Source organism: Humulus lupulus, chromosome 7 (genome assembly GCF_963169125.1).
Source record: "Humulus lupulus chromosome 7, drHumLupu1.1, whole genome shotgun sequence".
In the NCBI taxonomy this organism is placed as follows: domain Eukaryota; kingdom Viridiplantae; phylum Streptophyta; class Magnoliopsida; order Rosales; family Cannabaceae; genus Humulus; species Humulus lupulus.
In genome coordinates, this window is record NC_084799.1 from 5,088,002 (window position 1) to 5,160,090 (window position 72,089).

General features: G+C 33.6%; 1 protein-coding gene, 1 long non-coding RNA gene and 1 pseudogene across 3 annotated transcripts; all 3 read left to right on the top strand.

Moving 5' to 3' along the window:
* Positions 1-21,668: 21,668 nt before the first annotated feature.
* On the top strand, positions 21,669-28,788 carry LOC133790424 (uncharacterized). 2 transcript variants are annotated; one of them, XR_009874011.1, is made up of 5 exons: positions 21,669-22,366; positions 23,709-23,813; positions 23,920-23,981; positions 24,522-24,674; positions 24,782-28,788. It is a non-coding gene; the product is annotated as an uncharacterized LOC133790424 (long non-coding RNA). The 2 variants fall into 2 exon arrangements; XR_009874012.1 differs by having other exon boundaries at positions 21,670-22,366; positions 23,753-23,813.
* On the top strand, positions 23,462-23,542 carry LOC133792926 (small nucleolar RNA snoR128; annotated as a pseudogene).
* A 542-nt stretch (positions 28,789-29,330) lies between the features above and the next one.
* Positions 29,331-40,194, top strand: LOC133791266 (uncharacterized). The gene is made up of 3 exons (XM_062229197.1): positions 29,331-29,338; positions 29,887-30,332; positions 39,912-40,194. Exons 1-3 carry the CDS (start codon positions 29,331-29,333, stop codon positions 39,917-39,919), a joined length of 462 nt encoding a protein of 153 aa, XP_062085181.1. The 3' UTR covers positions 39,920-40,194.
* Positions 40,195-72,089: the final 31,895 nt, after the last annotated feature.

Sequence of the window (72,089 nt, forward strand, 5' to 3'; positions counted from 1 at the left end):
TAAGTACCTAAAGCATAGGAATTCTGCAAATTTGTTAAGAAGTTCAAAGAATTCATTGCCATGGCTTTAAAACCAAATTAGGTAAAACGTTAAAGATCTTGCGATCTGATAGGGGTGGAGGATATTTGGATAATCAGAACCAAGATCATTTAATTGAACTTGAGGATTTGTCTAAAACAACTGCCCCAAGGACTCCGCAACAGAACAGTGTTGATGAGCGGTGTGAATCACACGTTTATAAAATTGTGTGTTCTATGATAAACTATTAAACTCTACCAACTTCTTACCCATATCTTTTCTGGAGACATACTACCTAGACCGCATGTGATATTTTTTTTAAATGTTGTGCCGTCTCAAAAGTTGTCTCCAAGACACCACTAGAATTATGATATGGTCGTGAACCTGGTTTACGTCATTATGGAATTTGGTGGTGTCATGTTTTTGTCATGAGGAAAAACGTAGAAGGCTAGAACAATGAGCTGAGGGTTTTCTTGTTTGATGGCTATTCTAAAGGTACTTAGGGTGGTCTGTTTCATAGTCCAATAGACAAGAAAGTGTTTGGCTCTACAAATGCTACTTTTCTGGATAACAACTACATAATGAATTTCAAGTCTCATAGAAAAATAGTATTAGATGGAAAAACGATAAACTATTGTTCCATCCTTACTGACGCAAGTCAATGAAAACAAGGTACATTTAGAAACCACTAATCCAAGTCAGAAAGTTACGATACCTCATCATAGTGGGAGGATTTCTTGGAACCCGGTACCTATGATATGGATAGTGAAACCCACAAGTTGGTTGGGAACACAAGTAACAATGATTCGTTGGCCTTTAAATAGGAAATGGGTAGGTCTGAAAGGGATTTTTGACTCAAAGCCAAGTACCAGGTAATAAAGTCTAAGTACTCTTAATGTGCCATTAGACTTTAGGCCCATGGGGTGCAAGAGGATCTATAAGAAGAAGAGAGGAGCTGATAGAAAGGTCGAGACATTAAAGGCTCGACTCGTGGCAGAGAGAGAAATTTGACTTAGAGAAAACTTTTTCTCCAGTAGCCATGTTAAAATTCATTAAGTATACTCTTATCCATAGCCACAACTCTTGATTAAGAGATAAGGAAAATGGACATCAAAGAAGCATTTTTAATGGCTATCTTGATGAGACAATTAACATGTATCAATCAGAAGGATTTAAAGTAATTGGACAAGAAATTCGGCAAGCTGAATAAGTCAATCTATGGACTTAAACAAGCTTCGCACTCCTAGAACTTAAGGTTAAATGGAGACATTAAGACCTGAGTTTTTGAACAAAATATAGTTGATCCTTGTGTTTGACAACTTAGGGAAAAAGACATTGTGGTGTTTTGAATCCTTTATGTAGATGATATCTTTTCATTGGAAACAATGTCAAGAAATTATCAAACATAAAGAACTGCTAGAAACGAAATTCCATATTTCATTGTAGCAAGTCGTGTTCTTGGTATCCAGAACATCAGGGAAATAAATAACTGAACTTTAGCTCTAACTCAAGCGACCTACTTTAGTGAGGTGCTTGGTCATTACTCTGTAACAAATTCCGAGAAAGGATGTTTAGTGTCTTGACATGGAATTTATTTTTCTAAGCAGCAGTCTCCACAGACTCCTCAAGAGAAAGAGAAGATGTAATGAATTCCTTATGCATTTGAAATTAGAAATCTAATGCATGCTATGTTGTGTGTTGTGATCGAAGATCTTCTATGCAGTGGGAGTGGTGAGCAAGTGTCAGTAAAACCTTTGAAATAAACAATAGATGGAAGTTGGTATCTTTGATGGAATAGAGACTATATGTTAGTCTTTCCAGGTGGATCTTTGTACCTGTTAGGCTAAACATATTCAGATTTTAGATTGATGTTGATGACAAGACGTCTACTTCTGAAAAATATGTTTACTCTTGGGGTGGAGCTATGATTTGGAGAAGCGTTAAGCTATCTGCCATTTTAGAATCCACTTTGGAGGCTGAGTACATAGATGCGTCTATGGCAATTAAGGAAATAGTCTGGCTAAGGAAGTTCTATACAGATCTCGGTGTTATTCCGGAAATGGATAAACCACTCATTTTTTCTAGTGACAGTAATGAGGCAATAGCGAATTCGAAAGAACCTCGAAGCTACAAAAGAGCAAAGCATATAGAGAGAAAGTACCACATTATCGAGGATGTGTGGCGAAGGTGTGAAGTGAAGGTGATGAAGATAGCATTGTAAGGGAATTTTTCATATCCTTTTACAAAGATATAAGCAGAATACATAATTGTGAAGCCTGTAGAATGCATGGTTTTGAGAAACTTGTCCCATTTGTTTTAAAAGGGAAAGTGAGAGTTTGTTGGGTTTTATGCCCTTATAAAATCATGTCGGACATGTAGCACGATTTCATATATATATATATATATAGTTTGAGTTTTATTATTTGTTTTGATGGAATGCTCTTGATCGAGGAGTGCCATAAAAAATTGTATACTTTATAGTTAATTAATACACATTATAAAATAATATGATCAATACTCTGCTATGCATGCACCAAGAGTTGTGCTGTATATAATGGACATATATGCATTTTCCTATATTATATCTCAACTATTAAATAGTTTGGGCCATTTGGTATAACCACACAGGCCTACAATATATGGTTGTGATGGGACAACTTTTTTTCTTTCTTTCTTTTTTCTAATGAATATAAAAACAAGAAAAAAAATCAATATAAGGAGTTAGGCGGGTTCATATTTATTTAGTATAAAATTCCCTTGCTTTTAAGATTATAATGTAAGATAAATAGAAGCTGAGAAATCTTTTAGAAGAATTAACATACTGGGGAAGGGAGAATTGTAAATTCACATTCAAATATTTATATATATATATATATATGTATATATAGAACAAGTGAAAAGGGACAATTCAGTTAATGCTGCATATTTAATGTTTTACCAATCAAATAGCTAGCTAAAATCTAGTAAAGAGTAGGAGAGAAACCCATTAACGAAAAGGAAGGAATAAATGTTTGGATAGAAAAAAACTCCAACGCATCACCATCGCCATCGCCATCATATCATATATCTTATTACGCATATATAATGGTGAATCATAGCACAGAGAAGAAAAAACACAGTCCTATTTCTTCGTGGGAAGCAAAGTAAGAACAGTGACTTTTATCATATTGGTTCGAAGATATTATATTCTAAGTCTGTAAGGACTACAAGCAAGAAAGATAAAATTAATAACTCATCACTGACACCACAAGGGACCACAAAGAAGTTTTAAGCTCAAGCATATTAACTATATTGCGTACCTCACATTGGCACTTTTCATGCAAAAGAAGTTGTCAAAATTTGACATTCAATATTGCTTTTCTGTGTTTGAGACCTATCTTGTTAGATGTCACCCTCAATTCATGTAATGACCTAACTACTTATAAGATTTTTGACCATTAAAATTACTAAACATAATTATTACTAATGAAGAAAACACACTGAAAAAATAATCATAACTTTCTTAAAACTTAAAAGTAAATATTGTATCAAATACAAAATAACATAAAAGTATAAAATAAAATAAGATAAGGTATGGGATCCCATGATTTACAAAACATAAAACATAATTTTAAATACTAATTACGGAATTATATTTAAGAAAACATAATTTAAAAGACTAAAAAATAAATAACGTCTTTCTCGATCGACACACAGTCCATTGAATCTATTCTTTCTCAACACACAAACCAAGATACCAAGAATCCTTCCGCCATCCATAATTATTTTCATGCATCACACTAAAAAAAATAAAGGAGTGAGTCTAATGCCCAGTAAATAAAATCTACTAACAATCATATAACATAAATCCTAAACATATACTATAAAACATATACCACATAAAACTACAATATTAATGCCCAATATAAATTATTGGGGCTTGTTAGCTAAGTAAGTCATATGCCCACAAATTTGTGGGGCTTGCTAGCTAAACAAGTCATATGCCCAATAAAACTTCTTGGGGCTTCCTTATTTAAGCAAGTCATATGCCCAATCATCCATTCTTGGGGCTTGTTATCTTAACAAGTTATATGCTCAATCATAAATTCTCGGAGCTTGCTTATCGAAGCAAGTCGTGTACCCAATCGACTAAAAACATATTCTTGGGGCTTGTTATTTAAACAAGTCATATGCCCAAGGACTATAAGACATACTATACATATACATATCATAATATAAACATATACATATCATAACATATAAGTACATAAAATCTATCTTATTTTCGTTACCAAAAGCTGGGATATTTGGGAACAAGAAACGAGATTAGAACACTCCTATAAACCAACAGTAGAAATGGTGAGAATCTCTATAAATAAAGATGAATATGAGAACTAAATCATCAAGAAGAAACTTACCTAGAAGGACCTTAAGTTTCAAGAACTTAAATACCTAATCAAGAATCATAAACAAGAGTTATGATCTAAATAAAAGAAAACTAAAGAATCATATAGAACTAAACTTAGGAATAGGAATACATTGAATGACCTTATGGATTGGTCTAAACCTCAATATTGAAATTACACTATTTCTCACTTCCCAAGTGTTTATAAAAACTTAGAATGATAAAGCTTCAACCAAAAATCTAAGTGTATCTCTCTATAGTAACACTAGCACCTTGGAGGCTCTGATCAAATGCTTGAAGATTTAAGAAATGGCTGAGCACTAGGTCTTATTTATAGAGTTCAAGGAGTGAAACTAACCTCTTTTAATTTGAATAAATAAATGAATATAAAATAAAAAAGATTTGAATTTTTGTTCAACTGAGGCCTAGAACTTGGTCAAAATCATTCAAAGGCAGGTCTAAGTGGTTAAAGCTATTTTTAAAATTGTTACATAATTTTTAATATTATTTCATAATTTTTTAGCATGAAAGTCCTTTAAGTGTTGGATTAATTGGATCATTACAAAATACTTTTGCTTAACTGTAGCTGTTTCTTTCGTCAGTGACCAGAGGGGCTCTCCTCAATGACTACAACCTCTTTCTTGAACTGGTGTTTGCTCCTGCTGGAGGGGTGGTCCTAACTCCTAATTTAATTGTTAGAGAAATGCTATATATCACGGTGGAATTTTATCCCGAAACACGTGGTTGTACTTTTTTTTCTATTTTTAATTGCACATGGTTATACTATTGAGTATAATTTTAATAATAGGAACAAAAAAAGAACAAAAGGAGTGCTACTATTGGCCTCTCGGTGTTTCTCGACCCGTGAACAGTTTTTGGCGTGATTTTTTTTATGACCGTGTATATTGTAGTTATTTAGAGCATTATGCAAATTTTCATAAAATTCCGAATAGTTTACAGGACTGAAAACTAGGTTCAAACATGCTGCTTTCCACGCGCATAAAAAAAATTAGTCACGCGTGCAACAACATGTTTGAACTTAGTTTTCTGTACCGTAAACTATTCAAAATTTTCTGAAAATTTGCAGGATGCTCTAAATAGCTACAATATACACGGTCATAAAAAAAAATCGCGCCGAAAATTGTTCACGGATCGAGAACAGTGAAAGCATCCTGCAAATTTTCAGAAAATTTTGAATAGTTTACAGTACGGAAAACTAAGTTCAAACATGTTGCTTTCCACGCGCATAATAAAAATTAGTCAAACGTGCAACAACATGTTTGAACCTAGATTTCAGTACTGTAAACTATTCATAATTTTCTAAAAATTTGCAGAATGCTCTAAATAGCTACAATATACACGGTCATAAAAAAAAATCGTGCCGAAAACCGTTCACGGATCAAGAAACACTGAGAGCCCTACCAATATGGCTTAAAGTATAAAAGAATTGTCGTGTATATATATATTGTGTATAAGCATAGGAGTAAGAGATAAACGAACCGAGAAAAAAGAAAAAAAATGGCACTCCTTTTGTTCTTTTTTTTGTTCCTATTATTAAAATTATACTCAATAGTATAACTATGTGCAATTAAAAATAAAAAAAAAATACAGCCACGTGTTTCGGGATAAAATTCCACCGCGATATATAGCATTTCTCTAATTGTTATGTGTTCAATTTATGTTTTATGTTTTAAACACTACTGTCTTGTCTTTATGTACTTTCCACGTTGCTGGTACTTTTGTTCTTTGTGTTTTATGTTATTTTATTTCGCTCAATGTTTGTATGTTTGTTTCCTTGGTGCACTTTTGTGCTTTATGTTTAACTTAATGCATGCAGTTCTCAGTGCTCTCTAGTTTGAGGCACTCATCAATTATAAAAAAAAAATTGTTATTCTTTTGGGTTTTATTAATTTTGTATGATTTTGGTGCTATAGATATAGTTTGAGTTTTATTTATTTTGATGGAATGCCCTTGATTTGAGGAGTGCCACAAAAAAATTGTATCTTATTAAACTCTTTTTCATCAACTAAAACAATGGCATCATCAACTAAAAATTTGTATATATACATATATATAGAAGAAGTGAAAAGGGGTAATTGAGTTAATTAATGCTTCATATTTAATATTTTACCAAGCTGAGATAAATCCACTAGCTACCTAAAATCTAGTAATAAAGAGTAGGAGAGTCAAGGTCTTCTTACAAACCCATTAAGGAATAAATGTTTGGATAGAAAGAAACTTCAAATCCATCACCATCACCATCATATCTTGTAAAATGCCCTTAATTTTCTTAATATTAATTGCCTCCATCTTTTTCCCCTCTTCCAAGATCATTTTCTTTATTCTAATGTAAGAATTGTAATAATATATAAATTATGTATATTATATTTATTGTTGTATAAAATTAATGTGAATTATATCACTAAAATTTCGTAAGTTATTAAAGGTAATTTCAGCATGAAATGTAGTATATATTACTAGAGTCAATTATTTAGTGATTTTTTTTTTTTAATAATGCTTCATTAATAAAACTTTCACCAACTATTACAAACATTTAATCTAAATTAGTTAATAATATGTAATATATAGTGCCAGCCATTTTCCAAACAAGTCACTCTTCACAAATATTGATGGTTTCTTCTCAAGGATTAACTCATTGACAAAGAAAGGGATGATGGAAGATTTCATCATAGAAGAAGAAGAGCATCGAAACTCTAAATCCATAGACAAGAAAAAGATGATGGAGGATTGAAAGAGAAAGTGATGACGAAGCATTACATCGAAGAATAACAAGAAGAAGAAGAAGAAGAGCATCAAAGAGAGAGAGAGAGAGAGAGGGAGAGAACAAACGTGATAATATATTTAATTATGGTGTAATTTTCTAAGGCTATCTCATTCCTCTGCCTCCTTAATTTATCTTCTAATTAATAAATCAAATCTAATCACCCATTCACTATCATACATTTTGAGCTGTTAAATTTAATTAGTTCATATAATGCTATTTAGTATCACTACAAAAAATCTTAGTTTTAGTCTCAATAAAATTAACTAATGTAGGTTGAATGTTTGTAATAACTAGTGAAAGTTTTATTAATGTTGCATTATTTAAAAAAAATTATCACGAAATAATTGTGTTGACTGCCTTTTTCGCTATCAACATAATCTGAGAGTTTAAAAAAAATAATGAAAAAGAACATAAGGATTTTACGTGGTTCAGGCTATAAAAAATCCCTAATCCACAAGTCTCTAATATTTACCGAGCTTGGGAAATATGGTTTCTTAGATAGTAAATCTCAAGATTTTTATTGTTATCGTAGATTATAGTTGTGTCTGAACCTACCTCTAAAATAGTAGTCAAGATGACTATAGCGATTTTTATCACGTACTACGAAAATAAGTTAATGGTCATCAATATTGTAGTCCATTTTATGTTGTTATCACATACTATGCATGCACCAAGAGTTGTGCTGTATATAATGGACATATATGCATTTTCCTATATTATATCTCAACCATTAAATAGTTTGGGCCATTTGGTATAACCACGTAGACCTACAATATATGGTTGTGATGGTACAAAAATATAAAAACAAGAAAAAAAATTAATATAAGGAGTTAGGCAGGTTCATATTTATTTAGTATAAAATTTCCTTGCTTTTAAGATTATAATGTAAGATAAATAGAAGCTGAGAAATCTTTTAGAAGAATTAACATACTGGGGGAGGGGAATTGTAAATTCACATTCTAATATTTATATATATATATATATACATATAGAACAAGTGAAAACGGACAATTCAGTTAATGCTGCATATTTAATGTTTTACCAATCCAATAGCTAGCTAAAATTTAGTAAGGAATAAATGTTTGGATAGAAAGAAACTCCAACACATCACCATCACAAATTAATAGTAAGGAGTTGGCAGGTTCATATTTAATTAGTGTAAAAATCTGTTAGAATAATTAACATACTGATTATATATATATATATATATATATTTATAGAACAAGTGAAAAGGGACAATTGGGTCAACACTGCATATTTAATGTTTTGCTAAGCTGAGATAAATCCAATAGCCAGCTAAAATCTAGTAAAGAGTAGGAGAGAAACCCATTATGGAAAAGGAAAGAATAAATGTTTGGATCAAAAGAAACTCCAACGCATCACCATCACCATCGCCATCGCCATCATATCATATCTTACAATATAATATACTGGTGGAACATAGCACAGAACAGTGATTTTCATCGCATTTGTTCAGTAATATTATATTCTAAGTCTATTAAGGACTAAAAACAAGAAAGGTTAAACTAATAATTCATCACTGACACCATAAGGGACCACAAAGAAGTTTTAAGCTCAAAATTTTCATATTGTTTTTCTGTGTTTGAGACCTCTAGCTCTTGTTAGATGTCACACGTATAAACCAATAAAGGGTTCAATTCATTATTTAGTGAGAGCTATAGGTGTTTTTACAAAAGAGGAAAAAGGTTGTGATAAAACCCTTTTGAAAAGGACTAAAAACAAAGCAAAAAGCAAACTAGTATATTAGCAGATACCAACCTTTTCGTTTCAAATCTGAGAATTTCATTGGAGTGTGAAAACGTGTTAAGAAAATTGATTAAAATTTGGTCACACTAAAGTTTAAATTTTTTCAATATTTTTTAAAATTTAAACTCATACAAGTAAAATTGTTTACAAAAATATATTAAAACGATCAAAACAAGAAAAAGAAAAATAAATTTTAATTATTTACTTCAAAATCTCAATACACCATATGCAATAAATAAATTACAAAATATATAAGAAGTACAAAAATTTGAATTATTATAACTATTAAACTTTAAACTAATAAATAAATCAAACAATTTATCTCTTAAGTTACACTCAAATTAATGTTTTGTTTAACATATTATTTATATTCATTCTATTTTTTTTTATTTGTATTGCATTTTAAAATATATATATAAAAATATATTAAGAACCACAGCTTAATATTATATTGTAACGCCCTATAAATTTCTGAACTTACATTTTGAACATTTACAGGAAAAATATAAACTAAAAATGGCAAATACTACATTATTAAATCATGAAATCATAGCGGATACCTGAGTTTGAAAACAAAACTGAGTTGATAAATTCTAAAATGTAACATAATGTCATTTGATAAATTCAGGAAACTTAAAGAATATAAAATCGACTTTTTCTTGATCTTCCATCAATCACATGGTCCTCACAGGGTACATACGTTCTTCTGGTCCGGTTTCAAGGCACTGCTTTAAAATATATACTTAGTTCTTACATGCATCATTAAGTAACTTATTAAGAAATGAGCACTACTAATGCTCAGTAAGAAAGTACATACAAGAGAGTACTACACATAACTCCTTAAGCAATTATTATATAACATTCACTATAAGAAAAAAGTCTTTTGTGCGAAACTATTTGCGGTGACCTTTTTTCGCCGCAACTAATGACATTATTTGCGGCAAAAGATAATTATTTGCGGTGAGTAGATCGCCACAAAAAGGGTTTAGATTTGGTAGGAAAAACTCTTGTCAATCTGATTCATCTGTGGGGGTATTTGCATTAGGGAAATTTGACTTTTTATGCTTAATAGTATGGTGTAATACAAAATAATACTAGGTATTTTAAACATTACAAAATAATGCCAAAAATTTTGCTAGTACCCAAAATACCCCTAAAAACAACTATCTCCTCTCTTCCCTCCCCCTCTCTTCCTTCCTCCTCTCTTCCTTCTTGTTTCTTCCTCACTCTCACTCACCTCACCTCACCTCACACCACCACTAAGAGCACCACGGTAGAACCCCATCGAGCTTGGGACCGCCACTAAGAAAGCCATTTGTAGAGGGGGATCAAGACCAAAGTAAGGGTTGAGAAATCTTGGAGAAAAATTTAATGGGTAAGCAATTTTTTCTTAAATACTTGGATTAGTGATGTTTCCTTTAAATTTTTTGAGCATTTCGAATAGATCTGAGCAATATTTGTACAATTTTTTGGGTTTTTTCTGGTTTTTTGTCGATCTGCGTTTTCTGGGAATTTTCTGGGTTTGTGTTGTGCTCGATGCTTGCTCGATGCAGGCTCGATAACACAACAATTTTAGCGTTGCATGTTCTGCTCGATGGGTACTCGATATCTACTCGATGGATACTCGATGGTAATGTGCATTCTCACTATTTCATGCATGCTCGATGCCTGCTCAATGCAAGCTCGATGGCACATCATTTTTTATGTTGCATGTTGTACTCGATGGGTACTCGATACCTACTCGATGGGTACTCGATGGTAATGTGCATTATCACTATTTCATTCATGCTTGATGGATGTTCGATGCCTGCTCGATGCAAGCTCGATGGCACATCATTTTTTACATTGCATGTTGTACTCGATGGGTACTCGATACCTACTCGATGGGTACTCGATGGTAATGTGCATTATCACTATTTCATTCATGCTCGATGGATGTTTGATGCCTGCTCGATGCAAGCTCGATGGCACATCATTTTTTACGTTGCATGTTGTGCTCGATGGTTACTCGATAGCTACTCGATTCAAGCTCAATGGTAATGTGCATTCTCACTATTTCGTGCATGCTCGATGGAGGCTCGATGGTCATTTTTTTCAGCATCATTAAAATACCATTTCCTACCATCTGTTTTTCAGCTAACTGTATTTGTGTTTTTTTATTTCAGGTTCTACTGTTTACGTATTTGTTTCTTACAACGGTGTTTGGGAAATGCATGGTAGGAAATGGTCTTTTAAGGATGCTGAAGGTGAAGTGATACCAGTAGAGAATGATGTCACTTACTTGCAACTACTTGATATATTGCACGAGACATTTCAGGTGGATAGAGAGGCGTATGAATTGAAACTCGAGGTGCCATACGTATGCGGCGAGCAACCATTTGCATCGGTTCAATTGAAGAATGATCGTCAAGTTCGTGTATTCTTAGGAATAAGCTTGAATGAACGGGTAGTCTTATGTGTGTCTCCAGTTAAGAAGAATGTCATATCAGATCCTTCTCCTAGTGTGAACAAAAAAGACACGACCACCATCACAGTCAAGCTTGAGAATCGTCTACTCCATCACAGTCACAAACCCTTCACCACCATGGACGGACCACCTCGAAATACGGAAGGAGAAAGGCAGCGACGGACGGAGACGGTGACCCACCTCTAGCATAGCCTCCTAGCAATCATGGGTAATAGCAGATAGATAGAACAGAGTAAGATTGAACTGAGTAAAAGGAAGACGTCGATGTGAAAAAAGAAAAAAAAAATTGATTTCTTGATCTGATGACTGTGAATGAGTTAGATGCATGAAAAAAAAAATATAAAACAAAATAGTTCTAGCTGTCAAAAGATGGCTCACTTTAAATTTCAAAATATAGAAAACTGGTATGACACACGTGCTTTTTCTTGGAAAGAGTTATGAGAAATAATGTAGAATACATGCATCCACACCTTCTTAATTAACTATTTCATACTTTCAACCAATCACAATCCAAGAAAAAGAGCCGCACAGGTGCAGGCGTTTCGTACGCCCGCACCACAAATTTTCTCTATATATATACATATAGAACAAGTGAAAAGGGACAATTCAGTTAATGCTGCATATTTAATGTTTTACCAATCCAATAGCTAGCTAAAATCTAGTAAAGAGTAGGAGAGAAACCCATTAAGGAAAAGGAAGGAATAAATGTAGGCAAGACACTACAAGAAACGGCACTTTTGCCGGCGCAATTCCGAATTGTGCCGGCAAAAATGACTTTCACTGGCGCATTTGGTGAATTGCGCCGACAAAAGTCATTGTTTTTGCCGGCGCAATTCGGAGTTGCGCTAGGAAAAGTTTAATAATTAATTATGAAGGGACTTTTGCCGGCGCAATTCACCTAACGCGCCGGCAAAAGTGAACGTGGATTTAATGATGTGCACGTTTTCAAGGAGGTAGATGGCCAGACTTTTGCCGGCGGCAAAAATCATAACATTATATCACAGCCGCCCTAGTCTTCTTCTCCATTTTTTTTTTCAGTTTCTCTCATTTCTTCCATCTCTTCTCTCATTTTTTTTTTCAGACCCTCTCTTCTTCAACGGCTCCATCTCTCTCAAGGGTAAGTTATTTTATTTTTTTGTTTGTTAGTTTGTTTTGCCCATAAATTTTCTTCTCATTTCATTTTTTTTTTCTCAGTTTTAGCACGCCGCCGACGGGACCACTCCGCCACCACCAAACCACCTTGCCGACCGGACCACCGCGCCACCACCGGACCACCATGCTGCACAAGTATATACTGATATATATATTTATATATGTTATATATTATATATATAAACTGATATAAATATTATATTATATATTATATATAAACTGATATATATTATATTATATATAATCTGATATATATATTATATATTTAAACTAATATATATATATTTAAACCAGTATTTATATTTATATTTATATATATTTTATGTTTTAAAATGTATATGTTTATATTTATATTTATGTTTTTTTTTCTGTTTTGTATTTTCTTATTTTGTATTTATTTATTTTTATTTTATTTATTTATTTCTGTTTATATATGATTTAATTTTTGTTTTTATTTTTATTTTCTGTTTTAAATTTTAGAAAAAGAGGTACAAGAAAAAATCAAATTTTATGTTGTGCATGATAGTATAGTAAAAATCATTACATTAGATGATCTAATATAATCTCATAATTAGAAATTAATTTAATTAGTATTCGATTAATCTTAAGATTATGATATTAGATTTGGTATTATAATAAGATTAAATTTTAGCAATTAAAAATCAAATTTTAAAATATTTTAGAAATTTTAAGTAATAATATGCGTTTATGTTGTGCATGCTCTGGGAATATTCTGTATATTGATCTAGTAATATTATATATATTTTTGTGTGTAGTTTGCAGGTTTTATAAAATTTTGGGATAGTTTAAAATATAGCTGTTATGCTGCCCAAATTTTGTTAGTCTTAGGAAAATTAACATTAATTACAAAAAATATAGCCGTTAACATTAATTTTTATTTTAATGCTTTATATGTATTTGTTTCTCTTAATAACAAATATATTTAAGTTACTTTTATAATATATGTTTTTTGTATTTATTAATTTTTTTTTGTAAAATTTAAAAAATTGATTTGAATATGTATTTTTTTTTATTTTAATGTGTTATATGTATTTGTTTAATTTTGCTTGTTAATATTTATTATATTGTATTTTGCGATATATGTATTTTAGTTAAAGTATGAACTTAAAAAAACCAGATTAATAATGTATGTTTATATTTTTAAATTGTTTTATATTAAATGTGATATTTTTGTAAATATGTATTTAATAATTTTTTTTTGTATTAATAAAAAAATCAGTTTTGGTATATGTTTTTTTGTGGTTAAATATTTGTATATATGTAAATTGATGTATTTGTTGATGTATATATATATTTTGTATGATCTGGGAATATTCTGGGTATATATGTGTTTAATTTGTAGGTTTTTCAATTTTTGGGATAGTTTGAAATACTGTCGTTATGCCGCCCAAATTTTGTTAGAGTTAGTAAAATTAATAAAAATTTAATAATTAATTAAATAAAAATTCATCAAAAAAATAATTTTTAACTATAATTTAAATAAAATAAAATTACCAATCATAATAATTAATTTTAACATTAATATTAGATGTTTTGTAATTGAAAAAAGTTAAAAATATAAATGATTTAATAAAATATAATTAAGTAAAATATAAATATAATAAAATTGTTATTGATTAAGTAAATAATCTAATACAAATTGAAGAATTTAATAAAAAATTACAAAATGAAATTAATGTATAATTAAATTAATTTTAAAATAAAAGTAATAAATAAGTAAATGTTAAAGTTGACTAGTCAAATGACACGTGGCACTACATGATTTGTCCACATTGTTATTATTCTTAAAATAATTTTCAATTTATTTTTCAATTTAACAAAAAATAAAATTTACATTTTTTTAATAAAAAAATCAAACTTTTTTTCAATTTAAGATTAAGTATGAAAAATACATTTTTTTTAAAATATAATTTTTTATTGTTAATATCCTCAAATTTTTTAATTTATTATTCTTATTATTAAAAATTTTCTATTTATCATTTTGTCTACTTTTTTTCAATTAAAGATTAAGTAATTTTGTTTAAAATCCAAGCAATAATTTAAGATTAAATATTTTTTTTACTTAATCTTAAATAATTGATTAAAAGCAACAAATTTGATTTTTTTTTTTGAAAAAAATGAGAAAAAATTATTTTTTGTTACTTTTAAATTGAAAAACAATAAATTGGTTTTTTTTTTTTTAAATGAAAAATATAAAATGGATTTTTTTTATGAAAAATTATTTAAAATAATAATAATAATAATGTGTACCAATCATGTGGTGCCACGTGTCATTTAAGTGTTAGTAAGTTGTAAGTTTGAGTAATTTAGCCGCAAATATCCCTATAAATAATTATTTTTGCCAGAGATAGGATATTATTATCAGTTAGTGATAATTAGGGAGACAAACAGTCATGAAATACTTTGACTATCATTTCCCTCATTTTAAGACAATTATTAATATTTTCTTAATTATTTCGCTTAAAGATGGTGAGCGACAAAAGCTGGATGAGTGCGAGGAATAGTTGGTCTCTGGAGTATAGAAATGGTGTTAAGGAGTTCTTCGAGATCGCTAAAAATCAGGTGAACGATCGGGGTTTGGTTCGTTGTCCGTGCAAGAAATGTGGGAATGTTAAGTTCCAGCTTATAAATGCAATTTCGATGCATTTATCAAAAATGGCATCATACTGTCCTACAAAGTGTGGCATTACCATGGAGAGGCGCTGCCACTGCCACCAGATGTGGTACGAGATCAGGATAAAGATGAGATAGCGAATATCCTGGAGGATGTTTACGCTGAAGATGACGTTCTCGCTGGAAACTATAATGAACCTCCCCAAGATGATGTTCAACATCGCAACAAGTATGACAACTTATTTAAGGAGATGTCAAGTGAACTGTACCCGGGTTTCCGAAAGTATTCCGCGTTGAACTTCTTGGTGAAGCTGATGCATCTGAAAGTTATTAACAAGTGCAACAATCATTACTTTGATGGTTTGCTGGAATTGTTAGTCGATGTTATGCCTGGCGGAACAATTTTACCTAAGTCTAACTATGAGGCAAAGGCAAAGTTGCGGAGTATTGGATTGGGATATGAGTCCATCGATGCTTGCAAGCATGACTGTGCACTGTTTTGGAAGGAGAATGCGAATTCGGAATTTTGTCCGGTTTGTGGTGAGTGTCGCTGGCAAGATAATCGTGGGAACGGGAAGAAAGTGGCTCATAAAGTGGCTCATAAGGTCATGCGGTACTTTCCGTTGATGCCAAGATTGAAAAGGTTGTACAGTTCGAGATATACTGCAAAGGATATGAGATGACACTATTCTAAAAGGACAAAGGAAGATGGTGTGATGAGGCACCCCGCTGATAGTAAGTCGTGAAAGCACCTTGATGAGTTGTACCCATCTTTCGCAGTCGAACCTCGAAATGTTAGGCTTGGGTTGGCTACAGATGGTTTCAATCCTTTTGGGAACATGAGCAACTCTTACAGAATGTGGCCTGTGATACTTGTCCCATACAACTTGCCGCTGTGGATGTAATTAATGACCCAACTACTCTAGACTTTGGACCATCAATGACTACTCTACATAGACACTAATTTTTAATAAAACTTACAAATAAAATAATCATAACTTCATTAAAAACTTCTAAAACAAATGTTAAACTACATAAGATTTAAAGTAGGATATGGGATCCCATGGTTTTTAAAATAAAAACATAACATAATTTTAAATAAATGGATTACAAAATAAAGTGTGGAAAATACATATAAAGCATAATTTTTAAAAGACTAAGAAGCGACTTCATCCTCGAACCGAACGCTCAATCCATCCATTTCCATTCTGCCTCAATACACAACCCCCAAGCTGCCAAGAACCCTTCTGCCACCACAGCTAGTTTCCTGCACATATAAACATAAAGGAATGAGCCTAATGCCTAGCAAGGAAAATCTAACACATAAATCATATACATAAAATTAATATCAACATATACTAAAACATATCATAAACATATGTCACACATACTATAATGGCCATTATTACTTGGGGCTCGTAAACTAAACAAGTCATATGCCCATTAGATTTGTGGGCCTTGCTAGCTAAGCAAGTCATATGCCCATAAATTTATTGGGGCTTGTTAGTTATTCAAGTCATATGCCCAAGTCTATAACATACATAACATAACACATAAATCATAAGATAACATATAGCATAACATATAATATCTGATCCTATTTTCCTTATTTATTTCCATTATTTATAAATTCATCTAATTTTTTTTCTTAATGTAGTATTATTATAATATAGACGCTTATCCACAACGTGAGTCTGTTCTGGCAACTGTCTATAAGGAAATGGGCAAAAGATATCGCGAGAGAAAAAACAATAGACATAAACACTTCAAAAATCATTATGTTGGACCAGAAGATTGGGAGAATGTCCTCTCTAAGCCACCTGACCATTGCACTAAGGAGACATGGAAGAATATTTGTGAATTGTTTTTGAGCGAAAGATTTTTGGCTCGTTCCGCTAAAAATCAAGCAAATAGAAAAAAAATGAAGTATGTAACAACACAAGGCACAAAGTCGTTGGCAGCTAAGCGTCACGAATATGTAATTGGAGATGTTAATTTAATTTTATAAAATAACACATTCTAAAACATTTGATTACATTTGTATAGGAGAACCCAGATGCGCATGTTGTTGATACTTGGAGGGATGCTCATATGAAAAAATCGACAAAATCTTTTGTCAATGAGGCAGCTCAACAAGATTATGTAAGTGAATAATATTGTTTTCTTGTTTCTAATGTTTCTAATTTTTGTTTATAATGTTATCTTTATACAGGAAAAAAATGGCGGCAGAGGTTCAGAGGTCACAGCTTGAGAGGCAGAGTCAACAACTAAGTGAGGGATCTCTTAATGTATCTGGCGTTGATTCGTCCCCGGTCGATCAATACGAGATACTAAGTAAAGTACTCGGGGAGAGATCTGACTACCAAAGAGGAGTGGGTTATAGGGCGAAAGGGAAGGCAAGAAAGACAACCTCCAGCTCTACAGATCAAAGTCAGTCCCAAGCAAATACTACTCTTATGCCTAATGAAGATATGACTACTATGGCTCTGATGAAGAACGCAATGCGTGGGACAATTCAGAAGGTGGTACTTGAACAACCCAGTAATCTGTATGACCCACGGTTTGACAGTTTTTTGCAGAGGTATTTGCCACCACAATCTGAAGGTGGTACGTCTTCTCAGAGTAACACCGCCCATCCTGATCTTCATATAGCAGCAGTACCAGCCTCCTTCACATCAGTAGTACCAGCCTCCTCCACCGTATCCACCACATGTGCCGTCGCAACAACCTCCTCAGTATCAAAACCAATACATTTTTGGACGCTCTTCCCAGTCTCCTCTACTATATTTTAGCTTTACCGATTTTCAAGGAGGATCGATGCAGCATCCGCTACCTAATGTTAGGTATGGGGAGGTTGTAGGTTCGTCGCATCAGCCATATGTGAGATATGGTGAGTTTGGGGACGGGTCGCAGCCACAGCCTCGAGATCAGTTTGGGGACCTCACGCTTGGACGATCTTCACAGCAGCCTTATATTCCTTCACCGCCACAGCCACAGTCGTCGCCCTCACCGCCATAGCCAGAACCACAGCCGTCGTCGTCACCCTCACAACCACACCAAAATATTGAAGATGAGGATAATTTCAATATTAACCTTAATGATTTTATTTAGTTATTAGTTTATGTATTTTGATTAAATTAATATCGTATTTATTTTTAATGACAATAGCGATATTGACTAGTTTGATTAATATTAAAACTATTCACATTAATTTTAATGTTAGTTATGTTTAAATTAACTAATTGGTTATTTTGTTAAATTTATTATGAATTATTTTTAAAAATAATTAAATTTAATAAATATTAATTTATCTCAAATTATTTTTGAATTAAATATTAAAAATATTATTAGTGGCAGACCCCGCGACTAATACTATTGCATTTGACACAGGTATTAGCAGCGGGATCCACCGCTAATAATATACTATCAGCGGTGGGTGTGTCAGTCTGCCGCTAATAATCATTAATAGCGACAAATAATTTGAGGGGGGGCATTAGCGGCGGATTGCCGCTGCTAATAAGTATTAGCGATGGATATAACACTTATTAGCGGGCGGAGGACCCCGCCGCTAATGACCCCAATTCTTGTAGTGTGTATTAATGTTAAGGCTAGCTATCTTACTTATGTACTTGTGTTTTATATGTTTATGTATGCCATTTATAATCAATGAAAGTTAGCATATTTTCATTAAAAAAAAATTCATAACCAATTCCAATTGTAAAATTATATAATTATAAATTCATATAATTAGACCATTTAAAAAAAAAATAGGGCAAAATATATATATAAATAGAATTGGGCTTTTTAAAAATAATCAGAAATAATTATTAAAAGGGGGGGGGGGGGGGAGCTTTCTAGTTCGGTTATTATGTAAAAACCGAAGTAGAAAGTGGGGATTCTACTTCGGTTTTTACATAGTAACCGAAGTAGAAAGTGGGGTACGCTTATTTGCTGGTTCGTCGACGTCCTCCTCAAAAAGCCATCATCGACATTCACACGTTCAGTTTAGAGAAAAATGATGCTCTCGTGTAATAATCTCAAAGTGAAGAATATACTTGTTGATATTTTTTTATGAAATGTAATTAGTTTAACACTCATCTTTAATAAGCAATGAATATTTTATAATATATGTTTGTTTATTTTATTATTAATGTTAAATAATTTATTTGAGAAAAATGTTAAATATTTTTAAAATTAATTACTTTTATTTATTATTTATATTAAATTAAATTTAAATATATAATTAAAATTACCTATCTAAAAATCTTTATTTACCAATAAATAAGTATACCACATCATGCACCGTGGACCAATCATTTAGAGCCACATAATCAATAAAAATGAGATAAGTAATGCAATTATTAAGTTCCAACTGGTCCAATAAATGTGTGCCACGTGTTCCACTAAAAAATTGCCACGAGGATTGCCACATCAGTTGCCACATAAGATGCCATGACAAACAAGTCCAAGTCATTTCTGTGGGATCCACATGAGTTTTACCTACCGATATGTCAATCGTAGGCAATGATACCTTTCTCAACTAACTATTACCTACCAATACAGTATTGATCAAAATATGTAGGTAAAATGATTTACCTACCAATATGCTATCTTTACCTACAATTAATATTGGTAGGTAAATGTTGAATTTCTTGTAGTGAGAAGAGAAGAAGGAAATTGGCCCTTGAAAATTATAAACCGTAAAAGTATTAGCGGCGGGGCCCGCCGCTATTAATATAGTCCGCTGCTAATAATAGTATTAGCGACGGGTACCAGCGAAAATAATACCCTATAATGTTGTAGTGTAAGCTGACAAAACTCATTCCTCTACCTCCTTAATTTATCTTCTAATAAATCAAAATCTCACCCATTCACTATCATACATTTAGTTGATATAATGCTATTAAATATCACTACAAATAAAAGTACTCTTTAGTGATAACATTTTAGTCACAACATATATTTTGTGTGACTAAATACCACTTTTAGTCACAATTTTTTTTTCCTATGACTAAAAAGTCATACTTAATCACAACTTGTCATAATATAGTTTTAATCACAACCTATTACTTTTAGTGATAAAGTTTGTTGTGACTAAAAATAAATTTAGTGACAACAAATTGTAATTTTTGTGACTAATACTTATAGCCACAAACTTTTTAGTAATGACATATGTAAGATTATTTTTCTTTAGTTATAAATATTTTACTTGTAGTCACAAATTTTATTGTGATTAAAAGTAAGATTTTTTGTAGTATAGTTGGCGATAATTAATATACTATAATATAATATATACTTCATAGTACATTTCATGTTGAAACCTTTTAATATAATTTATGAAATTTAGTGATATTCACATTAATTTTATTATACAACACAATAAATAAACATAATATATATGTGACTTATATTAAAAATATTATGTAATAATTGGTGTTTAAGATGTATATATATATATTTATATATAGGAGAATTTTTTTATAGGGACTTCATTTTAAGCCCTATCGGTAGAGTTCTCTGTGTTCTCGACCCGCGAATAGTTTTCGGTGCGACTTTTTTTTTATAACCGTGTATATTGTAGCTATTTAGAATATTCTGCAAATTTTCAGAAAATTCCTAATAGTTTACAATACCGAAAACTAAGTTCAAACATGTTGTACACGTAACTAATTTTTTTTATGCGCGTGGAAATCAACATGTTTGAACCTAGTTTTCGGTACTGTAAATTATTTGGAATTTTCTGAAAATTTGTAAGATGCTCTAAATAGCTACAATATACACGGTCATAAAAAAAAGTCGCGCCGAAAACTGATCATGGGTCGAGAAACACTGAGAGCCCTACCGATAGGACTTAAAGTGAAGCTCCTATCAAAAAAAATAGTCCTATATATATATTCATTTAAATAAACTACAAAAGTAAAATAAACTTTATTAATCTAGTGATATTCTCATTAGTTCAAACATTTTAATATATAGCAACACATTAAATAGTTTATGAAATAGTCAGAGCTATACAATAAATGAGTAAAAAGATTCATATGAGTACCTCAATGAACTATTTAAAAGAAAAAAAAAATTGCATGAGGTAGCTTGGTTCGAACTTCGAACCCTATAAGTAGCTCAATGAACCTTTTAGAAGTATACATATAACAATTGGTTTTTTTTTCATAGAGGATATTGGATTAATAAATGTTTGTTATCCTTGTGAGTATTTATTGAGCTGGCAGCTGGGCATTACCAAATCCCAGTAGGAACCGAAAAGGACAATATATATTAATTGCATAAAACTATTAGGTTCTCGTTGGTGACTACTACGCTGCATGTGCCCACTGTGTGGGCCATTTTTCAAACAAAACGTAAGCCACAAGCTAGGCCAGTCGCACTGTTCTCAAATATTGACCTTTGAAGCATTATTATTATTATTATTATTATAGACGAGAGAGAGAGAGAAAGATACAGATTCACAAACCAATTAAGGAATATTGGCTGATCTCATTCCATAACTAGAAAAAATTGCTCTTGTTCTTTCTTCATGAATTACCAATACCAACACCAATAATAATAATCTGATCAGACAAGTCACTCTCGTAATCAGCAAGTATTATATTATATCATGATCAACATATTTAAATCAAAGCGTGCTTAAGTCACTCTCATCATCAGAAGCAAGCATTGATTATATATCAAGGCATGGAGGACGACGATTATATAATAGAAAAAGGGCATCAGAAAGAATCCATAGCCGATCGAGAGAGAGAGAGAGACATTATTCTCAGTAAGACTCTCTCAATCTTTCTCTCTCCCATTTCTCCTCATCCCCGATTGTCTCTTCCATTTCTCCAATCATCCTCGTGGATTTCTAGCAATCATTCTCGCGACTTCTCTAAACCACCTGAAAAGCTTTCGTATCGTCAACAAATAGGCATGTTCTTACTCAGCTGCTTAAAAATTGTTTCAATCCAATTGAAATAAAGCACTGGTGATGCCTCGTCGGAATCATCACCGTCACCGCCACCAACTTCTGTCCCCCAAACTTTGCTTTGTCCAACGACAACGGTGGCTGGTGTAATCCTCCGCTCCAGCACTTCGATTTGGCCGAGCCTGCTCTCCTTCAAATTGCTCAGTACCGTGCTGGAATTGTGCCAGTTGTATTCAGAAGGTAACACAACACAAACTCTTCTCTCTTTTCTTTTCTTTTTTGAAATTTTAAATGGAAAAAAATTAGTTTAATTGCTATAATTGATTAGTATGATAGTGATGATCTTTTCTCTTCACAAAAAGACCGAACAAGAAATTATAAGTTTTACACTATAGCTAATTTGTAAATACTGTTTCAAGGTGTGAGAACATATAAATCCATTTAAGATATAAACTGTTTGATTAAATTCCTCAATAACCTGTAATTCTATTTTCTTGTGTATGTACGGATTTTAACCCAAGCTTCGATGCTTGCCTAAAGAACTGCCCACTTCTCTGTTCCACATTCCTAATCTAAGTACCCTCAACTACTCCACTAAGCCCAATCATGTCATCACCTCCGTTAGAATCGAAGACAAGCCTCCTTCTTCTTCCACCACCACCACCATCAGCTAGCTATATGCATATATATGAGATATGTTAATCAGTTTGATATCATAGTGATCAATTTTATGAGTTTTGGAATTATAATGATTGTAAGTGTTAGTGTAAGACCCGTGTATTTATATATAAATGGCTTTATGAGTGTGAATGAGGTAAGTTTTAGTTATATATAGTGGGATGTGCTCTGTTCCATAATTTTACTGCTTTTGATGGTCTTGCTTGCCTTTTTAAAGTATATATTACTAATCTTTTAAATAATGCATTAGAAGTGTTTGAATAAATACTTCACTGAGATATATGTGAATAATATCTTTAAACTAAACTGACAATATTCAAATTTATTAGAGGTGTAATATTTTCAGTTTTATTCCCCAATTGATACTTGATTTATCTAAGTTTTGCATAGATGGTATTAATTTGTTGTTATTCGTAGACTTTATGCAAATGGTAAGTATCTTTAATATCTTTAAATAAACTTATGATTTTCAATAAAGTGATATTTTATATCAGTTAAAATGAGTGGCTCGTATATATGTACAATTTAGGAGATATAAGTAACAAAGATTATCATGTGTTTATTTTTCTCCAATCCCACTACAAAAGCTCACCTTATTGGGCTCCACGATAACTATAAATTATCATGTGTTTAAAAATGATGTTTGTTTTTATCTACTTGCTATGATGAGATCAGGAAGTGATGAAAGTTAAACTTATTTGCTTTATATGTCGTTATCCTGAGTGGTTACCTGAGCAACACAAGGTTCTCCAGAAGCACAGTTTCTCAGTAGATAAGATGAGGGTAGAACACCGTTTCATGTCTATTGTTATGCTTGTTGTTTGTTGATATATACACATGCATACTGACATGTCAGCATACCGAGTTTAATTGTCATTAACAGATAATTTTTCACTACTTGCAGTTTGAATCCGAAGACACTTACTCTTTCTTACTTTTTGGTGGCAGTGCCTTGCTTACCGTGTGGCTGGCATCAGCTGTTGTTGGAGCAATTGATTCTATCCCGGTGGTGTGTAGGCTTTTCCTTAGCATCTTTGTTTTTCAATCAAGTCAATAGATTGTTTTTCCCTAAGTTGGCATATTGATGATATGCTTAATTCAATGAAATGAATCAGGTCCCCAAATTGTTGGTCTTGGCTATACAGTTTGGTTCGCATCTCGCTACCTGATATTCAAGGTAAAAGTACTAAATGTTTTGCATTATGAGTAATGCTTTACATTTTGAGTAGTCATGTCAATTTTTGATTTTATGACTTGCAGAAAAGAAGGGAGGAGTTAATTGCTTGCATTATTCATTTTACTTTCATACCATGTTCTTTGAGTTTTTTTAGTAATGTTAATACAAACTGTGAATTTAATTGAGAGGTGGATATACTTCGGTTTTTTACGACTACCATCAGATATTCCCTCCATGATTATCCTTTTCTTGAAGCATAGTTTTTTTTTTCCTGCCGGTTTAAGTGACCGCTTTTTAGTTTCTCTTCAGTTTATCTTTTTTTTTTTCTTCTGGATTTTGGTTATTTTAGTTAGTTCTGCTGGTCTCATGACTTAGTCCTCCTATGTTTTTCGTTTTTTACTTGTACTCAGAACTCTGTTTTGTTTAGTTTTGATGAATAGCACCCCTATGTTTTGTTTAGTTTTCGTTTTTTTTACACTATAATTATATCATGATCAACATATTTAAATCAAAGCATGCTTAAGTCGCTCTCATCATCAGAATCAAGCATTGATTATATATCATGGCATGGAGGACGACGATTATATAATAGAAGAAGGGCATCAGAAAGAATCCATAGCCGATCGAGACAGAGAGAGAGAGACAGACATTATTCTCATCCCCACGACATACACTCTCGATCAAATGGAAAATGTGAGTAGTAATTTTACAACAAAATTATCACTACATATAACTATTTATTATATATCATTAGCTTATGCTAATATTTTTTTCACATGCATTTGATTTGCTTTATTTAGCGAGGGAGCTTCACATGGAGAGGGAATGAAATCTTACCTGCCGTCAGATATGAAGGATGCTGCTGTAAGTATACATAAATTAATGTATTAGTTTTTTTAGTTGGATTTAGTGCTTTTTTTTTTTTTATCATCTTCTTTAGTTCTCTGTTTTACTTTGTAATAAAAACAAAAGCATAGTAGGTAACTTGTTTTCACAGATGGTAAAATTGAAATAAAAAAAAAAAAAAATCTGACTTTGTTAGAGTTGTGTATATGTGATATATATATATTTAGAGCTTGCTGTTGGGCTCTTACCGCGGTAACATGCATTGAAGCATCCCACTGTATCTTGACCGGCGAAACAATCCAGCTTTCTGCTCAACATCTAGTAGACTATTGTCAGGAAAAAAAAGGATGCGTTGGATTAGAGGTGAAACGTGCGTTTAACTATATAGTTGAAAATGACATCACATCTGAAGTCGAATACAGTTACACTGGTGTATTTGATCCAAATTTAGTCATCGGAGAAGATGGAGAATCAGTTGCAGAAGCACCAGAGGTATTTATTACTTTATTATTATTATTGTTGTTGTTGTTATTTAATTTCACAAATATGTTTATGCATGATAGTGAAATTATGTTTACAAAAATCTCAAAGCTTATGTCGCATTGAAGTCAGAAAATGATATTATAGATGCCCTTCGTGGACGACCTTTGGCAGGCAAATTAAGATTTAAAAAAGGTTTTTTGACGATAAAGGATGATGAGGTAAGATATCTTAAACTAATCTCAGTAATATTAATGATCTATGATAATAATCTAATTTTAAATTAATCTTAAAGTATATTAATATTGCAGACAGTTTATGATGTTGACCTAGATGAAAATGATTTCAAGAACAACCCTAACAATACATCGATTGTAGACGGCTATGCCCTTCATGGTGTGTTAATAGTTGAATTTGATACCGATGATGGAGTTGGCTACTATGAAATTTTAAATTGGCGGCCAGGCTGGGGAAACAACGGATATGGAAGAGTAAAGAGGAATTCGTCAACAGTGAAAATAGCTTATTCAACTTTAAAACTCTAAGATTGGATAGTAAGCTGTTTTCACTGTTGACAAATCTCTTTACTCTTCCATATCCGTTGTTTTCCTAGCCTGGCCACTAATTTAAAATTTCATAGTAGCCAACTCCATCATCATTGGTATCAAATCCAACTATTAACACATCATGTAGGACATAGCCGTCTACAATCGATGTATTGTTAAGGCCGTTCTTGAAATCATTTTCATCTAGGTCAACATCATAAACTGTCTGCAATATTAAAATATTTTAAGATTAATTTAAAATTAGATTATTATCATAGATCATTAATATTACTGAGATTAGTTTAAGATATCTTGCCTCATCGTCAAAAAACCTTCTTTAAATCTTAATTTGCCTGCCAAAGGTTGTCCACGAAGGGCATCTATAATATCATTTTCTGACTTCAATGCGACATAAGCTTTGAGATTTTTGTAAACATAAATCCACTGTCATGCATAAACATATTTGTGAAATTAAATAACAACAACAATAATAAAGTAATAAATACCTCTGGTGCTTCTGCGACTGATTCTCCATCTTCTCCGATGACTAAATTTGGATCAAATACACCAGTGTAACTGTATTCGGCTTCAGATGTGATGCCATTTTCAACTATATAGTTAAACGCACGTTTTACCTCTAATCCAACGCATCCTTTTTTTTCCTGACAATAATCTACAAGATGTTGAGCAGAAAGCTGGATTGTTTCACCGGTCAAGATACAGTGGGATGCTTCAATGCATGTTACCGCGGTAAGAGCCCAACATCAAGCTATAAATATATATATCACATATACACAACTTTAACAAAGTCAAATTTTTTTTTTGGTATTTTAATTTTATCGTCTGTGAAAATAAGTTACCTACTATGCTTTTGTTTTTATTACAAAGCAAAACAGAGAACTAAAGAAAATGATAAAAAAAAAAAAAGCACTAAATCCAACTAAAAAAACTAATACATTAATTTATGTATACTTACAGCAGTGTACTTGGCATCTGACGGCAGGTAAGACTTCATTCCCTCTCCGTTTGAAGCTCCCTCTCTAAATTACAAATGTGAAAAGAAAAATATTAACTTGATAAGAGCTATATATATATAAATATATTGATGGTTGATTAGAAAATAACTTTGCTGTAAAAATACTCACAGCTTCCATTTGTGATCAGTCCAAGGCGTACGTAATACGTAGCAGTTTGGTGGGGATGGGAATATACAGCTTGATATTCGATCTTCTGATTTTTGTATAATCCTCCATGATCATAATATATGCTAGCTTGAGATGAGAGTGACTTGTAGCGTTTGTATTGCAGGCCTCGATTTAAGTATGAGTTGACATCAGACAAGACAAATTCAATTGTTTTTTGAATCTTAATTTCTCTCTCGAGCGATTGGCTGTGTGGGTTTAGGCATGATGTAATCCTCCATCATGAAATGATGATATCCTTTCTTTGCTTTTGTTAATGCTTCAACGGTAACAGTAGTAGTGACTTCCCTTCCCTTGAGCTTAAAGGTTTGTTATACATAATTAAAATGGCTTCTCACAGTGCCATAGCTAGTCACTGTACACATACAACCTATTTTAAACTAATACATTAATTTATGTATACTTACAGCAGTGTCCTTGGTATCTGACGGCAAGTAAGATATATATGTGTGTGTTTGTCTACATTTTAACGTTAGTTAATAATAGGTAATTAATGGTCCCTTTCAAAAAATAATAAGTAATGGTATTAAAATAGGTTGCTGCAGGTATGTGTGTACAGTGACTAGCTGTGGCACTGTCAGAAGCCATTTTAATTATGTATAACAAACTTTTAAGCCCAAGGGAAGGGAAGTCACTACTACTGTTACCGTTGAAGCATTAACAAAAGCAAAGAAAGGATATCATCATTTCATGATGGAGGATTACATCATGCCTAAACCCACACAGCCAATGGCTCGAGAGAGAAATTAAGATTCAAAAAACAATTGAATTTGTCTTGTCTGATGTCAACTCATACGTACCATAACTAGAAAAAAATTCTCTCGATCAACACAGAGAAATGTAAATGATGATCAACATAAATCGAGGCCTGCAATGCAAACGCTACAAGTCACTCTCATCTCAAGCTAGCATATATTATGATCATGGAGGATTATATAAAGATCAGAAGATCGAGCATCAAGCTGTATATTCCCATCCCCACCAAACTACTACGTATTACGTACGCCTTGCACTGATCACAAATGGAAGGTGTGAGTATTTTTACAGCAAAGTTATTTTCTAATCAACCATCAAAATATATATATATATATAGCTTTTATGAAGTTAATATTTTCTTTTTCACATTTGTAATTTAGAGAGGGAGCTTCACATGGAGAGGGAATGAAATCTTACCTCCAGTCAGAACTCAAAAGGAATGCTGTGAGTAGTATAATAATTGCATTTTTATAAATGAATTATTATATTATTTGAAATTATTAAAGGATGTTGAAATCCTGTAAGTTTAAGTTTTCTTTTCTAAAATTGATCAAGTTCGATCCCAATAATTAGAGTACTAGCTACTTGTATAATTAATTGATCTCTCCCTAATTTTGTCCAAAAAAATTCTGACTTAGTTAGAGTTGTGTACATGTACTGATATATAGCTTGTAGATTGTTGTTATGTTATTTCTCTTGCCGTTCTAATTTTGTTTTGGTTAGGATAGACCATAGGATAATGTTAAAATCTATTTATATTTAGTGTGATGATATTGTACCTATACTTTATGGGTGCCTGGTCAAAATCACGCATTTAAAAAAAAAAAAAATTGCATTTTAGCATAGTTTTAATAATTATTAACAAAATAATTTATCATAATTTAGATAGCTAGTCGAAAATTTAGACAAATGATCAAAAAATTCAAACTACCAGTTGTTATCCCCAAAAATTGGAGTTCAATGACGTGGCAATCAGAAGTGACAAGTGGAAATACATGGTCCGTAAACGACACATTAATAGTCAATTGGCTCTTCGGAGTTGTGATAAAGTGATCTGAACGACTTGGTAGAGATTCTGTCAGACCGATAAGGATTTTTGACTGAACAGTCAAGTGTCATGACCAACCAGTCATGTGCTTGTCCGACCAGTCATGTGCTTGTCTGCCCAGTCATGTGCTTGTCCGACCAGTGAGGTGTTTGTCCGACCAGTCAAGTGTCATGTTACTCCAGAGATGTGCCATGTTAGACCAGTCAAGTGTCATGACCGACCAGTCATGTGCTTGTCTGCCCAGTCATGTGTTTGGATGACTAGTGGAGTGCTTTGGCCCTTAAGTTTTCCTCCAAGGTGTGATGTGGACTTACTAAACAGAGCAGGGCTACGCAAAAGATCCCAGCAACGACATCAACAAGAATCGGTCATACCTGCGCGAGAATCTCTCGGATATCCGGGAATAATAGCCATATTGTTGTAATATTAGATTTATTTATATTTTATTAATTAAAGTCTGTTGAAAGAACAAATGACCCGGTAAAATGGAGATATTTATGTACGATCCATGAGCCTATAAATAAATGGTTCATGGCATCATTTAGGGGATCTGATTTTTGGAGACTGAAAAAATCTCTCTAGTTTGGGACTGTTACTTGGGGATTCTTGGGCATTTTCTAAGAAATTTAGAGAGAGAAACTATGTATTTTCCTACTTACACTTAAGAAACCCAGTTGGCTCAAGTTCATCTGATCTTAAGTGTATGATATATATCACAACTCCAAGTGGATTAGGCTATTACCAATAAATTGGGGCTGAACTACTATAAAATTATCTGTGTCGTATTTTTCTCTTGAAGGTTCATTGTAGTTTTGACGTCTACTTGTCGTTGGCCAAAATCGTGGTCAATACCAATACTAGTCGAATTTTATATAAAAATCATTTTACAAAAATTATAAAAAATATTACAAAGTACAAATAAAAAAAAAAAAAAAAAAGAGTCAGTTTCCCTCCTTTGTCGTTCATTATCACATAGTACAATGATTAGAAAAAAAAAGTTGTACAAAATTAAAGTATGCTCAAAACAGAGGATCCCACCATGACCATGGCATATCAACGGTTAAAACACAAAGTAGTACAACACAACTCACTTCTTCTTCTTCTTCTCTCTCTCTCTCTCTCATATCAAACCACACAGTGGAATCAAGTACAGTGGAAACCAGTGATGGAGTAAAACTCCACACAAAGGCTTTTAAGCCCAAAGAAGAGATCACAGACGATGATGGTCTGGTGGTTGTTTTGGTCCACCCCTTCTCTATCTTGGGTGGCTGCCAAGCCCTCTTGAGGGGAATAGCTTCTGGCTTAGCTGACAACGGTTACAAAGCTGTCACCTTGGACATGAGAGGCGCCGGAAAGTCCACCGGAAGAGCCTCTCTCACCGGATTCTCTGAAATCAAAGATGTTATTGCTGTCTGCAACTGGGTTCGTGACCATCTCCTCGGGCAGAGGATTTTGTTGGTGGGTTCTTCTGCAGGTACCATCTTTGCTTCTCTTCTTTCATGGCTCTGCATTTTTTTTTTATGGTTTTGGGGATCTGTGAAATTGGGGTTGCTTTGTTGATTTGGTTGGATTTTTTAAGAAGTTTTTGTGTTCTATGTACTGTGTTTTAGATCAGGAGTGAGTGGGTGACCTTGTTCATACAAAAGTTTGGATTTTTTAAAACCAAGTTTGGTAGATTGATGGTTTTTGAAGGGTAAACATTTATGATCTAGGAGGGTTTTCTCCTTTATGAGCTTGGTTTCTAGTACATGATTTTTGGCTTCTTAAATTGAAATTAAAACTAAAATTAAAGGTACTTGCTTTTGAAAAGAATTGTATATTCAGATTATTTTATGTGTCAAGGATTACCTGGGGAAGAACTCATAGAAATTTATACTATGAGTAAGGTGAAAATTAATGCTACTTGTAAAATAGCATTCCTTTGATAATTTTATGGAAAGTTACTATGGAAAAAGGAGAGAATATTTTGCCAAACACCCCTTTATTCTATTGTGTGGACTGTGGAGTAAGAAGAAACAAAGATCTCATGTAGTCAATGTTTTTCTCTGTTTTGATTCTGGTAAACATAACATAACAAAAAAAATCCAGCTTTTTGCTCAACAACTAGTAGATTATTTGTCAAGAAAAACGAGGATGCGTTGGTAACAACTTGAGAGAGACGTTTGAATATATAATGAAAAATGGCATCAAATCTGAAGCCGAATAGAGGTTCACGGGAGAATATAATCCTCAATTAGTCGTTGGAGAAGATGGAGAATATGTCATCGGAAAAGATGGATATCCACTGGTACAACCACCAAAGGTATATATAATTAATAATATTGTTATATATATTTATATATATATTCCCATAGTTCACAAATATATATTTCTATGACAGTGGGATTATGTTTACAATAATCTCAAAAGTTATTGCGTGTTCTAAGTTAGAAAATAAAATTATAAATGCTCTTCTTAGACGACTTTTGGCAGCTAAATTACAATTTAAACGAAATTTTTTTGAGATAAAAGATGACGAGGTAAGATATCTTATTAAACTATATATTTGTAGTATAATATTATATATATTAATAAGATTTTCTGATAGATAGATATAATTAACAATGAGCATTTAAACTAACTAATTTTAAAATATTTTATTATCGCATACAATTTATGATGTTGACCTAGATGAAAACGATTTCGAGGATAACTCTAACAATACAACGATTGTACGCCGCACTGCCCGTCATGGTGTGTTAATAGTCGGATTTGATACCAATGCTGATGGAGTTGGCTACTATGAGATTTTAAATTGGTGGGAAGGCTGGGGAAACAACGGATATGGAAGAGTAAAGAGGAATTCATGAACAGTGCTAACGGCTTACTATCTATTCTTAAAGTTTTAAAGTTGAATAATTAAGATATAATTTTTAAAGACTTATTACTTAGAAACAAACTATTATTATATATGTATAAACTAAATATACTTTTAGAATATATCATAATATATTAATGTTATTATTTCATACATTTTTAGCATAAAACTACTTTTATGTCTTAAATCATTAATTACAAATCACTTTTGCTAACTGTTCTTCCTTTGCTCTTTCTTGTAGTGTTTGCTCCTGCTGAAAGGGTGGTCGTAATTTAGTTGTGTGTTTTGTGTTTTGTGTTTTATGTTTTAGAGACTTTTGTCTTCTTAATTAATTACTGTTTTTATGAACTTTCTATGTTGCTAGTACGTACTTTTGTTTCTTGTGTTTTATGTTATGCTAGTACTTTATGTTTATCTTAATGCAAGTGCTTTATAGTTTGAGGCACTTATTATAAAAAAAAAAAAACTGTTATTTTCTTTTGGTTTTTATTAATTTTGTATTATTTTTTGAGTAAGCTAATTTGAGTCAGGTTATTTTTTAGTAAACTATATATATAGTTTGAGTTTTATTATTTGTTTTGATGGAATGCCCTTGATCGAGGAGTCCCATAAAAAATTGTATATTTTATATATATATATATATGTATATGCATTTTCTTATATTATATCTCAACCATTAAATAGTTTGGGCCATTTGGTATAAATGGCCTAAACTATTGTAGGCCAACGTGGTTATACCAAAAGGAAGCTAAATGACCCAAACTATTTAATGATTGAGATATAATATAAGAAAATGCATATATGTCCATTATATACAGCACAACTCTTGGTGCATGCATAGCAGAGTATTGATCATATTATTTTATAATGTGTATTAATTAACTATAAAGTATATAATTTTTTATGGCACTCCTCGATCAAGGACATTTCATCAAAATAAATAATGAAACTCAAATATATATATTTATTATATATATATAGTACCCTGATTTTAATTAGCTTACTCAAAAACTCGTACAAAATTAATAAAAGCCAAAAGGGAATAACCGTTTTTTTTTTTTTTTTATAATGAGTGTCTCAAACTATAGAGTACTTGCATTAAGATAAACATAAAGTGCTAGCATAACATAAAACACAAGGAACAAAAGTACGTACTAGCAACATGGAAAGTTCATAAAGACAGTAATTAATTTAGAAGATAAAAGTCTCTAAAACACGAAACACATAACAGCTAAATTACGACCACCTTTTCAGCAGGAGCAAACAATACAAGAAATAGGAAAGGAAGAATAGTTAGTAAAAGACATAAGAGTAGTTTTATGCTAAAGATGTATGAAATAATAACATTAATATATTATGATATATTCTAAAAGTGTATTTAGTTTATACATATATAATAATAGTTTGTTTGTAAGTAATAAGTCTTTAGAAATTATACTTTAATTATTCAACTTTAAGATTGGATAGTAAGCCGTTAACACTGTTGATGAATTCCTCTTTACTCTTCCATATCCATTGTTTCCCCAACCTTTCCACCAATTTAAAATCTCATGGTAGCCAACTCCATCAGCATTGGTATCAAATCCGACTATCAACACACCATGACGGGCAGCGCCGCGTACAATCGTTGTATTGTTAGGGTCATCATCGAAATCGTTTTCATCTAGGTCAACATCATAAACTGTCTACGATAATAAAATATTTTAAGATTAGTTAGTTTAAATGCTCATTGTTAATTATATCTATATATCAGAAAACCTTATTAATGTATATAATATTATATTGCGAATATATAGTTTAATAAGATATCTTACCTCGTCATCCTTTATCTCAACGAAATCTCGTTTAAATTGTAATTTAGCTGCCAGAGGTCGTCTATGAAGGGCAAGTCATATGCCCACAAATTTGTGGGGCTTGCTAGCTAAACACGTCATATGCCTAATAAAATTTCTTGGAGCTTTCTTATCTAAGCAAGTCATATGCGCAATCATCCATTCTTAGAGCTTGTTATCTTAACAAGTCATATACCCAATCATAAATTCTCGAGGCTTGCTTATCTAAGCAAGCATGTGCCAAAGTGACTGAAAACATATTCCTGGGGCTTTTTGTTTAAACAAGTCATATGCCCAAGGACTATAAGACATACTATACATATACATATCATAACATAAACATATATATATCATAACATATAAGCACATAAAATCTATCATATTTTCCTTACCAAAAGCGGGGATATTTGGGAACAAGAAACTGTAGAGTCCCAGAATATATACTTAGCTAATTAGATAGAAGTAATAGTTATAGTATGTTTATCACTATGGATTTTGGTTCAAGCCGGGACTTATCAAACTGATTATCTAAGCTCTGATACCAAGCTTAGATAATCAGTTTGATAATTTATCACAAAATATAGTAAATGCTTTTGGCGAAAATCATATCCAGTTATTAAACGAAGAATATAATATTAGCTATAAATTTATATCTGGTCAAATAACTTTATTAGAAAGTATTAAAAGTGACGTTTTCAAAAGTAGAAATCAGACAGTCATAAATATTACTGATTATTAGCCTACATCTGATATATACAACGTATTCAACTACTAACATTTTAACATAACATAGCCTACTATACTTGACTTATCTAACTATATAATATATATTATTATATACATATTTCACTTATACGTATTAATCTTCTAACACTATAACATAGATAGCCTACTATATTTGACTTATCTAACTATATAATATATATTATTATATACATATTTCACTTATACGTATTAATCATCTAACACTATAACATAACATTTATTACCAGTCTACTATATTTGACATATTTAATTATATAATATATACTATTATATACATATATGTATTAATCTTCTAACATTATAACATAACATTTATTATAGATCTACTATATTTGACATTTCTAACTATATAATATATCTTATACAGTTTTTCTAACTATATAATATAATATAATATATATTATATAGTTAGAAATGTCAAATATAGTAGATCTATAATAAATGTTATATTATAATGTTAGAAGATTAATACATATATGTTTATAATAGTATATATTATATAATTAAATATGTCAAATATAGTAGACTGGTAATAAATGTTATGTTATAGTGTTAGAAGATTAATACGTATAAGTGAAATATGTATATAATAATATATATTATATAGTTAGATAAGTCAAATATAGATAAGTCAAGTATAGTAGGCTATGTTATGTTAAAATGTTAGTAGTTGAATACGTTGTATATATCAGATGTAGGCTAATAATCAGTAATAATTATGACTGTCTGATTTCTACTTTTGAAAACGTCACTTTTAATACTTTCTAATAAAGTTATTTGACCAGATATAAATTTATAGCTAATATTATATTCTTCGTTTAATAACTGGATATGATTTTCGTCAAAAGCATTTACTATATTTTGTGATAAATTATCAAACTGATTATCTAAGCTTTCTTTTAGTTCATTTATTAATATATCTATATTATTACTATCTATACTGAGTTGACAGAGTTTATTGGTATATTTTTCCATGTCTCTAGGTACGTTCATAGATTCCCGGTATTTTTAGTTTATAATAACTTCTTATATATAGTTTATAATTGATTATAAAAATAGTTGTTCTTATAGATATGAAAAAGACTTGGGTTTTGAGAATAAACTTTATATTCATATGATACTAGAGGGTGGATGGAATATTTTTACTGAAACTGCAATTCTCCTGAAAAATCTTCTTATCATGTAAATTTATTATTTTCTCATATAAAATGTGACGTATCTATGCATATTCATATCTAGGGTGAACTTCAACACAACTTTTAACAAGCCTATCAATGGCATAAACAAGTTTAATGAAACAATGTCTAGATCCTATTATATGCAATAACCAATACCTTTATCCTTTTGAAACAATTTAAATACCTGATAGAAGATCCTTGAGAAAACTTGAAATTTCTGAAAAAAGATTCACCTTCCCCTTCTACTATCGCAATGTGTTTTAGCAATGGTAACCCATTTTGTTGATAGACTTATAAAATATTATACAATAGAAGAGAAGGCTAAGTTTAATGGTTTTCAAGACTTAGAGGTTTCTCTGAGTTTAGAGAATAAGATTTAAAAAGAAAAGAAGTGAGTCCACAAGCCAGACTCCTTAGTTTATTTATACTGAAATAAAAAAGTATCCTCTATTATTTTATTAAAATGAGGATAAGATGATAATGTTGCGTATTAATGGGATTTTGTTTTTTCTGAAAAGTTAAGATGCGTAGCACATGGGCGGCTACCTTTGGTTTTTGTGAAAAGAGCATCTTATCTTTAAATCAGACTTTTAAATTGTAGTGCTTCCCATAGTAGGATCTACAAGTCCAAGTCGGTCGACAGAATCTTCTGCGTCGTAGGTCCCATCGAATTGACTATTCCATTCTTTCATTTTTTCTTCGACAACTTTATTGACAAGAAGTTGTAGGTCTTTAGTGGGCATGGTTACTTGATTGGCGGTAGATGGAGTGCTCTGCTGCTGAAGCTGATGTCGAAAGGCATCCACTTGAAGCTTAAGACTAGTAATTTGTTCCCAGCAGGCTTCATTTTCTTTTTTTAATTTTGTTTACTAATTTTTTCTCTATTATTGTTTTATTATAATAAATCAATTGGGGCAATTTAATTCAGTTACTTTTTCTTTCCCCTTATCTTTTGTCTCGTCATAATAATTGAGACCCCAATACATAATAGCAGCTTTAGTGGCTTCTTCATAATTTACTTGCCTTTTCCAAAGGGCATTATTAAATTTGTTTACTGTTTCGGCTACTGATTGTCAAGACTTATATAATCCTGGTTTTTTCCCTCGAAATACTAAATAATAATAAAAAAATTTCTTACTTTGAAAATATTCTACTAGGCATTTTAGTACTGCCTGGAAATATCTAGGATTATTAAATAGATAGGCATGATGAAGATTATCTAATAAACATTGTTGTTATTTACTAATGGCTTTGTGAGGGATATATTTGGTTTCACTATTGCCATAACAATGTAATACTAATTCTCCGAAAGATATTGCCTCACCTTTTTCTATTGGCTGACCATATATTATTTTGTCTACTGCTTGCTTGTTTGCCATTTGGGCTCTTGGGTGTATTCCAGGCCTATACATTCTTGGATGAAATGGTTGTCGGTCCATCTGTATTATAAATTAATCGAGATAATAATGATCTTTTCCTTTAATATTCTCAATAGTAGGATTATATCCTTTAATAATAAAATTATTAAGGAATTTTGTCCATCTATTAGTCATTAGTTTTTTATTATTTTGCCTCATTTTTTCATAGAAGCTTACTATTGCTTGACAATCTATTCTAATAGTAAATTCTTTTTTATTAATTAAATAAAGATTGAAAGCATCTAAAGAATATTCGATTGCCATTATTTCGGCATTAATACTTTTTTCTTTATACGGTCCTGAAGCATATCTTGATATTTTTTCAGTATCTTTATTAGAATATTTACTAGGTTTTTTCTTTAATACTGCTCCTCATTCCTTATCACATCCATCTGTTTCTATTATTAAATAGTCAGTTATTAATAGAAGGGATAATTTTTGTAATGTTTTTACTACTTCTTTAATTTTCTTTACTAGTTTAATATCTTCAATATTGAAGTGCCTTTGACCATTAAGTTTGGTTTTATTATATAATGGCCCTAGTAATTTTGATAAATTCTTAATATATGGACGAGCATAATTTAATAATCCAAGAAATTGCTGAACACTTTTTAATTCTTCAAACTTTTCAGGGAAATCTAGTATCTTTTTACTAATATGATCTTGTAATATTATTTTTCCTTTTCCTATTTCGGATCTTAGAAATTTTATATATTCTTTTTCTAATTCCATTTTCTTTTTGCTAATGATTAAACCATATTGTTCAAATTTTTTTAAAACTTGTTTTAAATGATACTCATGTTCCTTATAATCTTTGCTAAATACTAGAATATCGTCAATGTATACTAAACAATAATTTAATTCATAAAATATTTTATCCATTCTTCTCTGAAATATTACTGGGGCATTTTTAAGTCTCATTGACATTACTAACCATTCAAATAGTTCTTGTGGGCAGACAAAGGCTGTCCAGGGAATACTAGCTTCTGTCATCTTTATTTGGTAGAAGCCTGATTTTAAGTCAAATTTACTAAAAACTCTACAATCTTGTATTTTATTTATTAAAACATCTTTATCAGGAATATTATAAGAGTCATCTTCAGTATTATCATTTAATCTTTTATAATTTATTACCATTCTACTTTTTCCTCTAACTATTTCTCTATGGTTTCTTACTAGAAAAGCAGGAATCCTATGTGGTGAGTCACTATGTCTAATAAATTTATTTTTTAATAATTCGTCAATATGATCCTTAAGATCTTCTATGTCTGTAGGATTAAATTTTAGTGTTTGACCAGTTATTTTATAATCTGGATTTTTTATTAATAATTTACATATTGGATTATCATTTAGTTTTAAATTTTTCATACTGTCTCCGATATTTCCTTGTTTTTGTAGTTTATATATTAAATGTTCTATATCGTTACTAAATATTAATTCGTATATGTAGAGTCCAAGAACTTTACTTAGCTAATTGTTAGTAGTATTATAGTATATTTAGTGTTATCCTTGTTACTTTGGATTTTTGGTTCAGACCGGGAGTTATTTGGACACTCATAGTAGTACTTATAGATTTTCTAAGTTTAACCTATAGTTTAAGAATATTAAGTATAACCTAAGGTTTGATTAATGTGTCTGATATTAAGAATTATATTATTATATTATAAGGTTTAGACATCAACCAATAGGATTTTAAGCACATGTTTTGAATGGTAATTAAGGATTAAGTATTTTTGAGGATTAAATTAAATAAGGGTAAAAGTTTGAATGTATAGGGTCAGTCAGCAGCTTTGAGCACGTTGAGGGCTTAGTCAAGGCTGTTTACTCCATTCAAACTCAGCTAAAAATGTGTAAATTCGTGTTTAAATATTCAGCGTATGCCGATATATCGCAGCTATAGGGGGCGATATATCGCAGCACGTAGATACGGAAAACACGAATCGATGCACGGTCGCCTCGGGAACAAAGGTCCAGGCGATATATCGCCTATAGGGGGCGATATATCGCCTCCACCAGCATGAATTCAAATACATTTGAATTCTTTTCCCTTCAGCCATTCAAACTCCTTCAACAGTCCAGCATCTTCTGAACGAGTCTTCAGCCTCTGCTGAACGATTATTCAAATGATTTTCACCTAAAAAGCCATTATTTTTATTCAAGTAAAATCAAGATATTTTCATTCCCAAACTCTATAAATAGGACCTAGTACCCAGTCATTATTCACCATTTGCTCTAAGTTCAGAGGCTGCTAGTGTTAAGTGAGTGTGAGAGTGTAAACACTTGGTTTGGGGAAAAACTATAAGCTTAAACATCATAAGCTTATCAAACACTTTGGGAAGTGAGTTCTATAGTATTTCGGTGAAGGTTAGATTGATCTTGCAATCTTTGAGGTAAACCCAAAACTCTAGTTCTTTTCTGTATTTTTATGTTATTTCCTTTCTCAAAACCTTCTACTCAGTCCCCTAACCTTATTCTTATTTTGGTTAGGGAATCCAAGCTTTTAAGCATATAAGTTGGTAAGTATGTTTTCTATGGTTTAGTCTTTCCATCTCTTTCATTTCATCTCCTTTCTTTAGACTTACTCTTTCTTATGGTTTTAGGAGTGTTCCAACAATCCCAACTCAGTCCATAATCTCGGTAACTTTGGTAAGGAAATAGGCTAGAATCAACATGTTATGTGATTATGTTATCTATATGTTTTATATTATTAAAAGTGTTATGATATATGTGTATGTTTGTAGGCTTGGGCATATGACCCATATGACTAACAAGACCCCAAATGGGTTATGGGCATATGACCTACTTAGCTAGTAGGACCCCACTAATCCCATGGGCATATGCTTGTTTAGTCTATGGGACCCCAAGTAATAATGGCCATTATAATAAGTGTATGTTATATGTCTTATGTTAAGTCTTTATGTTTTCTTATGAAATTATGTATGTGACTTTGTGTTAGATTTTCCTTACTGGGCATTAGGCTCACTCCTTTCTGTTTATGTGCAGGAAAATAAGTTTAGAGGCGGAAAGATTCGTGACGCTTGGAGAATGTGTATCGATGATGAATGGAGTCAAGGGGCCGAGCGTTATTCGATTCGAGGATATAGTCTCCTTTTATGTTTTTATGGTTTTTATGTGTATTTTCCGCATTATTATGTAATGTCTTTTATTTTAAATCTTGTTTTGTTTTAAAGACAATGGGATCCCAAAATCCTTCTTAGTATTCTGTTTATTTGTAAATAACTCTTATTTTCAAGTTACTCAATAAATTATGGTATTTTTGTAAAAATGTAAGTTTTATGTATAGTTTCGTTAATGGTCCAATTAGTCTAGATTAGTGGGTCATTACAGTTGGTATCAGAGCCAAATGGTTCCTTCGCATGAAGTTCTCCTCGATACACATGCTCAAAGCTCCGAATCGGACCGCCAAGTAAGTGTTTAAGTTACAAGTTACAAGTTACTTTGTCTATGTGTATAGTTAACAACTTTAGTGTTTATGTTTTCAGTTAAGAATGAACGGAGCTTTAAGCAATGAGGATATCCGAGCCATTAAGGCTTTAAAAAGAATAAGGGAGCCAAGAAACACCGTAGGAGCACTAGAAAAGATCACTCGAAGATTGATCTTGTTCCACAAAGAGATAGGTCACCTTCAAGAGTCTAAGCAAATTATGATGAGAGCTGCAGAACAATATGTCCTAGTAATTAGGCTTTTAAAAGATTTTCCTTCAGCAATTTTAACTTTAGAAGAAATATGGGAGAATATAAATAATGATGATGACTTACAAGCAGCCCTAAGATATTATTCTCTCATACTTAAGTTCACCTATGATTTAGAGTTTCAATTCACTAATGAGCAACAACATAGGATCTTCTTGAATCTTCCCCGAGGAAATTTTGAAGCTCAAGACAATGATGATTATAAGGAGATAGATGATGATATGCTAGATGAAGGATCGGATGTAGAAGATCCCGATTTTTTTTAGAATAGCTAGTTTTTCATTATTTGTTTTATTTCTTTCTTTATTTATGATTATAATAAGTGAAAATTATTTTTCCAAATTAAATTCATGTTATTTTATCATCATATATGAGTTTGATTTTATTTTCGCAATCATAATAAGTAATAAATAAAATGAATAATGACTAAGTTCAGTGAGGGTGGATACAAATCAATGAACCAAGTTTCCTTATTGAGAGTTAGGGGGCCTTAGTAGTGGGAACGATTTTACTGATCCCAGCCCTCCCTCAATATGGTTAACTTTGGAACAAAGATAAGTTTCGAGCCTGAGAATTAAGTTATATAGGATGATTAGAAACACACTTAGAAAATAAAGATGACTTGTTTTTCTAAGTATAGAAACCCACTCTAATAATAAATAAAGACCTATGTAATTTTTCATAAGAAGTCATAATAAATAAGTCCGAGATATGTTTGTTTTAGAATAAATTTTTGCCTTAGAGCCTATTAGGGTAAGTTCTAACAAGTTCTCGACTGTTAGAACTTTTGGTGAAGATGTCGCTTCGAAGATCTGCACGCACCAACGGAAACGTCTCCAACGTTGTTCCAACGACCAATGATGCCCTCCAGTTCGCAGAAGAGGAGTGCGTGCTACTACTAGCCGCAACGCGCCGACACCGTCAGCTGACAACATCGTGGAAATCGCTAGATGGCGACAATAAGTCGAGGAACTCTTGCAGCAACAACGTCAACATGCGCAGACTCAGCCTCAGCCTCCGCCGCAACCGCAGCCGCAGCTACAACAAATGGCTCTAGCACCCCAACAAGTTGGTCCGTATGGGGGATGGCCTATGACGAACTACGCTCCTTATCCTGTACAGCATATGGAGCCAGTGTACGAGAGGTTTCGCAAGCAGCATGCTCCGAACTTCGAAGGGACTACGGACCCCTTTGAAGCAGAAGAATGGCTAAGGAATGTGGAGCCAATCCTAGCCCACATGAACCTCAATAATGCTGACCGCATATCCTGCGTCTCATCTTTACTCAAGAAAGATGCCAGGATATGGTGGGATTTGGTCCAGCAATCCCACGATGCTGCCACTATGACGTGGACCCGATTTGTGGAGCTCTTCCACAAGAAGTACTACAATTCAGCAGTGCTTGCTACGAGAGTTGAGGAGTTCACCAATCTGAAGCAAGGGAACTTAACAGTGGCGGAATATGCTCGTCAGTTCGATCGCTTAGCGAAGTTCGCAGCAGAGTTGGTTCCAACCGACTATCTAAGGGTGAACAAGTTTGTTAGAGGACTTCGCCCGAAGATCGAGATAGGGGTTAAACTAGCAAACCCGGGAAACACTTCATATGCCGACATTCTTGAGACGGCAATTGAAGTAGAAAGGTTGCAAGCCAACGTGAGCAAAGAAGAAGCCAGCAAGCCGGAACCTAGGCAGCAGAGCCAACCTCAAGCCAGTCGGAACAACAATCAGTCCAGCAACAGTCAGTCCAACAACAACGGTAACGGACATAAGAGAAGGCATCCTGACAACAAGCAAGCCGACAACAATAAAATGGCACGACCAAGTAATGGGGGAAATAGGTCGGGCTACGTGGAATACCCGCCATGTGCCAAATGTCAGAAGAAGCACCCCAGAGAATGTCGTGCCAACACCAAGGAGTGTTTCAACTGTGGTCAAGAAGGGCATCGTAAAAGAGACTGTCCTCAGCAAAAGCCGGAAGGAAAGAAGGACGAAAAGATGGTTCCTGCTCGGGTTTTTGCTTTAACCCAAGGAGAGGCGGATGCTAGCAACAAGGTGGTCACAGGTCAGGTTTCCATCCTCAATAAATTATGTCATGTATTATTTGATTCGGGAGCCACCCATTCGTATATTTCGTTAGGAATGATAGATAAACTAGACAAACCTAGTGAAAGATTTAGAACTAGGTTTGCAACCGAGTTGCCTTCGGGCAAAGTAGTTCTATCATCACGAATTGTACAAGGCGTACCAATCAAGATTGAGGACAAGGAACTAGAAGGAGACCTAATAGAGCTGGTGATCAAAGACTTCGACGTCATACTAGGCATGGATTGGCTAGCACGGCATGGCGCAACGATCGACAGCAAACGCAAGAAGGTGATGTTCGATACTCCTGACGGCCAGAAACTGTGCTTCATGGGACAAGCTTTAGGACTACGCACACCGTTAGTGTCATCTCTCAAAGCTCAGAGAATGATGGAGAAAGGATGCCAAGCATTCTTAGCCAACATCACGAATGTGGAGAAGGAGACATCACTCAAAGTTGGAGATGTTCGAGTTATACAAGAATTTCCAGAAGTTTTCCCCGATGACTTGCCAGGATTGCCGCCAACTAGAGAAATAGACTTCACGATAGAATTAGTACCCGGCACCGAGCCTATCTCTAAGGCACCATACCGGATGGCACCTACGGAACTCAAGGAGTTAAAGACACAGCTACAAGAACTCCTAGACTTGGGTTTCATTAGGCCAAGCCATTCACCATGGGGAGCTCCGGTACTATTCGTGAAGAAGAAGGACGGAAGTATGCGCATGTGCATAGACTACCGTGAGCTGAATAAAGTAACGATTAAGAACAAATACCCGCTACCTCGGATTGATGATTTGTTTGATCAACTCCGAGGCGCGACTGTATTCTCTAAGATCGATTTATGGTCCGGGTATCATCAGCTCAAGGTAAAGGGGGAAGATATTCCTAAGACAGCCTTTAGGACTCGTTATGGACATTACGAGTTCTTGGTTATGTCTTTTGGTCTTACTAACGCGCCAGCCGCGTTTATGGACTTAATGAATAGGGTCTTCAAGGACTACTTGGATAAATTCGTCGTTGTGTTCATCGACGACATTTTAATTTACTCCAAGGATGAAGTGGAGCACGAGGAACACTTGAGGATGATTTTGACGCGATTGAAGGAGCACCAACTCTACGCGAAGTTCAAGAAATGCGAGTTTTGGCTCTCACAAGTGGCGTTCCTCGGGCACATCATATCGAAAGACGGAGTTGCAGTAGATCCATCGAAGGTAGAGGCTGTGAAGGATTGGCCTAGAGCAAAGAACGCGTCAGAAGTAAGAAGCTTCTTAGGGCTAGCAGGTTACTATAGAAAGTTTGTAGAGGGCTTTTCTAAGAAAGCCACTCCACTCACCAACTTGACCCGGAAGCAACAAAAGTTTAACTGGAATGATAAGTGTGAGGAAAGCTTCCAGTTGCTTAAGGATAAGCTTTGCTCAACTCCAGTACTTAGTGTCCCAACACCCAACGACAAGTTCATTGTCTATTGTGATGCATCCAAGTTAGGACTGGGATGCGTACTGATGCAAAATAACAAGGTGATAGCCTACGCCTCACGTCAGTTAAAGGAGTATGAACAACGCTATCCAACTCACGATATGGAGTTGGCAGCGGTGGTCTTTGCGTTAAAAATCTGGCGCCATTATCTTTACGGAGAACGGTGCGAGATTTATACGGACCACAAAAGTTTAAAATACTTCTTTACTCAGAAGGAGCTTAACATGAGGCAGTGCCGGTGGTTGGAATTAGTAAAGGATTACGACTGCGAAATCCTATACCACCCGGGGAAGGCAAACGTAGTTGCCGATGCACTTAGCCGAAAAAGTTATGGGAACTTAGCAGCCTTATCCGGAATAGAAAAGCCACTGCAACAGGAGCTTATCAGTGCCGGAATAGAAGTGGTTGTAGGCAAGTTGGCTAACTTGTCTATCCAATCGAATCTGCTAGAAGACATACGGAATGGTCAGAGACATGATGATTCACTAGCAACGCACATGGATGCAGTCAGAGAAGGCAAGACTACAGATTTCTCAATATCCAGTCAAGGTTTATTGAGATATAAGGATCGGGTATGCGTGCCAGACGATCAAAGTATTAAGAAGACGATCCTAGAAGAAGCGCACAACACCCCATACTCGGTTCATCCAGGGTCTACCAAGATGACTCATGACATCAAGACAGTCTATTGGTGGCCAGGGATGAAGAAGGACATAGCGGAGTATGTATCTAAGTGTCTGGTATGCCAGCAAGTGAAGGCGGAGCATCAGCGGCCTGCAGGATTATTGCAACCGCTTAGCATACCGGAGTGGAAGTGGGACGATATAGCCATGGACTTCGTGACGGGTCTGCCAAAGACAAATAAGCAGCATGATTCTGCTTGGATAGTCATAGATAGACTAACCAAGTCGGCTCATTTTCTTCCTGTTAAGACTTCTTATACGGCAGACCAATATGCGGACATCTACATCCAAGAGATTGTACGATTGCATGGAATCCCCAAGACGATAGTATCAGATAGAGGATCAGTGTTTACGTCAAGATTTTGGAGAAGCTTACAGCAAGCCATGGGTACTAAGTTAAGTCTTAGTACAGCTTTCCATCCTCAGACAGATGGGCAGTCCGAGCGTACGATTCAGATTTTAGAAGATATGCTACGCGCTTGTGTACTCGACTTCGGAGGATCGTGGAACAAGTACTTACCGCTGATCGAGTTCTCGTACAACAACAGCTACCAGTCGACGATCGAGATGGCACCTTATGAGTTGCTATATGGAAGAAGGTGCCGATCACCGTTGCACTGGGACGAGGTAGGAGAGAGGCAACTTCTAGGGCCCGAAGCTGTTAGGCAAGCTCAAGAAGTAGTAACGCTTATTAGACAGCGTATGCTTGCTGCTCAAAGCCGACAGAAAAGCTATGCAGATACCAAGAGACGCGATGTGGAGTTCCAAGTAGGAGATCAAGTCTTCCTGAAGATATCTCCTATGAAGGGTGTCAAGCGGTTCGGGAAGAAAGGCAAGCTCAGTCCCCGATTCTTAGGTCCTTTTGAGATATTGGACAAAGTGGGACCAGTTGCGTATAGACTAGCCCTACCGCCAGCACTAGCCGATAGTCACAACGTCTTCCACATCTCGATGTTACGCAAGTATGTGTCAGACTCATCTCACATCCTCAAGTACGATACCATAGCGCTCCAGAAAGACTTAAGTTACGAGGAACGACCGGTTAGCATCCTAGATAGAGGGATGAAGCAGTTACGGTCCAAGAGCTTTCCTATAGTTAAAGTCCTATGGAGCAATAGTTCTGAACGCGAGGCAACGTGGGAGTTGGAAGAGGACATGCAGAGCCGGTATCCGGAATTATTTGGTAAGTAAATTTCGAGGACGAAATTCTTTTTAGTAGGGGAGAATTGTAGAGTCCAAGAACTTTACTTAGCTAATTGTTAGTAGTATTATAGTATATTTAGTGTTATCCTTGTTACTTTGGATTTTTGGTTCAGACCGGGAGTTATTTGGACACTCATAGTAGTACTTATAGATTTTCTAAGTTTAACCTATAGTTTAAGAATATTAAGTATAACCTAAGGTTTGATTAATGTGTCTGATATTAAGAATTATATTATTATATTATAAGGTTTAGACATCAACCAATAGGATTTTAAGCACATGTTTTGAATGGTAATTAAGGATTAAGTATTTTTGAGGATTAAATTAAATAAGGGTAAAAGTTTGAATGTATAGGGTCAGTCAGCAGCTTTGAGCACGTTGATGGCTTAGTCAAGGCTGTTTACTCCATTCAAACTCAGCTAAAAATGTGTAAATTCGTGTTTAAATATTCAGCGTATGCCGATATATCGCAGCTATAGGGGGCGATATATCGCAGCACGTAGATACGGAAAACACGAATCGATGCACGGTCGCCTCGGGAACAAAGGTCCAGGCGATATATCGCCTATAGGGGGCGATATATCGCCTCCACCAGCATGAATTCAAATACATTTGAATTCTTTTCCCTTCAGCCATTCAAACTCCTTCAACAGTCCAGCATCTTCTGAACGAGTCTTTAGCCTCTGCTGAACGATTATTCAAATGATTTTCACCTAAAAAGCCATTATTTTTATTCAAGTAAAATCAAGATATTTTCATTCCCAAAATCTATAAATAGGACCTAGTACCCAGCCATTATTCACCATTTGCTCTAAGTTCAGAGGCTGCTAGTGTTAAGTGAGTGTGAGAGTGTAAACACTTGGTTTGGGGAAAAACTATAAGCTTAAACATCATAAGCTTATCAAACACTTTGGGAAGTGAGTTCTATAGTATTTCGGTGAAGGTTAGATTGATCTTGCAATCTTTGAGGTAAACCCAAAACTCTAGTTCTTTTCTGTATTTTTATGTTATTTCCTTTCTCAAAACCTTCTACTCAGTCCCCTAACCTTATTCTTATTTTGGTTAGGGAATCCAAGCTTTTAAGCATATAAGTTGGTAAGTATGTTTTCTATGGTTTAGTCTTTCCATCTCTTTCATTTCATCTCCTTTCTTTAGACTTACTCTTTCTTATGGTTTTAGGAGTGTTCCAACAATCCCAACTCAGTCCATAATCTCGGTAACTTTGGTAAGGAAATAGGCTAGAATCAACATGTTATGTGATTACGTTATCTATATGTTTTATGTTATTAAAAGTGTTATGATATATGTGTATGTTTGTAGGCTTGGGCATATGACCCATATGACTAACAAGACCCCAAATGGGTTATGGGCATATGACCTACTTAGCTAGTAGGACCCCACTAATCCCATGGGCATATGCTTGTTTAGTCTATGGGACCCCAAGTAATAATGGCCATTATAATAAGTGTATGTTATATGTCTTATGTTAAGTCTTTATGTTTTCTTATGAAATTATGTATGTGACTTTGTGTTAGATTTTCTTTACTGGGCATTAGGCTCACTCCTTTCTGTTTATGTGCAGGAAAATAAGTTTAGAGGCAGAAAGATTCGTGACGCTTGGAGAATGTGTATCGATGATGAATGGAGTCAAGGGGCCGAGCGTTATTCGATTCGAGGATATAGTCTCCTTTTATGTTTTTATGGTTTTTATGTGTATTTTCCGCATTATTATGTAATGTCTTTTATTTTAAATCTTGTTTTGTTTTAAAGACAATGGGATCCCAAAATCCTTCTTAGTATTCTGTTTATTTGTAAATAACTCTTATTTTCAAGTTACTCAATAAATTATGGTATTTTTGTAAAAATGTAAGTTTTATGTATAGTTTCGTTAATGGTCCAATTAGTCTAGATTAGTGGGTCATTACAGTATAATTCTTTTCCTGTTATTACTTCTCTATATAGTTTTATTTCTTTTATTATATCTACTAATTCATTTTCTTCTATATTTTCTTATATTAATTTTTTACTTAATGAAATGTACCCTTTCCTTTTTACTGGTTTCCACCTTAACCTAATAATAACACCTAGATCACGTTTTTAACTAAGGGACTTGGGTAGCGAGTCAAATTTCCGGTTCACTGTTCACCGTAACTGTCCTGGGGTAGCCAGGGCGTTACGTGTTCAGTATTTTTTCCACACCCCTAAGAGTTCTAGAGGTGTATTAGAAGTTGCCTTGGGGTTGGGTTCCAACAATGACGAATTTGGGTGTCACGGCCGAAGCTTGGAAGCCATGTTTGACCATATGTTTCACCAACCACCGCCGGTGGTGGTGGTCGGAGGTGAGGATCATGGTGGTGCCGGGACGATGCAGTGAACGTTGTGGGAGGCACCTATGGCTCGAAACTGGTCATGAAGAGTGTTTTCCATTCTTGGCCGTGCACAAGGAAGCCATTGATGAAGGCTTGTGCACGTGCGCATGCATGCATGCTTTGTTGTTTTTTGGTAACTAATGGTTACCAATTTGTAACCAAAGGGGACAAAAAGTGGTATTTGGTCCCAAAACTTTAGAAAGTTACTGCAAGGCTTGGGATTAGGTATTCTAAGATCAAAATCTGATTATTGAGAATTAAGTATAAAAATTCTCTAGTTAATTGTCCAAGTATAATAATTTACAAGCTAGGCTCGGGAATTATTATGTGAGCTTCAAGAAAAATTCTAAGTTTAGGAGTTAGTTTCAAAGTTTAGATTTGATGACTTAGAACCTACGAAATATTTTCAAGGACTTAGAAAATATTTTAGAAAGTACAGTATTACCAATTTTAAGTCTCAAGATCAAGAAGTGGGCTCGGGGCTCGTGAATTGGACTCGAGCATCGGAAAACGAAATTTTATGCTTTCGTGAATTATGTCTTTGTGAGTATTTCCGATCGCATTTAGACCTTATAATCATATTGGGACAATATGTCTTAGTTTATGCTTTACTAAGATTTTAAATATAATTAATGGAATTTACAAATCAAAAATTGAAATTCCCGACCCTGGCCCAAACCCAAGCCCTTGGGGTAAAATGACCATGATACCCCTCTCAAAATCCCAAAATCAACTTAGAAAATTATTATTTCCAATAATAATTTTATCTTAGACCATGTCCGGAATTTCAAGTCAAAACTCCAATTATTTCTTAAAATTCCACTTTCCGATGCCCGAGTCCAAAACACGAGCCCCGAGTCCACTCCTTGATCTTGAGACTTAAAATTAGTAATATTGTACTCCTTGAAAATATTTCGTAGGTTCTAAGTCGTCAAATTTAAACTTTGAAACTAATTCCCGAACTTCGAATTTTTCTTGATGCTTACATAATAATTCCCGAGCCTAGCTTGTAAATTATTACACTTGGATAATTAACTAGAGAATTTTTTTTTATCCTTAATTCTCCATAATCAGATTTTTGGTCTTAAAGTACCTAATCCCAAGCCTCGACAAAATTCTAAATTTGTTGGACCAACTACCATTTTTTGTCAATTTGGTCACAAATTGGTAACCATTAGTAACCATTTCAAAATATGCATGACCATGCACGTGACCACCTGAACATGTCTTCATCACCCACGGCAAGCCTCCATGCCAAACCGAGCCATTCTTGGACCCAAGGTCCCTCACTATGACAGCTATGGATTCTCCTCTACATCACCACCACCATCCACTCGGCCACCACCACCACCCACTCACCACCACACCTTTTCTCCCCTCCTACATCGGCGGCCATGGCCATACTTCGACACCGTCCCCATCAATCATCAACTATTACCAAAACACCCCAAACCTCAAGCTCTCTCATATTAAACCAGTCCTTACATAATAAGTATTTCTAAACCCAAAGTACTGATTTAAACCATGTAAAACAGCCCAAAATTTCTATCCACAATAAAGAAGCAAAACTAACAATCGGAAACGTACAACTACGAAGGAATTCTATGAATATATACCTCTTGCTGTGGCTGGTTCTTGGTGTTTTATTTCTTCTCCTCCACTTAGTACAAAACACTAGGAGCACAACAAAACCATTCAACGTGAAATTGGAACTCAGAATCGAAGAGAAAAATTGACGTAAAGTTGGTTCGGACTTACGTTTTTCTTCTAACTATTCTTGCACCGGACTCCCAGTAACACTCCCTTCTTCCTCTTGCTTTCTTCTACAATCAAAATATAGGCTCTAAGGACGTGTCTAAGGACTGTAACCCAAAGAAAAAAACCAAAGAAAACTCACCTTTGATTCCTCCTTCTTGGACCCGAAGTGAACGTACACCAAAACAATAACTATAAGTGTTCTTTTTCTTAATCTCTCAAACTCTCTTTGTTCTCTCTAGTAATTCCAAGGTTGTCTGAAGCAAATGAGGGGGAAAATGGCACCGATTCCCTCCCTTGTAACCACCAAAACTGCCAAGACCATTTTTAAAAAAATGGTTTCCCTCCACTCAACGGGTTGGCCGAGACCCCACTAACAAGTGCTGGTTTTTTTTTAATGAGTGTTATAGCACCACTAAGCTTAGTTTAGAGATTATTTTCCCTTAATAACTTTGGTTCTAAACCCTTCCAAAACACACTTGCATTATGCAAAAATATACACTAAAACTATAGCTTAAAAATAAATAAATATAAACTATAGTCTAGGTACTAAAATAATAATAATGCTACCTTAGCTAATAATGTGTCTATGATTTTATGTGATTCCTAACAACATAAAATCATGACATTGATCTCATAAAATACTACTTGTATTATTCATAGATTATTAGTGAGTAAGTCACAAAATTATAGTCTAAAATGATTCTATTATTTTATGTAGATCCCAACACATAAAATCATATACTAATGTTCCTTAAAAACTTTATATTTAATTTACACCTAAATCTCAAACTATGGTCTAAAGCGATCAGCTCACATTTCTTTTAATTAAAATAATATTCACTAATTATTATTTTAATTATTATTCGAATTCTTAATAAAAATTCACAGAACAATGTTTACATAAAACACAATAAATAAAATAAAAAAAAATCCGAGTTATTACACGTGGACTAGAAATATTTAACTGCTGAACCACGTAAAAATCTCTTGTATTCATCTTCTTTCATTTCCTCTAATATTCTTCTTATTTAATTGCTCTATTTTTTAAGTTGACGAAAAACGACGTCAACAAAATTGTACAGAAAAATACGATATTAACATTTTAAAAAACAAAATACAAAACAAAACAAAAACCTTTGAATCTGTATCTGTAAGTGTGGCAATCGCTCAGGGTAGGGATGGTTGGAATGCAAGAATGGAACGAGTCAAGCTAATCAATGTTCTCCACGAGGAAATGCTAGCAATTAGATCAGCACTAATGTGGGCAATGGAAATCTTCACTGACTGCCTTCAACATTGATAAGCAAGTGAATGGCTCTGGAAAGGGCCTAGATTGGCAATGTATAGTAGCATCCTAGACGAAATTTGTAGTATCTCAAAGACATTTAATTATTGTAATGTAAGATTCATTAGTAGGATAGACAATACTCTAGCAGATGAACTAGCAAAGGAAGCTAGGAGATCTAGCAACCTTTGCAATTTTATCCAAGGGGAGGGCACCCCTCTTTTGGTCCCATCTTTCTCTTAAGTTATAAACATGAAAGTTATCTTCAAAAAAAAAAAGTGTGGCGTTCTCGTCACGTAGATAAGCCCCGACCTGATTCTTTTTTTTCGAAAAAAATCTTCAGCGGCAGCTTTTGATCAATGAAAAGATTATAGTTTAAAACCTGAATGAGAAAACTACTGTTACTAATCAAACGATTCTAGATACCATTCTAATAAGTAAAATAATGCTCTCTCTCTCTTGGATTGTATTGTACGACCTATTATATAATAACTATTACGTGCATGGTAAAATCGCCAATAAATTTTAAATTTTGTAAAAGATTTAAGGCTTGCTTTGTAAGGAATCTCAACCTGGACTCAAAAAGTGGGCCCACAAACAGAATCTCTTCTCTTCGGCCCAATGGCAGGCCCAACTAACACTCCAAAACCGAAGCTACGACTTGAAAACGGTGTTTAGAACTCTAGTGACAAATAGAAAAGAGGCCAAGTCACTTAGAGACTTCATGAGAAATATTTCAATGGTGATAAATAAGCCACATTATCTAGAGCTTATAATGGCATGAGAAGTCTAGACATATAAGTCTAAGACATGAGTATGTGAGACAATTGATTCGAGGAGGAATCATATCGATCTCATGTATAAAGACAAGTGAGAACTTAGCAGATCCATTTACAAAACTTCTTACGAAGAAGTTAGTAAGTTCTACTTCAAAAAGGGATGGGACGAAAACTCCTAGAATAATATATTCACCAATGATGGCAACCCAACTCCAAACTTGTGAACATCAAGGAAAATAGTTCAATGGGTAAGAACAAGTTATTTGGTGAATAGTTTCAACACTAACAAAGTCGTGAGTTCCATCCAATGATGGTTAGTGTTGGTTGCTACCGAGTGATGGTTAAGCCTAGAGCTTTTAATGAAGTTCAATTGTGTGCAACAAGCATCTCTAAAGATAGCAAAGATATTGTAAGAACTTCACCTATGTGAACTTAGAGGTGGTGCCGCCTCTAATGGGAGTTGGAGTTTCTCCCCAGAAAGTTCATGAAATGGATGAGCACATGGTCATATGAGTGCTAAGTGAAAAAAGTGGGAAAATGAATATTCAAGTGGAGGTGTGTGTGGTGTTACTGATTTTATCATTAAGGAATACTTTGTTCAATCTTTAAGACACCAATGACTTTGATAAGACTTTGTAATAATTTCACTATGATAAAATTCAAATCGAAAATATTTTATTTTATACACCAAAACTGTTAAGCTAAGAAGAGAGGATTATATATAACCAAGTGGGGGATGTTGAGATTGGTTAAATATAATGGTTAAGATGTTTACACGTTGAGGTGCAAAACACTTAACAATTTTTTATGTAAAGAGAAGTGAAAACATGAGATTGTGAAAAAACAAAATCTCTGATAGATGTTTTTCAAATTTTTTCCCGCTCTCTCTTCAGCTGGAGCTGGAGGCATGGTAGGGAGACCGAGATTGAAGAAGAAAACGCCAGGGAAGAAGAAAATAGGGCCTTCTTCTACCGATCCAGTCCTTAAAGTTAAATCAATGGCTGGTATCTTAGGGGTGGAGGCAATGGTTTTTGATGAAGAGGAGGACACTAATGAAAATCGACTGGAAAAGCATGAGGAGGCTCGGGTTCAGGAATCTCTGATGGATAGTCAAAAAGGAGATCGAATGCAGATCGACGATATGAAGAAGCAGTCTCAGATTGGAATTGAGATGGAATATGAAGAACTGGGTGGTCAAGCTATGATAAAGAAGACTCTGAACGACTGGTTGGGGGTTTTGAAAAGAGGATCAACCAAGCAAGGGCAAGCAGGTACTTCTAATTCTTCTCCTATATTGCATATTTTGTCGTATTGTGTTAAGATAGATGCAGAAGATATAGAAGAAGAAGTTCATTATTGGAATTCTGCTCTGGTATGCTATGTTCTGGGTGCTAACCCTCCATTAACGGTGATGGAAGGTTACTTTAGGAGAATCTGGAAAGACAAAGGTATTGATAAAATCAGCCTTCTAGCTCCAGGAGTCTTTATTCTTCGATTTAATACAGTGGATGCTAGAGACGGAATTCTGAATAGGGGCTACCAATTCTTTGATAGGAAACCTCTTATCATGAAAAGATGGGATTCGAATTCCAAATTTACTAAGGATACAGTTTTGACAGTACCGATCTGGGCTCAATTGAGTAATTTGGAATTAAAGTACTGGGGGGAGCGATCTATGGCAAAGATAGTGAGTACCATTGGGAAATTTGTAAAACAAGATAGAGCAACAATGGCCAGAGAGAAGCTGCAATTTGCTAGGGTCCTAATTGAAGTTAGCCTTACAAAAGATCTACCTAATCAGATAAAATTTGAAGATGAAAAGGGGGAATATGTATATGTTGAAGTGCACTATGAATGGAAACCTGATGTTTGTTTGCATTGTAAAGGGATAGGTCATCGAAAGGAAATGTGTAAGAAGAAGGGGAACCAGGGTGAATCCTCAAAAATCTGGCAGGAGAAGAAAAGAGAAGAACCAATTGCAGACAATATTCTGAATGGCAAATCGTCAGAGCAGAGTAAGGGAGTGCCTGGGGAATCTTCAGTGGCGTTACAGCAAAAAAAGGGGAAGAAGGGCATAATGACTAAAAACAAGGGGATAACAGAGAGCAATTCCTTTATGATGCTGGGCCACTTTTCAGACACTGAGATCAAAGCTGGGGAAACATTAAAGGAGATGAGGACTAACAGGGATGGAGGGGGAGAGCCTCCATTCATAAATGGATAGACTGTTTGGGTGGAATGTTAGGGGACTGAACAAAACAAGTAAACAAAAGGAGGTCATGAGAATGATTTCAAACAAGAGAATTGGTTTTGTTAGTCTCCTAGAAACAAGGGTAAAGGCTTCTAATATGGGGACTTTATACCTAAACATGTTCAAAGGCTGGTGCTTCTCTACAAATTTACAGCATCATCCTAACGGGAGAATAGTGGTGGCCTGGGACCCTATGAGTTTTGATGTCGATATTAGAGGTGGTTCTAACCAATGGATGCATTTTCTTATCCACTGCAAGAATGGAACTCAGTTTGCTTTAACAGTAGTGTATGCCTTTAATGATATGAAGGGAAGGGAACAACTATGGATGGATTTAGATAGGATGGCTCACGATATTAATTTTCCTTTGATTGTTATGGGTGATTTTAATGCAGTGTTAGCTCCATCAGATAGATTTCCTTATAGAGGGAATGGATCAGAGTTAGTCCCTTTCCAAAGCTGTGTGGAGAATTGTAATCTAGCTGATGTGAAGTTTTTGGGCTCTTTCTACACTTGGAATAATAAACAAGCTGGGAAGGAGTGTATGCTAAACTTGATAGAGTTTTAGCTAATAACAGCTGGTTGGAGACATTTATTTCAGCTGAAGTAGTTTTTTTCCATGAAGGTGACATGGATCATTGCCCTTTCATGGTGAATTTTGGGTCAGTTCTTGAGACCAGGAAACCATTTAAATTCTTCAATTTCTGGTGTAATCGTGATGGGTTTCAGAGAATAGTGTCTGAAAGCTGGGCTAAGGATGTAAAGGGAACTCCAATGTTTTGCCTTATTTCAAAGCTAAAAAGACTTAGAGTAGATCTGAAACATCTTAATAGTAATGGGAAGGGTGATGTGTTTGTTCAGGAGATGCAGTTGCTTCAAAAGTTGCTTGATACTCAGGGGAAGCTTCAAGATGACCCTGGAAACAGCCATCTGATTGAAGAGGAGATCATAAGAAGGAAGGATTATCAGGAAGCTCACAAAAATAAGATCCTATTCCTCAAGCAGAAGGTCAAAGAGGAGTGGTTAAAACAAGGAGATGAGAACACAAAATTATTTCATAATAGTATTCGGTACAGGAATAATCAAAATGCCATATACTCCATTTGGGATATGAAGGGTAATTGGTGGGATAGGCAGGAAGATGTGCAACAAGATTTTAAGGATTACTATACTGAGTTACTAGGCACAGAAATGAGTGGGAGAAGATCTGTTTTGGATTCAGTAGTGCAACAAGGAGCTACTGTTTCACCGCAGCAAGCTGAGTTTTTATGTGGAAGTTATACACAAGAGGAGGTCAGAGATGCACTCTACTCAATACCTGATGAAAAATCTCTAGGTCCAGACGGGTACAGTAGTGCGTTCTATAAACAAACGTGGAATATCACTGGTAAAGATCTTACGCAGGCAGTTCTCTCATTTCTTCACTCGGGGAGGATTCTTAAAGAAATTAACACTACCAATATCATCCTTATCCCTAAGTCGAGTTGTCCTAAGAATGTGAGTGACTTTAGGCCTATGTCTTGTTGTAACGTGGTATATAAGATTGCAACAAAGCTTATATGCAACAGGCTCAGGGAGATTCTACCATGGATTATTTCTGAAAACCAGAGTGGTTTTATCAAAGGTAGAAACATAGCTCATAATATTATGCTATGTCAGGACTTGGTTAGAGATTATGGAAGGAAAAATGCTAAGGCAGCCTGTCTTGTTAAGATTGACCTCCAGAAGGCTTATGACTCCCTAGATTGGAATTTCTTACAAGAAATGATGGCTGCTCTTAAATTTCCAGACCAGTTTATTCGACTAGTTATGGTTTGTGTCTCAACAGCTAGATTCTCGATTGTGCTTAATGGGACCCCATCAGATTTGATTCAGTCTAGAAGAGGTTTAAGGCAAGGGGATCCAATGTCCCCTCTTTTGTTTGTGATCGGGATGGAGTATTTATCTAGAATTCTAGCTAGAGTAGCCTTACACTCTGACTTTCACTATCATCCTAGATGTGGCTGTTTGCAATTAACTCACTTGTGCTTTGCAGACGATTTATTGTTGTTCAGTAGGGGGGATTTCAAAGCAGCGTATATGCTATTAAGAGGGTTCCAATTATTTTCGGAGACCTCTGGGTTGAAGGCTAACCAGAAGAAATCTGCTATATATGGTGCTGGGATGAAAGAGGAGGACTGGTATCATCTAACAGAGGCTTCTGGTTTCCAGAGAAGTAGTCTCCCTTTCTTGTATTTAGGGATGTCTATTAGTAACAAGAGAATATCCATATCTGATTGTGAATGTTTGGTGGATAAGATGGTGAAAAGGTTGAGAATTTGGAGTTCTAGGAATCTGTCTTATGCTGGCCGGTGTGTTCTCATAAACTCTGTTTTACTCTCCATAAACACTTACTGGTCCCAAATAGTTATTTTGCCTCAAACTGTGATAAAGAGAATCAACCAGATATGCAGAAGCTTCCTTTGGAATGGTGGTGACGGATTGAATGGGAATGGGAGAGTGTCCTGGACTGAAGTAACTCTTCCTAAGCAGAGATGAGGGCTGGGGTTCAAAGATGTGGGGCTGTGGAATAGGTGTGCCATTGGGAAATATGTCTGGGCTATTGCAAAAAAAGAAGAGAACCTGTGGGTGAAATGGATTCATGCGGTTTACTTAAAGCAAGATGAATGGTGGAGCTATAAAGCGCCTAGCTCCAGCAGCTGGTACTGGAAAAGAATCGTAAGGATTAAGGAGGAGATTAAGGAGTCTTATCAAGGAACTATGCTCAAATGGGCTCATTATAGTATAACCAACCTGTATAAGTTGATGAAGAACACCTCCCAGATCAGATGGAAATTTGCTGCTATCTGGGATAGATTAGGCATCCCAAAGCATAAGTTTGTCTCTTGGTTGGTGTTAAAGCAGAGGCTGCCTACTAAAGACAGACTTTTTCGGTTTGGAATAGCCCAAGACTCTATTTGTGTCATCTGTGGTCAGTATGATGAAAGCCACAGACACTTATTTTTTGAATGCCAGTTTAGTAAGAGTTGCCTAATCTCTATATTGAATTGGTTAAGAATTGGATCACACCGATGTGAGTTGACTGGTTTGATGAATTGGATAAGGCGTTGCAGACAGTCTGAATGTAAAAGAAGAGTGTATTTGTGTTCTCTTGCTGCATGTGTGTACCACATATGGTTGGCTAGGAACTCAGCTTTTTGGAATCATCAGGTGCCTTTAATTTGCTGTGTCTCTCAGAATATTAAAGCAGACATTTGTTATAGATTGAGATTGTTATTTGATAGGAACCTAGGTAAGGAGGATTTGATCTGGGTGAGGAAGTTATATTGTAATTAATGTTGGTTAGTTGTTTTGTTTTTGAGTTTGGTGTCTGTATTGATTGGTGTTTGTAAGTAGTTTTTGTGCATAATACAAGCTTGCTGATTTACCAAAAAAAAAAAAACATGAGATTGTGTAGAAGACATCTAAAAGTAACGTTTATGGGTCTAAAGTGATACAATGAGGTATAAAAATATTCCCAAAAAGTTTGGTAGCATTTGGAGTAATTTTAGGACCATTGGAAGGGTCCAAAATCAGAGAGGGTGGCGATGTGTCGCCCCCTAAGTGGCGTAGCATCGCCAAAATATGAAGGGCTTCAAAAGCCTTAGTAGGCGATGCATCGCCTGCTTGTAGGCGACATATCGTCTGTCAGCAATACATCGCCTGTCAGGCAATACATTGTATATGCAGTCTTTTAGGGTCGTACAATTTACGTAAAATGCTCCAAATGATGTGTTTTAAATGCTCTAATCCTATTGGTTAGACTAATGATGATGTCTACACTATATATATGGGTTATCATAGTTGAAAAGCCTTGATCACACTTTCCAACTCTCTCTCTCTAGTATTCTAGGACCAAAGTTTTCTCCAAGAAACTCATCAAGCATTGCTTGACTTGCAAGAGTTTCAAGGCTAGTTTAATCTCAAATCTCATTCTACTTAGTTGAAGCTTCAAACAATTGGGAAGGCTTGGAATAGAGATTTTGGACAACAATATTAATATTATGTATAAGCCTTAGAAGTTCTCCAAGTTTGAAGATTCAAGTTGCTCAATACAAATGTTGTATCTCTCTAACCCTAATATTGTGTTTTGTCATTCTATTATGTTTTTCATTGTTGGTATAGATGATTAAATATATTTAAGTTCATCTTATCATCATTTAATTTTTTATATTCAAGATTAACATTCATATCATGAACATGTGTATTTGATTATCAAGAATTGCACTCATACTTTAAATTTGAATCTTGATTAACATCTAGAGTATGGAATATTGCATTATTATCATTAATCATTGTTGATTTGCAAAGAGTAAAGTCATATATTCCCAACAATTGACAGAAGCAATATCTACAGTGCATCACAAATGAGTTAATAGAGAATATTGTCACCATTGGATTGTATTTGATATAATGGCCTAAAACTGATGTGGAAAATAATGTCAAAATTGATGTCCACCAAACGAGTCCCATTGAGAATTTTTTTAAACAAAAACATTGTCAATAGTTTTAATAAATAAATTAATAATATGATATTTTTTTTCAATTGGATAATAACAATCACACTCTTTGTATACCTATATATAATAAATACTTATAATTTTCATTATTATTTAATATGAATAAATTTATATAACTTAGATTAAGTAATAAAAAAAGAATAATATGTTTTTAAAAAATATATGTATGATAAAAAAGATGATGATTATGTATTAACTATTATTATAATATATAAATTTTTATTAATATAATTATTTAATATTTAGTCTACCGTATTTTTTACTTAATTTTAAAATATATTTTGTTAAACATTTATAAGATTTAATCTTTTAAAAAAAAGTACATTATTTTGTTAATTATTTTATATATACAAAGACATATATAGTATAGTGGTGATTAAACACACCTTTTAGTTTAATTCAAAAATGAAATTAAAAGTTATGAGATAAAACCCTAATCCTCGTTACAAAAAGAAAAAAGAACAATGAACATAAAAGAAAACAAAAATGGCTAAAATAACTTCTGGTCTATGCTGATGAAGCTGGTGACCTACACATTAAAGAAAAGAGAGAGAAAACTATTAGCAAATGAAAATTTGTATTATTGTGAACTGATAAGTGTTAAGAAAAGAAAATTTTAAAAATTACCTAGGAGGGTAATGAAGTGCTCGACGGAGCATGAGTTCCACCACATATGGCGAATCATCGCCACCACGGTCATAGATCTTTGTCTCGTAAAAAAGACCAGATGTATCTTCCAACGTTATGTAATACAGGAAATAGCGATGAACTGTGAGATTGGCTCTAACTACACTCTTTAGCTGTATTTTATTATTACCCTACATGGCATACATGACAAGTATATCATTATAACATTATTACTCTCATCAGTTAATTCTCAGGCTCGAAACTCATCGTTGCTCCAAAGTTAACCATATTGAGGGAGGGCTAGGATTAGTAAAATCATTCCCACTACTATGGCCCCCTAAACTCTCAATATAGAACCCGGTCCATTGATTTGTATCCACCCTCACCGAACTTGGTCATTATTTATTAAATTTATTATTTATTATGATTGAAAAAAAAAATCAAACTCATACATAACAATGATATTTATTTGGAAAAAAAAAGTTTTCACTATGTACAATCATAAATGCAAAGATAATAAATAAAGAAATTAAACTAATTTACAGGTATTCTTAACTAAAAACATAAGGGCTAAAACGTTAACTAAACACATAATCAAAACAACTAAAATATAAACACTTACATTGGCTGTTTGATTCGGAGCTTTGAGTGTGTATACGAGGAGAACTTCATGCGAATGGACCGTTTCTCTGATACCAACTGTAACGACCCAACTATCTATGAAACTTAGGTAACCTACTAGACATAAACACAACTTTGAAAATAACATACATAAGAAAATTCATAACTTTATTGAAAACTTTAAAGAAACAATATTTGTAATACATAAATGAGCTCATTGTTTAAAAATAAAACATAACTTTAAATAAAATTGTTTACAAAGCTACATGCAGAAAAATGCATAAAAACATAATTTTAAAGAGACTAAAAAAAATGTTGTCCTCGAATCAACACGCAACCCATCCACTCCATTCACCTCCATACACACACCAAGCTTCCAAGAATCCTTCCGCCTCTGCATCTATTTTCCTGCATCACACTAAAAGAAAAGGAGTGAGCCTAATGCCCAGCAAGGAAAAACTACTAACAACATAAACATACACATAAAATCATATCATAACATATACTAAAAACATATCATAACATATACTAAAAACATATCATAACATATACTATATAAGACTACACTAATAATAGCCATTATGACATGTGATAAACCATCTACGTCCCCTGTCTAATATTTGAGGTAGGTTAGATCACATGTAGTGTATGATAACCCATCTACGTCCCCTGTCTAATATTTGAGGTAGGGTAAATCATAACATAACATATAAAAACATAAACTTATCATAACATATTAAACATAACATAACATAACATAAAAACATAACATATCATACAAACATACACGATCTAGCCTATTTTCTTTACCAAAATACTGGGATGATGAGAACAAGGTCAGGATTTTGGAACACTCCTAAAAACCATTAATAGAGATGTGAGTTTTCTAAAAGAAAGAGATGAAGAGGAATGAACTAAACCATCGGGAAGATACTTACCAACAAGAAATCTCAAGTTCGAAGAACTTAGATGCCTAACCAAGAATAGAGAAGATTGGGTTAGGAATTGAGTAGAGAAAAACTATAAGAACTAATAATACAGAAAAAGAACTAAGAATAGGAATACCTTTGAAATTGCTATGAACGAACTACACCTCGAAACTGAAATACACTCTATGAACCTTACTTCCCAAGTGTCTAATAAGCTTAGAATGACAAAGCTTATAACCCTAACAAATTCTGGTGAAGACTAAGTCTTATATTTCCTTAATTAAAATAATAATTCATTAATAATCATGCATATGACAAGTGTCATAATCCTATTGGCTCTATCTAAACCTTAGGAATAACTATCCTCATGACCTCTATCTAAACCTTAGGTTATAATAATCATCATATTAATAACCAGCAATATTAATCAAACCTTATGTTATAATTAATATTCTTAAACTATAGGTTAAACTTATAAAATCCATAACTATTGCTAGGAGTTTCCAACTAAGTCCCGACTTGAACCAAAATCCACAGTAATGAACATACTATAACTAATACTAGCTATTACTACTACTACTACTATCTAACTAGCTAAGTAAATTCTGGGACTCTACAAATCTTTATCACCAAGCCCACATTTATCATCAGCTTGATCTCACGTAGTCATCCCCGCTGAAATAGCTCAATCAAAACTTTCAAATTGGTTAACTGATAACCAATGGGACAAAATTGATCTAAGTCTAAAATTTATAGTGAATGAGTATTATTCCATTAGATGAGGTTGTGCAAGTTCCCGTTGACCCGGAGTTTATAAAAGATTGCGAGGCTATCTTCATCATTTCAGAAGATGTTTATCAAGCAGCCTCCATGGATAATACTGGATCCTCAGCTATGCTATTTGGTATGAGGCATGTATCAATTCAAATTGAACTCAATTTGTTATGGCATTACAATCTATTAGAGGACTTTGAATATATTAGATATTCATCCGTAGTGAAGTAAGTTATGAGATGAAATTGTGTGCTACAGAGATAACAAAAGGTTGAGAACATGTGTGTCTTAGTGAAGTAGGTTCTATGAATTTTGTGTTGTGGTGGCTTATGGTTGAGAACATGCATGTTGTTTGTAGTATGTTTTGTTTGAAATGAATTTATAGGTACTAATAATTTTGGATATGCTATAGAAACAGAGGAAACTCTGCCCAATCTTTTTTTGATGATATTAATTGAAAATGTAATATGAATGATTGATTCTACTTATATATTTGGGAAAGCATGCACCAAAATTCACGACAACTATACAAATTTTTTAACGCCGAACATCTTTCTATTGGCAACGATGAAAATAAAAATTATACGGTGGATCTTATATCCAAATGGATGATGACTATGGATAAATGAGGCCAAATACATTTCATTCCTTAGATTTTTGAGTAATAATGAACTACTTAAATATTATCACTACTATGGTTAGATTTTAATCTTATAATAATCATAATTTATTATTGTTTTAGTCGACATTGGATGTTGGTGCTCGTTATGATGTGGGGGATGACCATAATTTTGGACCCTTTAAAAAATCATAAATCTCCACCAATAATTAAGGAGGTTATGGAAAAGTAAGTTCCTCAATTTTAATGTATGCATTGTTAATTTTTATAATTTTTAAAAAGCGAGAGTATAATATGTGTTTAAATCATTTTTATTTTTGTAGAGCATACGCACAATGTTCGGAAAATGAATACATTGGCATTTTACAAAATTGCTGAGAGGTTCTTGTCCAAAACAATCTGAAAGTCATGAATGTGGTTATAATGTACTAAGATACATTTATGATCTTGTAAATGCACTGAATTCGGCAGAAGTTATCAAGAAGAAAGTATGTTATATTTTACACTCTATTTTGCTTAAGAAAAACTAGATATAGTATTTAATCATCTAATCTATATTAATTTTTCAATTTTGCAGTGGTTTGACAAAAATGAATACAATATCAAAGAGGATCTACTACCACCACAAAGTGATTGGTTAGAAAGATTAATGTCAATTATTTATGAAATCTAAGTTTTCATATGTATGTAACTTGCTAACTTATTGACTTATTGGTTAGCAAGATTAAAGTCATTTATTCATTAGCCAGTTATTTTGTATTAGTTATGAAATGTATATATAATAATTTAACAAATTAGGTTATAATATTGAAAATATATATAATTAGAATTGAAAATAATTATATATAATTGAAATTGAAATTTTTTTTATTAAAAAAGCTAGGTTATAATATTGAAAATATATATAATCAGAATTGAAAATAATTATATATAATCGGAATTAAAAATTAATTTTTTTTATTAAAAAGGCTTTCTTTGCAGTTGTGTTGATTAAACCTCAAAGAAAGATTTTCTTTCTCAGCGGCTTTTTCAACACAACCGCAGAGAAAGATGTGGCTTTTCTCCGCGGTTTTTATACCACTTTTCTCTGCGGTCGAATACACTGCGCTTTTCAATACTGTCGATAACCGAATAGTATTAAGTAAAAAAATCACAGAGAAAAGTCTTTTTTGTAGTAGTGAAGATAGAATTAGTAAACGAAAAAATTGTATTATTGTGAAGTATTAAAAAAAATAAATTTAAAAACTCACGTGGGAGGGTAATGGAGTGATGGGCGGAGCATAAGGAACTTAAATGGTGAATCATCGCCACCATGGTCATAGATCTGTGTCTCATAAAAAAAAACCGCATGTGTCCTCCAGCCGGTAATGTAATATATAAGAAACAATAACGAACTTGAAATTGGCTTTAACTACACGCTTTAGGTGTAGTTTATTGTTTCCCTACATGACATATATATATATATTATAGCACTATTACTATCATTAACTATATTATATTAAAAGGAAAATTATAAATAATATTAATACCTCAACTTTGTTATGTTCCTCCACAGCAAAAATAGTAGTTCTTTGCATGTAAGGGTCTATCAGTGGACATGTTGATATACCACCACAAAATTGTTGTTCCCATTAAGGCTGAAACCCTAAAGTAAAAATGGAATAATTAAGAAGCATAAATAATAAAAAAAAAAGTTAATTTTATCTAAAAAAATCAAAATATGTGAGATATATAATAAATCACACAAACTGCATGTATTAAAATATGTGGGTGGCCCCTCCTTTTTGAAATAGAAGGCAAGTGGCCAAATTCAGCTAAGCCTAAATGGTTAAAGTGCATTTGCTTTAAATTATTATTGGATTTGAGTTTAAAGGTCATGCTATATATAGCTAACCTAATATATTCTCATACCTTGCATCATTACGTATTAGGCGGTTTGGGTTTTTATTTTCACATTACACTGAGCTATTTTGTAGTATAGACCTATCACTACTACAAAAAAGGTTTTTTTCTGCGGTTTTTTTTTACTTAATACACTGCGATTTTTGGGAGTATTGTAAAGCGCAGTGTATTTGACCGTAGAGAAAAGTATTGCGAAAACCGCAGAGAAAAGCCACATCTTTCTCTGCGGTTGTGTTGAAGAAACTGCAGAGAAAGATTACTTTTTACTGCGATTGTGTTAAATAAACCGCAAAGAAAGAACATCTTTCTCCGCGGGTTTTTCTCCACAAAGAAAATTTATATATTTTTTTATTATAATTAGTACTATAATGTGAAAATTGAATTGTAAAATATACCTCAACTTATATATATTTATATATATGCTTCACCACTGACACCTCTTTGCTCTTCCTTACAACTTTCACACATAAACTTTGTATGACTTTTCCAATCTTTTCTTTAGTATTGAAAGACAGTGCACTTGGAAGGCCGTCTACATATTACATCTCCCAATTCAAATCAGTGTCTGATTGAGACCAAAGTTGTAGCACTGAAGCTGAATACCAGTTATCATAAGAAAATTCAACATTCCATGAAACTGCAAGTTAAATTTAAGAAGAATGCTATAATTGAAATTTTGGTGTTTCGACGAGATTTTGGGGTTGGGTTCGACGAGATTTTGGTGTTTCTTGTGTGTGTGTGTGTGTGAGAGAGAGAGAGAGAGAAAAAAACCGAGACTGTAGAGAAAGAAATGAGAATGTTTAGCATCAAAATGAAATAGTTAATAGTGGTGGTATATTTTTGTAATAATAGACTATTATGCATAAAAAGTGAAATTTCCCTTTTACAACTAATAATAATAGATTTCTGCCACGTGTTTCATAAAAAACATGACATTAACTATTTGACGTGAAGAACAAATATTAGGCAATGAAGCCTTTGGTCACCAATATTCGACCACAGAAAAAAGTATTGCGAAAACCGCAGAGAAAAGCCACATCTTTCTCTGCGGTTGTGTTGAAGAAACCGCAAATAAAGATTTTTTTTCTCTGCGGTTGTGTTAAATAAACCCCAAAGAAAGAACATCTTTCTCCTCGATTTTTTCCACACAACCACTCAAAAATGTTTTCTTTCTCCGCGGTTTCTTTAATACAACCGCAAAGAAAGCCTTTTTTTTAAAATAATTTTAATTACTAATTTTTTATATATTCAATTCTAATTATATACAATTATTTTCATTATGTAAAATTAATGGAAATAATATAATTAACAAAAATAATCTTTTAAAAAAATTCATCATGTAAATAATAAAAAAAATTATGTAAAAATTAATATAATAATATAAAAAATTAAGTAAAATACAATACATTTTAAAGATATAACATAATGAATATTAACATTATTAAAATATAAATAAATTAGGTAAATAATATTAAAAATACTCAAAATCCAAAATATTAAAAAAATTAAGTTTTAGTGATCAATACCTATTTTGAAGAAGACATTGTGAAGTATTAGTAAATGAAAAAAATTGTATTATTGTGAAGTATTAAAAAAAAAAGAAAATTTAAAAACTTACCTGGGAGGGTAATGGAGTGATGGGCGGAGCATAAAGAACTCAAAGGGTGAATCATCGCCACCATGGTCACAGATCTATGTCTTGTAAAAAAAAACCACATGTATCCTCCAACATGTAATGTAATATATAAGAAACAATGACGAATTTGAATTGACTTTAACTGCACGCTTTAGGTGTATGTAGAGTCCAAGAACTTTACTTAGCTAGTTAGATAGTAGTATTATAGTATTTATAGCATTATCTTTGTAACTGTGGATTTTTGGTTCAGACCGGGAATTATTTGGACACTCATAGTAGTACTTATAGATTTTCTAAGTTTAACCTATAGTTTAAGAATATTAAGTTTAACCTAAGGTTTGATTATATGACTGATATTAAGGATAATATTTATTATACTATAAGGTTTAGATAACAACCAATAGGATTTTAAGCACATGTTATGAATGGGTGATTAAGGATTAAGTATTTTGAGGATTTAATTTAATAAGGGGTAAAGTTTGAATGCTTTAAGGTCAGTCAGCAACTTTGAATACGTTGAGGGCTTAGTCAAGGTTGTTTACTCCATTCAAACTTAGCTAAAAATGTGTAATTTCGTGTTTAAATAATCAGCGTGTGCCGATATATCGCAGCTATAGGGGGCGATATATCGCAGCACGTAGATACGGAAAACACGAGACGATGCACGACAGCCTCGGGCATACTGGCCCAGGCGATATATCGCCTACAGGGGGCGATATATCGCCTCCTTCAGCATATTTTGAAACATTTTGAATTCTTTTTCCTTTCAGCCATTCAACCTCTTGATAAGTCCAGCATCTTTTTGAACGAGTCTTCAGCCTCTGCTGAACGATTATTCAAATTATTTTCACCTAAAAAGCTATTATTTTTATTCAAGTAAAATTTAGATCCTTTCATTCCTAAACTCTATAAATAGGACCTAGTACCCAGCCATTATTCATTTTTTGCTCTAAGTTCAGATGCTGCAAGTGCTAAGTGAGTGTAAGAGTGTAAACACCTGGGTTGGGGAATCATAAGCTTGATCACCATAAGCTTATCAAACACTTTGGGAAGTAAGATTTCATAGTATTTCGGTTTGAGGTTTAGATTAGTCTACAAGTCTTCAAGGTATTTCCACACTCTCTAATTCATTGGTTTTATGTTATTTTTCCTTCTCATAGTAGTCTACTCAGTCTTCTAACCTTATTCTTATTTTGGTTAGGAAATATAAGAACTTACACATAAGTTTTTGGTAAGTATGTTTCTCAAAGGTTTAGTCATTCCATTCCTTCCATTACTTTTTCTTCAATCTACTCACCCTGTTATATATGGTTTTATGAGTGTTCCAAAAGTCCCAACGCTGTCCTCTTATTCTGGTAACTTTGGTAAGGAAAATAGGATAGAATCTATATGTTTTATGCTTATGTTATCTTATGTTTTATGTTATGAAATATGTTATAAAATATGTTATGAATATGTATGATTGTAGGCTTGGGCATATGACCCATATGGCTAACAAGACCCCGAATAGATTATGGGTATATGACCTACTTAGCTAGTAGGACCCCACTAATCTCACGGGCATATGACTTGTTTAGTCTATGGGACTCCAAGTAATAATGGCCATTATAGTATGTGTATGTATTAAGTGTTATGTTATGTCTTTATGATTATTATGGAATTTATGTACATGATGTATGTGTTAGATTTTCCTTGCTGGGCATTAGGCTCATTCCTTTTTGTTTTATGTGCAGGAAAATAGCTTTAGTGGCGGTAAGGTTTGTGGATACTTGGGATTGTGTATGGGTGGTGAATGGAGTCAAGGAGTCGAGAGTTCGATTGTTCGAGGATGTAGTCTTGTTTTATTTTTTTTACGGTTTTACATGTATTTTTCCGCACTTTCTATGTAATTCCTTTTCACTTTAAATTATGTTTTGTTTTAAAGACAATGGGATCCCATATCCTGCTTATTTTTATGAAAGTAACTCTTATTTCTACAAGTTTCCAATAAAGTTTATGGTATTTTTGCAAATGTAAGTTTTATTAAGGATTTGTATGTATAGTTTCGTTAATGATCCAAGAGTCTAGAGTAGTGGGTCATTACAGTGTAGTTTATTATTTCCCTACATGGCATATATATCATTATATCACTATTACTATCATCAATTATATTATATTAAAAGGAAAATTATAAATAATAATAATACCTCAACTTTGTTATGTTCCTCCACAACAAAAATAGTAGGTTCTTTGCATGTAAGGATCTGTCAGTGGACATGTTGATATACCACCACAAAATTGTTGTTCCCATTAAGGGTGAAACCCTAAAGTAAAAATGGAACAATTAAGAAGCACACATAATTTTATCTAAAAAAAATCAAAATATGTGAAATATATAATTAACCACACAAACGGCATGTATTAAAATATGTGGGTGGCCCCTCCTTTTTGAAATAGAAGGCAAGTGGCCAAATTCAGCTAAGCCTAAATGGTTAAAGTGCATTTGCTTTAAATAATTATTGGATTTGGGTCTAAAGGTCATGCTATATATAGCTAACCTAATATATTCTCATACCTTGCGCCAACCATACGTATTAGGCGTTTTGGGTTTTTATTTTCAAATTACACTGAGCTATTTTGTAGAATAGTCCTATCACTACTACAAAAAAAGCTTTTCTCTGTGATTTTTTTTATGTAATAAACTGCGGTTTTTAGGAATATTGTAAAGTGCAGTGTATTCGACTGCAAAGAAAAGTATTGCGAAACCCCTTCAGACAAAGAAATGAATACAAAGATACAGTTTTTGAGAAATCAACTCTTTGAGAGAGAGAGAGAGAGAGAGAGAGAGAGAGAGAGAGAGAGAGAGAGAGAGAGAGAGAGAGAGAGAGAGAGAGAGAGAGAGAGAGAGAGAGGAAGAGATGAATATGGAGAGAGATGAAGGTGGAAGACTCCTTGAGAGAAAGAGAAAGAGAGAAAAACTCCTTGAGAGAAAGAGAAATGAATGCGTATTAGTTTTTGAGAGAGAAACTCCTTCAGACAAAGAGATAAATACGGAGAGAGAGTTTTTGAGGAAGAAACTCCCTGTGAGAGAGAAATGAAGAGATGAATATGGAGAGAGATGAATATTGAGAGAGATGAATGGGGAAGACTTCTCGAGAGAGAAACTCCTTGAGAGAGAGAAAAACTCCTTAAGAGACAACAACTATCTTGTGGTACTTGTCATAGGCTTATTCATATGATGAATCACAATATTTCTTATCACCTTTCTCCATATCTTTTTTTCTTTTGTAAAAAAAAAACAGAAAAACTAAAATACCACTATTAGATTTCTGAAATCATATTATTGGGTTAGAAAAATATAGTAATTCCTCTACTTTATCATTAGGTAATAAAGTTATTACTCTCTTAGTACTAACTCTATTTTTAAGATTTTAATTATTCGCATAAAATTTATCATAACAACAGACCTTTAAGAAAGAAAATACATACCTACAAACCAACCCTAGAAACGAAGAGAAAAATGAATACGGAGGGAGAGTATTTGAGAGAGAAACTCTGAGAGAGAGAGAGAGAGGAGCAGATGAATACAGAGAGAGGTGAATGGGGAAGAATTCTTGAGTGAGAAAATCCTTGAGACAGAGAGAAACTCCTTGAGAGAGGGAGAGAAATAAATGCGTACCAATTTTTGAGAGAGAAACCCTTTCAGATAAAGAGATAAACCCCTTAAGACAAAGAGATGAAACCCCTTCAGACAAAGAGATGAATACGGAGAGAGAGTTTTTGAGAAAGAAACTCTTTAAGAGGGAGAAGGGAAAAGATGAATATGGAGAGAGAGATGAATGGGGAAGACTTCTTGAGAGAGAGAGAAACTCCTTGAGAGAGAGAGAGATAAATGAATGTGTATCAGTTTTTGAGAGAGAAACCCATTCATACAAAGAGATGAATACGGAGAGAGAGTTTTTGAGGAAGAAACTCCCTAAGAGAGAGAGGAAGAAATGAATATGGAGAGAGATGAATGGGGGAAGACTACTTGAGAGAGAGAGAAACTCCTTGAGAGACAACAACTATCTTGTGGTACTTGTCATAGGCTTCTTCATCTGATGAATCGAAATATATTTTATCACCTTTCTCCCCATCTCTTTTCTGTAAAAAAAATAGAAAAACTAAAATACCACTGTTAGATTTCTGAAATCATATTGTCAGGTTAGAGAAATGTAGTAATTCCTGTACTATATCATTAGGTAATTCAGTTATTACTCTCTTAGTACTAACTCTATTTTTAATATTTTAATTATTCGCATAAAATTTATCATAACAACAGACCTTTAAGAAAGAAAACACGTACCTACAAACCAACCCTAGAAGCGAAGAGAAAAATGAATACAGAGGGAGAGTATTTGAGAGAGAAACTCTCTGAGAGAGTGAGAGAGAGAGAGGAGCAGATGAAAACAAAGAGAGGTGAATGTGGAAGACTTCTTGAGTGAGAAATTCCTTGAGAGAGAGAGAAACTCCTTGAGAGAGGGAGAGAAATAAATGCGTACCTGTTTTTGAGAGAGAAACCCTTTCAGACAAAGAGATGAAACCCCTTCAGACAAAGAGATGAATACGGAGAGAGAGTTTTTGAGAAAGAAACACTTTGAGAGGGAGAAGGGAAAAGATGAATATGGAGAGAGAGATGAATGGGGAAGACTTCTTGAGAGAGAGAGAGAGAAAAACTCCTTGAGAGAGAGAGATAAATTAATGTGTATCAGTTTTTGAGAGAGAAACCCATTCATACAAAGAGCTGAATACGGAGAGAGAGATTTTGAGGAAGAAACTCCCTGAGAGAGAGAGGAAGAGATGAATATGGAGAGAGATGAATGGGGGAAAACTTCTTGAGAGAGAAACTCCTTGAGAGAGAGAGAGAAACTCCTTGAGAGACAACAACTATCTTGTGGTACTTGTCATAGGCTTCTTCGTTTGATGAATCGAAATATTTTTTATCACCTTTCTCCATATCTCTTTTCTTTAAAAAAAAACAGAAAAAATAAAATACCATCGTTAGATTTCTGAAATCATATTGTCAGGTTAGAGAAATGTAGTAATTCCTCTACTATATCATTAGGTAATTCAGTTATTACTCTCTTAGTACTAACTCTATTTTTAATATTTTAATTATTCGCATAAAATTTATCATAACAATAGACCTTTAAGAAAGAAAACACGTACCTACAAACCAACCTAGAAGCGAAGAGAAAAATGATTACGGAGGGAGAGTATTTGAGAGAGAAACTCTCTGAGAGAGAGAGAGAGAGAGAGAGGAGCAGATGAATACAAAGAGAGGTGAATGGGGAAGACTTCTTGAGTGAGAAATTCCTCGAGAGAGGGAGAGAAATAAATGCGTACCTGTTTTTGAGAGAGAAACCCTTTCAGACAAAGAGATGAATACAAAGAAAGAGTTTTTGAGAAAGAAACTCTTTGAGAGAGAGAGGAAGAGATGAATATGGAGAGAGATGAATGGGGAAGATTTCTTGAGAGAGAGAAAAACTCCTTGAGTGAGAGAGAAATGAACGTGTATCAGTTTTTGAGAGAGAAACCCCTTCACACAAAGAGATGAATACGAAGATAGAGTTTTTGAGGAAGAAACTCCCTGAGAGAGAGCGAGGAAGAGATGAATATGGAGAGAGATGAATGGGGAAGACTTCTTGAGAGAGAAACTCCTTAAGAGACAACAACTATCTTATGTTACTTGTCATAGGCTTCTTCATATGATAAATCACAATATTTTTTTATCACCTTTCTCCATATCTCTTTTCTTTTCGTTTTTTAAAAAAAAAACAGAAAAACTAAAATACCACCGTTAGATTTCTGAAATCATATTATCGGGTCAGAGAAATGTAGTAATTCCTCTACTTTATCATTAGGTAATTAAGTTATTACTCTCTTAGTACT